We start from the raw sequence: 70,774 nt of genomic DNA on the forward strand, positions 1-70,774 counted from the left end.
GAAGAAGGGTAGAGAATAGAAACCTGCTTAGGGCAGGAAGGCAATGTGGTCCTGAGGAGGGGGTCTTCTGGAGAAGGGTTAACCTAAGGCCTGGTTCAGGGTTAGCCTTGGCTGGAAGTACCCAGAGGGAACAGAGGAAACAGTCACTGTAGGTCTCTGGGATCCAAAATTACAAAGTCTTGGTTTTCTTTTCATTTATTTACTTAATTTATTTATTTGGGGTTTGTGTGTGTGTGTGTGTGTGTGTGTGTGTGTGTATGAGCTCACACACGTCAGAAGAGGACGTTGGACCCCCAGAACTGGAGTTACAGGTGGTTGTGAACTGCAGTTCAAGTGCTAGAAACTGAGCCTGAGTCCTATTCATTGACAGTCTCTTAACTGCTAAGTCACCTCTCCTGCCCCGGAAGTCTGGGTTTTCTCTGTTTCCTGCTCATGCTTCTCCCTCAGGGCATGCTCAGAATCTACAAACAAAATCTACAAACAAGGATTTGAGGCCAGGCTTGGTGGCCACGCCTTTCATCCCAGCACTTGGGAAGCAGAGGCAAGTGGATCTTTGTCAGTTTTAGTCTAGCTTGGTCTTACAGAGTGAGTCCCAGGACAGCCCGAGCTACACAGTGAGACCCTCCCTGTCTTACAAAACAAAACGAAACAAAAACCAATGGTTGATCAGCAAAGAAGATTCAGTCTTAGTCCTTCAGGTCCAGCAAGATTTGGAGATCCACAGATAACCTCCTTGTACCACTTGCCTGTGAGGATTAATCACCTGTCTCCCACAAAAAGAAAAGGCCCTGGGGAGGGCCAGTGCTCCGGGGTTTGGCCTCTGCTGCACCTGCTTCCACAGAGGCCTGAGGAGAGGGACAGACCGTGGTCCCCACACCTCCAACCTCTGACTTGCCCTAGTGGAGACTGAACGGACAATTCCTCCAGGGCCTCCATTTCTTTACTGGGATTGATCTAATGACACACCCGGATGATGATACATACCAAAATGTGGAGTCTGCCCAGAGTTTAGAGATGCTCAGAAAGCAAGCAAAGTGAGAAATAACCCATTTTTATGACATATGTACTCATACCTTCATTGTACTTACTATCAAGTGTTTATTATTATTATTTTATGATGATGATTATTATTTTTGGTTTTTTTGAGACAGTTTCTCTGTATAGCCTTGGAGACTGTCCTGGAACTCACTCTGTAAACCAAGCTGGCCTCAAACTCACAGAGATTTACTGCCTCTGCCTCCTGAGTGCTGGGATTAAAGAGGTGCACCACCACCGCCCAGCTCAGCCATGTTTATTATTTCTGAGACAAGGCTTCACTAAGTAGCCCTGACTGACCTGGAACTCTCTGTGAAGACTAGGCTGACCAATAACTCATTGAGATCTTCCTGGCTCTGCTTCTTGAGAATCACCAAATGACTGGCCTTGAGCCAGGGTTTCAGTATGTAGCTCTTGCTAGCCTGGAACTCGCTATGTAGACAAGATTGGCCTCAAATGCACAGAGATCTTCTCACCTCTCTAGTTGGGACTAATGGTGAACACAACCAAAACACCTGGCCCGAGTGTTTATTACTAGTAACAGGTTTGTGGATAGATGCATGATTGAATAGAAAGTATTTCTAGCCTCTCCAGTTGTGGTGATGACGGTGGGGGGTTAGGGAAGTGGTGTAGTAATTTTAAGTAGGCTTGGGAGTGAGGAAGAGGCCCTTGCAGTGTGGGTGTGGCTGCCTGCTGCCTCTCTCAGATGCGGAGAGAACAGACCTGGATGGGTTCTTTACTCTTTTGTAGTTGGGATTAGTTCCCAGTAATCCTAATTCAAATCTGACCCCCTTACTTCGGGCTGGTGGGTAACCGTGTGTGCCCCAGGAATAGATGAGAAACCTAAGCTCTCTGGGAAGAAACATCTGGACATGAGAGTTAACACTAGCAATGTATTTCTGACCTCAGCAGTAAGATGCACGGCCGTTTTACCTAATTACATCAATTGCTAACACACATCTGGAGTCCTGCGGACCACAAATTCTGCGACAGTGCGGGTCGTGGAGGTCAGTGCAAGCCACTCGGCTTTTCCTTAGACTTTGGCGCCTGGAGCGTGGAGAGCCCGGTGCCTGGGGCAGGGACTTCAGGCGCGCGGTGGGCGGGACCAGGGGCGGGCAGAGGGGCGTGTCCCGAGCGGGACCACACCCACTTTAGGGTCTGGCGCGGGCGGGCTGAGCGCTACTTAAAGAGCGGTGCGGAGGCGCGCTCGGCGTACTGTCGCGCGCACAGGGCGGCACACGTGTCTCTCAGTGTGGGTACTGAGTTTCACTCCACCCCCTCAGGATCGAGAGGCTGGGGGTGGCTCCAGACCCCTTTTTGGTGTGCGCTCACCCTGGCCTGCGTGAGCGTGATCCACGCAGTTCCCTGCGCTCACGGAGCCAACTTGGCCAAGCAACTGTCCCAGGAGCGGCGCGCGGTGGGTACCGGGCACTGCGCATGCGGAGCTCCAAATTCAAACAGCTGTGTCCGGGGCTTCAGGACGGGTGGACTCGGAGTCGCTGGAACTAGGGGACGCTTTCTCCGAGAGGTGGCCACTGAAGAGCCATGGTGGACCGGGGTCCCCTGCTCACCTCGGCTATCATTTTCTACCTGGCCATCGGGGCGGCGATCTTCGAAGTGCTGGAGGAGCCGCACTGGAAGGAGGCCAAGAAAAACTACTATACACAGAAACTGCATCTACTCAAGGAGTTCCCGTGCCTGAGCCAGGAGGGCCTGGACAAGATCTTACAGGTGAGCCGTCGGTCGCCTGAATCCCCCACATGCATCTGAAACATTTGGGCTACAGCGGTGTTTTAGGGGAGACCCCCTCCTACAACTTCAGATGACACCCCTCCAGCCCCAACAAGAGGTCCTTAGGTGGTGGGAAGAAAATTACCCGTCAGGTGTCAGGTTGAAAAGATCTGTGTTTTTCGTTCAGAGACAAGGGGATTCCCCACGCGTGCAGACTTGGTCAGAACCTAGAACGTTCCGAGAAAATTTGGGGTTGACTCCAGGGTGAACTGGGCCCCGCGGTAGCTTAGTGTGGGTGTGCGGGTGCCTCCCTCTTTGGAGGGAGGCTGTGGGGCGGATAAAGGCGTTTATCTTTCCTTGGAGACGCTCCCGGAGTCCGGGAGCGGAGCCGGGTGCCACCCCTTGCTTCTCCACCTCCTGCTCCAGGGCTCTTGCCGCGCCCGCTCGACCTTTCTTAAGAACTTGAATACAGTGGAGAGCCCCCAGAACCATCGCGGGCAAAACTATACCCGCCGGTCCCTGCTCTCAAGAGTTGGGCAGGGGGCTCGGGCGTGTCCTGAGTGCCTGGGAGGAAGGTCTGTGGCTGGAATGCTGGGGACGCTCTCAGGCTTCCGGGAAGTCTTACCAGGCTGAGACATCCCTCTAGGACCGGGAGTTAAACTTTGTCAAAGTAGCAGGTTGCACAAATGAACACCCAAACCCAGGTAGTCCCTTTTCAGAGAGGGAGGAGAGTGTGGGTGAGGGGAAGTTGCCTCGATGTTGGCCTCGATGTTGTCCCTTATCTGAGAATGCACACACCCAGTGGACGGCATTGACCTCACCATGGTAAACTTGACTGGCCATCTCTAATGAAACCTTGAGCCAACTTGGGGTCAGAGGTCCCTCAGTATCTGTTTCTTAAAGGCTCAGCCCCAACCACCCATCCCTGTGTGGATGGCCTCTTATCAATAATGGTAGGATTAGATTGGAGCAGGGATAGATTGTCCAAGCTATTATAGATAGATCTGATCAGGTACATGTAATCGACATCACCTCCCCAATTCTTTCCACCTGTCCTGTCCCTCACTTTCCAGGCTCAGTTTCCTGATGTCAAATGGGAACAAACCCATCTTCCTCCTTGTCCTACCCTGGGTTGTTGAGAACAGAAAACCTGAGCACATCTTACTGGTACTAAAACCTATTTTGCCTCCAGGTCGAAGACAGACATTCACAGAGATAAGACACGTATTTTAGGTGCCTAAGGGATCATGGGCTGTGTAGAGAATTGTCCTTAGGAAGCCTGTGAGACAGGTTTACACTACCAGGTGGGTGGGGTGTTGCTTTTGAGTAGGGTCATTGATTCCACTACGCAGTTTCTGGGGGTGAGTTTCAAAAGATGCATGGTTGGTCTAGCTCCTCTTCTTCGAAGAGGTTCTGGAAAGATCCAAGGACCCCCCTGCTGGGTGCCTGCTGTGTCTGGCTGTGCTGGGGGAAGAAGGTGGCCAGTTTATGGTTTCCCTGGAGGAAACAATATCTCCGGAGGAGAGTTTTTGTATGGTTTGCCCTGGAGGGAGGGGGCAGGGGAGGATGATGAGGCTTGAACTGCCCTCACAGTGCCCCCCCTCCCTGCTGCTCCTCCGCCATGGCAGGGGAAGGAAGGAAAGAATTCAAGGCTAAATGTGGGAAAATAAACTTCAAAACACAAGGAGAAGGGAAGGGGGGGCAGGGGCTGCACAGCCGGGTGCATCTGGTGGTGGTGGTAGCTTTACAAGCCAGGCGGCTTCCGTAGGGTGTTTGAAAAAACAAAACGCTCTTTATTTTGAGGCCTCATCTGTCAGCAGTACCTCCACCCTCAAAGTGGACAGGTAACTTTTTAGAAAAGCATCTGAGCAACGTCAGGCCAGTGTAATTTGGAGCAGATTCTAGATGCTTGCTTGAATGAATGAGGACAGCCCAGTCACCGTCCCCCTGCCTCCCCCCACCCCCTCAAAAAGAGCCTTGTCAACTCCAACTGGGCAGTTCCCTCCTTTCAAAGGAAAAACCCAAGAAATGAAAAAGGACCAGTGAAAGCATTTGCCAGCCTCAGCTTAATCTGCAAAAATCTGCCTCTCTCGGCTTTCTGATCTGTGACGTGGGGCACTGCCTCAGGCCTCAGGAAATTGGTTTAAGGGGAAAAAAACCCGAAAACTTGAAAATCTTCCTTCCCATCTGGCTGCCTGTGGCATCCTGGGTATTTTCCACCTGAGGTACTGGGTTTTAGCTGGTCTGAGTTGCCCTGGTCATCACAAAGCCCCTTAGCTGAAAATTCCTGGGGTGGGAGCGGGAGGTAGCCTTGCTTGGGTGGGGGTGGGGTTTACTGCTGCAAATTGGGCTGTGTAGTCAAAGGCGGGGGAAAGGGAGAGGTCTAGGAAGACGTGATCAGGCCTCCCTATCCATGCCATCGTTGAGCTGTGCACACGCAGGCTGCCTTCCAAGTGCCCTGCACCTACCTACCAGCCTGGGACCCCATGGCTGCTCTCCTTGCCTTCCTGCTTTGAGGCAGGGTCTCAAGTAGCTCAGGCTGGCCTAGAACTCATTGTGTAGCTGAGGACGACCTTGAATTCCCGATCTTCCTGCCTTTCATCTTGTACTATACCACTTGCCGTGAATGCAGGTGCTTGGGGAAGAGCCCAGGGCATTTTTGTACCCTAGGCAAGCATCTCTACCCTAGAGATATATCTGTAGCTCTGATTTTAGTTTTTAGTTTTATAATAAATCTTATTGGTTCATTGATTAAGACAGGTCTTACTCTGTAGCTCTGGCTGTCCTGTTCATTATGTAGGCCAGTCTGGTCTCGAACTCACAGAAATCCTCCTGCCTTTGCCTCCTGAGTGCTGGCATTAAAGGCATACACCACCATGGTCCAGTCCAACTAGTTTTGAGATAGGGTCCTGGTGTGTAGTCCAGGTTGCCCTTGAACTCATAATCATCCTGCCTGATCCCCCTGGATGCTGAGATTATAAGCAAATGCCTCCATGTTTGGCATCACCAGATCTTTGGTGGCTGGCTTTCCTAGCTGTTAAAGTGTACGCCCCCCCCCCTTTTTTTTTTTTTACCCAGCAAGGGAAATTAGCATTGATAGTGCATCTACTGTACTGGGTACTGTGGTTAAAATTATCCTCACTCTGTGGGAAGGCATAAGCTGATATTGCCTCCTGGCTGGGCCATTTCCTCATCAAACTGGTTAACTTACCTTAGCCTCAATTCCCTCCTCGGCAAAATGAGCAGTTTGGTGAGGCTCCGGGGAAGAAGGTATGAATAGAAGCAAGCAGGCTCCTGCCGCTTGCCAGCATTTATTGAGTTTTATGGAGCGCTCCCTGAGGACGGCATCCTGCCAAGTGCTTTACCTGGTTGCTTCAGGTGCTTTATAGTGACCTCATGAGTTAAGATAAGGCAGCTGACACCCAGGGAATGTAAAGTGGCCACATGGACAGGAGCTTCAGCCTTGAGATCACCCCTAAGCAGTGTCCACCTTGGCCACCCCACCGCAGGAGTGTTGCTCTCTGAGGGAGCTGAGTTAATTGGTTCAGCTTGACTTTGGACAGCTGGGAAATTCTATTTTTTGTTTCCTCTGGAACAGGCATCGGCACGCAGGCTCCTCCGGTGTGGCTGCCTGGCTGACCCGGCCCTGTCTCCGGCACTGGAACTGTGCCTTGCTTCACCTTCTCTCCTTTTGGAAGCCCCTCTCCCCTCCCCCGAAGTAGAGGACTGAGTTGAATTGACAGGCTGACAACCCTCCCCACCCCCCAGCCACATCCCGCCAAGGTTCTTAAAATATTCTAGGGGTTCCCATGTGTACCTCCTTTTATTTATTTATTTATTTATTTATTTATTTATTTGGTTTTTCGAGACAGGGTTTCTCTGTGTAGCTTTGCGCCTTTCCTGGAGCTCACTTGGTAGCCCAGGCTGGCCTCCAACTCACAGAGATCCGCCTGGCTCTGCCTCCCGAGTGCTGGGATTAAAGGCGTGCGCCACCACCGCCCGGCCTCCTCCTTTTATTTATAAATCCTTAAATCCTCCACACACACTCAACAGGCGTAACACACATCCCAGTCCTGGAATTCTGACACCATTACTAACACCTGTCCTCCCCCAAGTTATAAAAGACAAAACTGGACTCTGTCCTAATGACTTCTGACCAAAACGTTTAAAATGAGGCGTATTGGAAGGCTTGGAGAAAAAGTCCTCTGAGCTTGGTTTAGGGGAACACAGGGTTAATATGAGCACCCATTTTGTTTCAAGCCACAGTGGACACCATGAGGCTCACAGATCTTCTCACCTGCCCGTGATAGAGAAACACAGTAAGTCTTTGGAGTCTTGATCGTGGAGGCCTCCATGTCTCTAGCTCAACTTGAATTCTCTAGTCTAGGGCTGCAGAGGTAGAAAGTGGGTCTTTTTTTTTTTTTGGATAAGGTTTCTCTGTGTAGCCCTGGCTGTCCTGGAACTCACTCTGTAGTCCAGGCTGGTCTCGAACTCACTGAGATCTGCCTGCCTCTGCCTCCCCTGAGTGCTGGCATTAAAGGCGTGCGCCACTACCGCCTGGCAAGACAATCCTTTCTAATGACTTGTTTTCTTAAGTTACACTTAAGTTGAAGGCTGGAAAAAAACCCAAACCACTACCTCAAATCCACAAGTCCACCTTAGTTAACTGTCCCGGTTAGTTTTACCAGTTAAAAATACATTTTTATTAAGCTGTCTTGAGAGTTTTAATGGCGCCTCTAGGATGATCAGATGACCCGCAGTCGTGAAGAACCGTCCCAGGGTAGAAATTGGCACATGTTGAAAGCTTGAAAGTGGGGTGGTGGAGGCTTCCAGGAGGGGGCCTAGAGGAGGGAGGTGATGATTGCCACTTCCAAGTATTTTCCTGGGGCTTTGCCCTGTTTATAGGCTGGTGTTTAAAAGAAAAACAATCCCCTGGTTTTGGATGCTGCGCTTGGCTAACCCTGACCTGGGGCCAAAGGCTTTCATATTGAACTTGGCTGTTTGCTGTCAAATTGGGCTCAGCTTCTGAACTCTGTGTGAGGTTGTGTTTGGGAGGGGTAGATGGGAAGGAAGGGAGATGCAAAGTTTTGGGGAGCAGAGAAAGAACCCAGTGAGAAGTGAGGTAACCACCAGGAAGCATGGGAAGGGAGCTGTCTCTTTCCATTGTTCACTGAGCCCAGTCCCCTGGGCCCCTGACTTGTCTGTGTCCATCCCACCCTGCCCCTGCTCCTCCCCTGCACCTAGAATAAGGTGGAGGAGGTAGGTAGACTGTGTGTTTAATGCTGCCCTGGTCAGAGGTCTCCTGCATCACCATAAGCAGTGTGCCCGATGATTCCACGTGGCCGCTGGTACCGCCCAGAGCTCGAGCACAGGAGAGTATAGCCAGCCCATAGTACATTCTTGCTCAGAGCTGGCCTCTATCACAGATGTCACTGGCCCATCCAGGGTGCTTGGGATCAGAAGTGATTTGGATTTTCACAGATTTGGAGTATCTGTAGCTACATGACCAGCTTGAGGACCTGACCCAAGTCAAAACATGGAACTCTTTTGAGAGTGATTTTATGAACTGTAGTGCGCCTGCATTTGTATGCAGCCTATGAGATTGGGTATAGAATTTCCCACTTGTGACATCGCTTTTAGTTTTGGTGTTTGTTTGTTTGTTTGTTTGTTTTTTCCCTTTTTCCCAAGACAGGGTTTCTCTGTGTAGCCCTGGAGCCTGTCCTGGAACTCACTTTGTAGAACAGGCTGTCCTCAAGCTCATAGAGATCTGCCTGGCTCTGCCTCCCAAATGCTGGGCTTAAAGGTGTGCGCCACCACTGCCTGGCTTCAAAAAGATTTGAATTTAGATTTTTCAGAGAGAGGTTAGCCAGCCTATTCAGGACTGTCGCTACCAGATGTTCTGCCATGGAGTGTCCCATGCACAGACATCATGAACTTCTAAATGGCTTTGTAAAGAATCAAAAGGACCTGTACGCTGTTTTATGTGTTCGTATATGGGTGCACACATATATGGGTGTATGCTATGGCCACGTGACTGAGGTCAGAGGACAAGTTGATCCTGCCTACCATGTGGGTCCCAGGGATCACACTAAGGTTGTCAGGCTTGGCGGCAATGTCTTTACCCACTGAGCCCTCTCATGGGCCCAAGACTTTCTAGAGCATTTAATTCTGGGCCTAGCTAGCACACAGGGAAGGCCTCATGCATGCTCGGCACACATGCCTTGCCATTGAGCACCGTTCTTGGCCCTGAATTTACTTTTTAATTATAAAATACCAGAGATAGGGTCTGGAGAGATGCTCAGCCGTTAAGAGCAAGTACTGCTCTTGTAGAGGACCCAAGTTCAGTTCCCAGCACTGGCATGGGGCTTACAGCCACCTATAACTCCAGTTCCAGGGACTCTGACGTTTTCTTCTAGCCTCCAAGGGTGCATGCGCTCATGTGCACCCAACTCCCACCCCCCACGCTTGGGATTAAAAATACTGAAAGTTTTTTTTTGTCTTTAACTATGTTCTGTCTTCACCGGTTTTGGTGTACCATTCCGTGATGATAACTGTCTTCACACGGTTGTGATTCAGATCTGTGTTAACCCTTTCTTTTTGTGGAACGGAAACTTCCTGCTTATCAACCATCTATCTCCCCACCTTTCCCCACCAGCCACTGGTAAACCGCCATTATGCTTCCTGTTACTGTGAATTTGATGCCCTCAAGGTGAATCATGTAGTGTTTGTCTTTTGGTGTGTAACATGGTCCGGCCAGTAGAAAACCACATGGAGGTTCTTATCAGTTAAAAATAGCCCTGCCCTGTGATGTGTTCTGGCCTATGCTAAACAAATGCAGGGGCACTGAGCCGCCTCCCAACTGTCGACTGGATGTTTTATTTTTACTGTTACTTTGTGGGTGTGTACGGGTGTTTTAACTGCATGTATGTCTGTGCACCATGTGTGTGAGTGGCGAACGAGGAGGCCAGAAGAGGGCCGTGGAGCCCTTGGAGCTGGACTTGCAGACGGTTGTGAGATACTGTGGCTGCTGGGGATTGAACCCTGGTCTTTGGGGAGAGCAGCCAACGCTCTCAACTGCTGAGCCATTTCTCCAGCCCCTCAGCGGAATATTTTCAAGAACTAGATGGAAGGCGGTGGGAGAGGGACGGGGGATCTCCCCTTCCGTGGCCCCGAGAGACGGATAAATGTGCATGATGGGGCTTGGGCTGCAGCCACAGGCCAGGGAGGTGAGGGTCAGATGACAGAGCCTCGTGAGCTTAGCCAAGGAATTTGAACTCCATCAAATGTTTGCCGTTTTCAAGGAGGGGAGTGGATAACGTTACAGAAAGTTCTCTCCTTCTTCACAGCCATTTACAACTGCAAACAGTGGAATATTCTGACCGAAATTAAATTTCCGTAGGCTCAGCCATTCACCTCGTGAGTGTACTGATAAGGTCGCCTCCTCCTTCCTCTCCACTTCTGGTGAAACGGAGTGTGGCTTTTCCCAGAAAGCCCCACTCCAGCCCCTTCTTCACCCCAGACACCAGTTGAGGTGCCTCTTTCCCTGCTGTGGGCCCTGTCCCTGTGGAGGTCCAGTCTGGGACAGTCTCCCGGACACTCCACTCCAGTCTGACTTTCCCCAGCTGTCCTTTGTTCTTCCATGGAAGAGGGTGGAATATTGAGCACTGCTTCCCGGAGCCTGTAGACTCAACCCCCAGCCACCAGAAACCCTAATGGGACGGAAAGGGGGCCCTCTCTTGCTGGCCAGCATTTCTGTGCAGAGGAACCTCAAGAACTGGAGGGCCTCTGAGCCCTTGAGCTCGGTCTTGTTGGGGAGAGGAAATCGGGCTGGGGCGGTGAAGCGAGGGAGCCACAGGCAGAAGTGCTGAGTGACGGGGAGCAGATGGTGGAAGCTGGAGGGCAGGGCATGGTTGAGGGGCCTTGGAGGTGTCTGAGAGACTGTTTCCAGGAAGGCCCCACTGATCACGGAGGGCACACCGAGGTAAAGCCAGCATCAGCTCACTGTGGCCCCGCCTGATGAAAAAGGAGAAAGTGAGCTGAACCCCAGCATCCATCTCCGCTTCTGGCAAAGGGACAGAATATGAATAGCTGCCTCATGCCTCTGGGGTCGTGTACCCTCAAACTGAGCCAAAATGGACCCCTTTAAAAATGATTTCTGTTTTTACATGGGCACAGATTTTTATATGTATGCATGTTTTATCTGCATGTGTAGTATGGGCACCGTGTGAAGGTCTCCTGCCCCCAGAAGTCAGAGGGCCACTTCAGATCCCCTAGAGCTGTAGTTATGGATGACTGTGAGTCACCGTGTTGGTGCTTGGAACTGAACCTGGGTCCTCTGTGAAAGCAACAAGTGCTCTTAACCACTGAGCCATCTCTCCAGCCCTGACCCTTCCTTTTTAAAGTTGTTTTAAGTGGTCACAACGGTGAAGAAAGGTCTGTTGGTCCCAGGAATTGGGGGTAGTTTCTGTGGTAAACCTGACCACATCATCTGGAGGTCTTTGGAACTGGTAGGCATGAGGAATATAGAGGAGAAGCCCCAGAATGCTTGCAGAAAGCAGAGTTTAATGTGGGGCCTTGGTTGAGTTTGGAAGACCAGAATGCACATGCCTTCCCTGCCGTGACGCCTGGCTATGCTCTGGGCATGGGAGAGCCAGAATAAAACCTTCTTCCTTAAGATGTTGTCAGGTATTTGATTACGGCAACAAGAAGAGTAACCAGACAACCACAGAGGTTGTACTATGTCTGGGGCCTTGCCATTAGGAGAATGAGGAAGATTTGACACCCAGCCCTCATGCTTGGAACCATCCTGCCATACATTCTGTTGCGTTGATAGTGGAAGAAACGAGGAGGAAGGCTGAGAAATGGAAAAACGCCACATTGCCTGGGGTCTTAAGAATCTTGTGGTATGTGGAGCTAAGCATCCAGGGTATTGATGAGTGTGACTGTGAGCAAGTTGTCCCCTCCTCAGATGGGACAGTAGTACTCACTTGTCTTCATGTTCAGCACTGTATCAGGGTGCTTATACCACACAACAGGTGACCCAAGCATCCGCTGCTCTCCCTACCCCGTGTCTCTGGGCATCTTGTCCCTGATCCCCTCCCCGCAGGCTTCACCATGCATTGAGTTCTTAATCTAGACGTTGGTGGCAAGGAGGATGATGAAACCCATCAAGTCCTTCCTTTTTGTGCCCCCCACCTTTTTCCACTCCTTTCAAATTAACTCACGATTCATTTCATGAAGGGTATAATCAACGCTTGGAAATGTGACTTCTCCCTTCCAGTCTCAAGCCTTGCTTAAGTCTTTCCCCCCCGGAGAATCCTGGGTCCAGGTGGCCCCAGAACCATCTTTCCTAGGTGGTGGCCATGCAGGATTGGAGGCAACCCTGAGCCCTCCCTAGAGGCAAGACAGTACCAACACTCTTGGGGCTCTCTTGGTGGCCAGGGCTCTTTGATGAGCTTTGCAATCTGCATTCTTTTTCCTCTCATCCATCTAAATATTTAGGCTTCCCGCTGAAATATTTAGGAAGGACTGTGTACTTCCCTGGCTGTTGTCACTCACTCCTCCATGCCCTGCTGTAATCGGACTACAGCTGTTCAACCAGCTCCTTCCTACACTGGGGACCTGCGGGGGTGGGGGGCGACAGGGGGGATACTTGTCCAAAGCCGAGGAGAACCTCTGCAGGGTAGTTGGTGGCAAGACCAGCTTGGCTCCATCATGTAGTTTGGAGGCTGGCCTTGTAGGTCACCAGGAATCTTATCAGCCTCGTCTGGAGGACTGTACACCCCAGGGCTCCTCCACTTGTCTGAGTCAACCTATACTTGGATGGGGAAAGGAAACCTTCGTTTGAGCCATTGTGAAGACAAAAGCTGATCATAACCAGAGGTCTAATCTTACCTATATACTAGTTTGTGCCATGTGACCCTGGCCAGATTTCACCACTACATATTCACCCATTTATTGAAGGATTGGAGTGCCTTTGAATTAGACCATAAGGGCCCAACATGGGACACCTCTCTGTCCCCTTTTGTTACCATGCCCAATCTCAAGATATCCAGCATGAAGTACTTGCTTTATGTTCTGTCATGCCTAGGTGCCCAGTGGCACACACCTTCTCATGAAAGTCTGAGGGGGAGGCCAGGCCTCTTGTAAGATCAAAGCCAGGTGATTTCAGCCAGGTAAAGCTGCACTCACTGGTCTTGGTCTCTCACAAGCTTTGAAAGAAGTAATCCATATTTATGGATAGTGAGATGGCCCTGCAGGTAAGGGTGCACACTCCTGAAAGTTGTCCTCTGACCTCTACCTGTGTATCATGACTTGAACACACCCACACACAATAAAAAATTTTAAATGCAATAAAAAGTTTATTCCTGTGCTGGATAGTTTTATGTTAACTTGACACAAGCTAGAGTCATTTGGGAAGAGGGATCCTCAACTGAGAAAATGCCCCCACCAGACTGGCCTGGGGACAAGCCTTTGTTGCATTGTCTTGATTGATGGTTGATGTGGGAGGGCCCAGCTCATGGTGGGTGGTGCCACTCCTGGGCTTGTGGTCCTGGGTTCTATCAGACAGAGGCTGAGCAAGCTATGGGAGCAAGCTAATAAGCAGCACCCCTCCATGGCCTCTGCATCAGCTCCTGCCTCCAGGTCCCTGCCCTGACTTCCTTCTGTGGTGGATGGCAATGTAGAAGTGTAAGCCAAATAACCTTTCCTCCCCAAATTGCTTTTGATTGCAGTATTTTATCACAGCAATATAAACCCTAAGACAATTCCCTACCCCACCCCACCCTGCCCCTTCAAACTACATTTGGGGTACTAGGTAAGGGTAGGCAGAGTCATTTTTTTAAGTTGTATATGTGTGTGCTTACAGTATGATTATTCATTAAGTGTGTATGATGTGTGATACAAAGAAGAGTAACAATGAACAACAAAGAGTAACATTTCTTCCCACTCAGAGCCTTCGATAGTAAATTGTATGTTCTTGTCACATATGTGCCATACAACCCAGACCACTATTCTACTGTTTTTTCTGTTTTGTTTTGTTTTGTGTTGTTGTTGTTATTGACTGTGTGTATGCTGTGGGTCTCCGCATGAGTATGCAGTGCCTACAGGAGCTGGAGTTACAGGCGGTTGTGAGCTGCCCAACATGGGTGCTAGGAACCAAACGCAGGTCCTCTGCAAGAGTGGTGTGAGCTCTTAACCTTTGAGCCCTCTTCAGTTCCAAGACAAGTTTTTACTTTGTAGCCCCATCTGGCCTCGAACTTGCAGCCACTCTCCTGCCTGAGTTTCTAAAAGTGCTGGGACTATAGGCACATGCCACCAAAATCCAGCTGCTCTCTTCTTAGAGAGGAGTTTTCCAGGCTTCCATGTAAATGATAGCATGTTTGTGCTTGTTGAAGGCTGGCATTTAAGGCCTTCCTGGGATGGATGGATGGATAGATGGATGGATGGATGGATGGATGGATTTGATACTTTTGACGCAGGATTTTCAAATAACCCAGGCTACCTTTAAATTGGCTATGTATTTGAGATTGCTCTTGAACTCCTGATCATCCTTCCCTCACCTCATTACCGCCCTGGGGTTTAATCTGCCTTCCCTGTCTATGAATTAGTCAGATGGTAAGCACCTAGTTACTCTGCCCCTGGGGGCTGGGGAGAATCCTGGGAGTCTGTCACCAGTCACTCAGCTGTCACTCAGCCGCGCACCCTCCAGCTGCGGTCATCCCCCTTTGATGGGAGTGTCCCAGTGCACAGCTTCCCAGTCTGGGTCTGTTTATCTCCAGAGGAACACCCCCGCCCCCAACTCCATCCTGTCCCATCTCTGCCATCCTTTGTTTTATAAACTTTCTCCAGCCTCTTCCTGGGATGCTGGAGGCCCGGGCTGTGGTTGCCAAGCCCTGGTCTTCAGCTCTCTGCTGGGTGCTGGGGTAGGAGGGGGAAGTGTGCTTTCTACTGTGAAGGAACTTGAGAGTGCACATATCCAGCCCTCTTGCAGCAGATACCAAGCACGTGCTGAGTGCAGGCTGACTAAGCGTGAGCACACACGGGCGGCCGCAGGCGCGGGTGACTAGATCTGCAGGCTGTCCATGCTTAGCCTCGGCCCTCCCTCAGTTTAGGGAATGTCTTTAGGCTGTGTTATGGGGAAATGGGGATGGGCTGGGGTGGGCCATCTGGATGTGTGCGTGTCCCTGCCCTTGTTTAATCTTCAGAGCCTTGCAAGGAGGAGCTCTGAGAAGGCCAGGACTGTTTGCATGAGAGGAGGCGGCTCTCTAGCTGATAGTCAGTGGTGTGACATGGTAGACCACAGCCACATTGGGTTTTTCCACCCCTTGGCCTACCACACAGGGAGGGAGCTGAAGTGTTTGCAGGGTGTTTCCTATATAGCACCTAGGTGACCCCCCTCACCACACAGGGAGGGAGCTGAAGTGTTTGCAGGGTGTTTCCTATAGCACCCAGATGACCCTACCCAGTCTTCTAAAAAGCTTGCAGATGCGGGCTTGTGCCCACCCCACCCTCCACCTTGTCTTTTCCAAGGGTCTGCATTCATTTCAAGGGTCAAACCATTCATTTGACGATTTCCTTCTGCCTCCTCCACGGGCCTGACATGGGAGGGGACCGCTCCCCCGATAGCCAGCTATATGCGATCCCATTTGTTGGACTGGAAAGCAGGGCCTGGTAAGGAGGGACTAAGGTGGTGGCACAGCTGTCTTGCAGGGTGTCTAACCTGTCCACATTTCATGACATTATGATCCGCAAATGTATTGGGCCACATGCGTAGCTATCCTGGGATGCGTGTGACCTGTGGGCTGCATGTTGGACGTTTTTGGGCAGAGAGGCAAGTTCAGGTTCATCAAGCAGTACTGATTTCGGGTCTGGCTGTGGGCCTTTCTTCAGAGATAATTCTTAGCCCAGTTACACACACACACACACACACACACACACACACACACACACACACACACACACACCCCTCTATGTGTGCATGGGTCTGATACCGTTGTATGTCTGCATGTTTGTGCATGTGAGCGTGGGTATGCATGTGCCATGGCGCGGCATGGAAGGTCAGTCCTCCTGTTTGACTTGGAGACACAGTCTCTCTTCACTGGACCATGGGAATTCTGTCTCTGCCTCCCATCTTACACAGAGAGTGCTGAGACAAGGTTGGCCTTGTCAGGTGTGACTTGGTTTCTGGGCATCCCAACTGAGATCCTTACACTGCATGAGCCATCTTTGGGGCCCACTGCATCCTTACAGCATTGCCTTTAAGTTGCAAAGGTGTTGATTGTTTTGGGGGTGTAGAGCCTGCCTCACTTCCTGCCCTGCCCAGCACACTTCCCTGAGATCTGGGGGGCTGGCTTCCCTTGTCATGAGCACCCATGGGAGAAAAGGTGAATGTTGCTTGTGTGGGAAACTCCCAGTAGCACAGAAGGGAGGATGTTTTTCTGGGCCAGGCTAGAGCCTGGGGCAGCAGGGATCGGCCTCAGGCCCACTCCCAGCCCCCACCCCACTCTCCTGGGGACTTTTTCTCCAGCACTGGACTCTACATCCGAGGAGCTGTCTCCAGCCCATCGGAGAGGTTGCAGGAGGTGATTAACACCGAGGACACCTCTCCTGGCTGCAAAGGCTTAAAAATGTCAGGCTGGAAGGATCTTAGTAGTTCTTTAACCAGCCTCCTGGAGCCAAGGCCCAGCCCTGTAGGGAAAGTTACACAACTTAGTCTAAGACAACTGCTTACCAGGGGTGGGGAGGTACATTGAAGAGCCATTAGAGCTGGGGGGCAGGCAATTAAGGAAAGGCTCCTTGGGAACAGTGACCTTGGAGGGCAGGTCAGTTAGCCAAAGGTGATCACCACACCTGCCAATGGCTCTCCTGGTCACCGCCCCAGCAGCCTGGGGTTTTGGCCCCCAACCTGGAAAAGCCTTGGGCAGCTCCTCCCTCACAGTCGCCTGGGGCTGGGTGGGGTAGGGGGGTGGACTGTTGATTTTGAGATTTAAGGATTCTTTTTGTTGATCCTGGTTGGCCTTGGTGCAGACGAGGACTAGAGGTCAACCTTCCGTGGGAGGAGAGGTATTCTGCAGCCCTGCATGCCTGTGGCATGTGTGCCTCACTTTGACCAACACGGTTGAGGTTTATGTTGTTGTTACTCTTTTTTAAGACAGGGTCTCACTATGTAGCCCTGACTGGCCTGCAAAGCTGCTCTTTGTTTTAGAGACTTGCTAGGCCACAGATCACTCCTTGGTTTGTTTGTTCGTTTGAGATAGAGTCTCAGGTAGCCAGGCTGGCTTTTAACTAAGGACGACCTTGAACCTCTACCTCCAGAGTGCTGGAGTTGGCAGGCACACACACCACCATGAACTTTTCATTTGGTGCTGGTCGCGGAACCCAAAGCTTCTACAAGCTAGGCAAGCGCTCTAGCTGGGCTGCCTCCCCAGCTCTCTTCAGACCCTTGTTTGCTCCTGGCTTCAGGAACTGCCCTGAGCATTGCCTTTGGGGTTCTGATATCCCAGGTACCACTCTCCTTGTCACGCCCAAATAGACCTTATTCGACCTTATTCGTAGGTTTGTTTACCACTTTAGGCATAAAAACTTTTAAATCGGGAAACCTGGATTATTACCAGAGCCGTCAACAGTGCCTCTACCTCCAGCCTGTTCCCCACCCCTATTATCAGCACCCCTAAGAGGCCCTTGGCCTCCATATAACCCCTCAGCCTCCTATCCTTTGGCATGACTGTGGGCCAGGGGACCCTCAGAAAGGACCCCGCAAGAAAGAATTAAGGAGTTGGAGGGGAGGTTGTGATCACCTTAGTTGTGAGCTGTCACCCGTCACCTCTCTGTCAGCTGGAGCCACACTTAGGATAGGCACCTGCACTTGGCTTCCCCAGGGTTAGTGACCCCCGTCCCTCATAGGACACTGCTTAGCACTTGGGAGAGACTCTTTAGTCTTTCTTTCTTCTGGTGGTTCACATGTCACCCAGACACAGCCCTGCCGGGGACAGCGAGGTGGCTTATCGTATGCCAAGGACTGAGAGAGCTCTGGGTGTTATCTTGGCCGGGGTGGCCTTTGTGTCTCCTGTAGGGTTCTTGCTGCTCCTGGGCCCCCACCCCCCCATGCGGGATGGAGGTAGGCACCTGTCCACGGACCCCAGAGTAGAAAGAACGTCAGCCCCAATCCTCCCCATCACTGCTGTTCAAATAAAACTCATGTCCCCTGGGCTGTGGAATGCATCCTGCCAATGTTGGCTTTGGAAGGATGCCCTTCCCCTCCCAGCATCCCTGCCCCCCCCCTCCAGAGCAGCCATGGGGACAAATGCTGAGCAGGCTAAGTGGGGCAGGCTGGTGCGGGAGTGTCTTGTCAGCACCCCCAAGGTAGGTAGCAGGAAGAGGGCTGGCGTCCTGATTAGCAGCTTTCCACAACCCTCCCCCGTCTCAGACTCTGGTCCCAGGCCTTATATCCATTGGAATGACTGGCCCAATAAGTGGCAGCCTCAGAAGATTGTGTGTGACTGGGCCAGCCACTGCACCCCTGAACCAAAGGCTTGTTCACCAAGGCCAGTTAAACAGGGAATTTCGGTTGTAGGCTCAGCACTGGTTTAAAGGGCTGTCAGGATGAAGAGAAATACTAGATGCCATGTACCTTCCTTTGAAGTAGGTGGGGCTTGGCCTGTGTTGGGGTGGTACCACACAGTGCTCAGAACTAGGTATAAGCCTAGCATACTGCAGCCACCAAAGGTTCTCCCGGTAATGAATAAATGTAGGTCGGGATGCTATGGTAGTATGCCCTGATGCTGGGTCTGGGGGTTGGCTCCTTTGAGCCCCATGTCTCACTGCTCTGGGGTTTGTGCTGTCCAGTTTCTTTCTCACACTGCTCTCCACAGGGCCCTTGACTTGTGTCCTGTCGCATCCGAAACCGAGGACCCTGTAGGAGAGTAATCATTCATGAACCACTGTTTTGAGCGGCTGGAGCCACGCTAATTTGGCCTCCTGCCTCTCCTGCCAGCACCTCCAGGCCTCCCTTGGCCAATCTCAGTGTGCCCACCTCCAACCCCGAGGCTGCTCTAAGCAGGCTTTCTCCGTCCAGCAAGCCCCCCAGGGTGCTGACAGCGCTGCTGCCCCCTGGCTGCAGCACTGTGTTGGCCAGGACACTTTGTTCCACGAGGCGGCAGGTCCATAGGTTGATGGCCAGAGTACTCAGCATCTCCCTAGGAGTTTGTCTGGCAGCGCCCTCCCACCCCCTCCAGGGGAGGTGCAACTTTTGAGTTCTGGAGGGCTCTTTTGGATTCTATCCCAAAAGCTTCCTATTGCTACCTAGTACACTGAAGATTAACGGAGGTGTGTTTTGACGGTCTCGTCTTTAGACTGTCCAGGGACTGAAGCTTCATGTCCTCAGTTCCCCTGCTGGTTCTGTTGGAGCTCCTTCTGTATCTTTGGGTTTGTTTTGTGTATACAAAGCAAGCACTGTCCCCAGCCCTTCTTTGTACCCATGTCTTACAATTTCCCAGGACACTCCAGCTTCCTGAAGCTAGTTCCTATCTGTCCTGATACTGTTGCGCATTCTGCCCCGTGGCTCTGCTCCCACAGTTTTAAACCTGTGTTTATTGATCAGACTGGCATGCTTTAGCCCGTGGCATGGGTGGCCCCTACCCAGGTGGTTTGGAAACCCTGATGCCTGAGCTGCTTGGGACACGGTGGTTTCCATTGAGTGATTTTAAAAGCAGGTTTGAGGTTCAAGCCACACTTCAGACTTTAAAAAAAAACAAGCCAGGAGCTGTAAGTTCAGCACTGAGTCACAGAAACTCAATTACAAAAAACAGAAGCCAGGCAGGGCCGAGCTTTGGAGACTGGGTTATTGATGTATGTTTTGTTTTTGTTTTTTTGTTTTGTTTTTTTTCTCTTTCTGCCTTGTGCATTTCCTGTAATGCGGTTGTATTGTGTTTGTGACAAAGAACTTGATTTTTTTTTTAATGGCATGAAATGCATGGGTGTGCTGTTCACCTGTTGCACACTGGTTGTTCTTAGTGTGTGGGAACACAGAGCTGGTTTTAACAGAATGTCCTCTGGAGGCCAGTACCCCTTCAGTAGTCAGTGGACGTGTGGCCTTTCAGTTTAGTTACCAGAGTGCAACTTGCTGGGAAGCCAGTGCCCAGGATGACAAGAACTTTCTAGAACCCTGTAGCCTGCTGAGTGATAGTGCCAGGGGCTGGAGGAAGCAGGGTGGAGGTTTGAGATCAGGCTGTAGAGGCGGCTTGCTCTGTCATCTTACCTGAGTTCAGATTTTCACACCCTGTGTAAAAAGCTGGCCATAGCACTGTGTGCCTCTAATTCCAAGGCTGAGGAAGTGGACAAGAGAATTTGTGGAGCTTGTTGGCCAGCCCCGCCTAGCCAATCAGTGAGCTTTAGTTTATTGAGAGATCCTATCTGGAAAAAAATAAAGGGAAAATGATTGAGGAAGACACCCCGAATCAGCTTTGGGGTACACACACGCACACACGCACGCACGCACACACGCACACACAGAGTGTAAGACTGGTCATTTGGCCTGATGTGGGCCAAGAAAGGCACATAGCTCCGTTGTACTGCCAGCTGGCTATTCCCAGTGTTGGTTGGTGTCTTGCACGGGCCAGGGTGGGGTGGGGGAAACCCTCTTCTGGAGGTCTGTGAACAAGTGAGGTCCTGACCCCTATATGCCTCCAGCCCTACCACCTTCCTTGGAGCCCAAGAAATCTCACCGTGTGTTTGAGATTAACAAAAAATAGGAGCTCAGGCAAGATATGAAGTAGGTTATTGTGGACAGTCCAGGGAAGGCCCACACTAGGGGAGGTTCAGATCAGGTATGATTGATAGAGAGTCTACAAGTGCGGTATGCCAAGATGTGCTTTTCTTTCCTAATATGCTATTGCTCATTGAAGCCGTTTAAAAGAATAAATGGAGAAAGTTCAGATCGCATTGCTCAGTCATTGGCCAAGTTTCAAGTGCTCAGTGACCACACGAGACTGCACAGATGAGCATATCTCGTTGTGCAGAGTTCTGCTGGACTGCGCGCTGGGCTGTTTTCTGTTGCTGATAATGCAACGCCACGGACGACTTTGTAAGTTGCAAAGAAAAAGTTTATTTTGGCCCACCATCAAGGGCCTGTGTGTGACGACGGGCTTCTTGCTAGCAGCATCCTGAAGTGGTGCATCACAGCATGTATCAGAGTATGAGACTGTGGGGTGTGTGTGTGTGTGTGTGTGTGTGTGTGTGTGTGTGTGTGTGTCTGCTCTCTTATAAAGCTACTAAGATTCAGTCATGGGGCCCCACCCTGATGACCTTATCCAATCCTGATCCCCTCCCTAAGGCCCAGCTCAGAACACCAAATTGGATTAAATTTCCACACTCTTAACAACTCACTATGGGGATTAAATTTCAGCCCCATAAGCCCTTGAGGGCACTCACATCATATCTAAGCCACCAGGAATACAGCATGTAGGTGCTGGTAATAGCACATAGCTGTGTGTGCCTAGTCATCTGTGTTCCTGTTCTAAGGAGGGCTGGCAGCACATCCAAGGTCAGAAGACCCTAAATGGGGAGAGAGAAAGGGCGGTGAGATGGACATTTTTTTTTTAAGTGGATGAAATGTATGCCTAAGTGATTGCCATATGCCTAGCTTGTTCCTGTCTGGTTTGCTTTGTTTTCTGAGACAACTTCTTGCCATGTAGCCCAGGCTAGCTCTGGACTTGGGAGCCTCCTGCTTTGGCCTCTGAGTGTTAGGCTAACAGGCCTGTGCCACCAGGCCTCGTTGCCTTTGCTGTCTTTGCGCCTTTTGCTTCTTCTTGAAGGGGCGGCGTGGGCCCCAGGGACCGGCCCAGCCTCGCGGTTCGCTTGTTCTCTGTCCTCACGGTATCTTTTTGCCTAACTCTTCCGTCCACCAGCTTGGCCTCTCCTGGACAGGCAGTGGCTTGCCCTGCCGTTGTTTTGGCCCTTTCTGGGCACATGGCTGTGGCTCAGCCAAGACTTAAATGAATCCCTCGGCTCTGTTCCAAGCTGCCTGGAACAGGGAATGTCCAGCCGCGGCTCTGGTCCCACCTTCTTTGGGTTAAATGGGTTGAGTGACCGCCCTGCACATGGGTGGGGTGCTGGTCCTTGCCTGGCACCTGGCATTTGCAGCAAGCAGCCAGACACAGCTACCCCTTTGTCCCTCCATAGAGGTGAATGGCTCAGAGGCCCCTGGGGAAGTCGAAGGTGAAAAAAAGCCTCCTTGTCCTCCATTTTTCGCTTTGGTCTCACTCTCCTTTCCTTGGGATTGACCAGAAGCCTCATGTTAGAATGGGGTGGGCCAAGGGCCATGAAGACGGCAGGATGTGTACTGACGTCTGATGCTGCACTATTTTTAGTATTGGTATTTTATGTGTGTGGATGTTTTGCCTGCGTGTGCACCACCTGTGTGCTTGGTCCCCCAGAAAACAGAAGAGGGGATTGTATCCCCTGGAACTGGAGTTAACAGATGGTTGTGAGCTGCCACATGGGGGTGCTGGGAATTGAACCCAAGTCTTCTGGAAGAGCAGCAAATGCTCTTAACTGCTGAGCCGTCTCTCTGGCTTCTGGGTTAGTTTTTAAGTGACCACTGGCCCGACTCAGGGGCCTCTGCTTCAGCAGATGTGAGGATAGATGGACTCTGGCAATTCCAGGAAAGTCCTTCCTGCTGCTGCCGGAAGCTGAGCTCACAGGAGGACATACACCTACTTCTGCTTGAGCCTCGGGTGACTTGGGAATAGCGGCGGCATTTGTTCATCCTTCGGCCTCCCGTGACCACACCCAGCCCACCTTTCCTCACAATTCTTAATGTTTGTGTTCTGTCTGCAAGCTTGTGGCTGAGGGTGCTCTGCCTGGCGGGGGGGGGGGGGGGGGCACGACGACGACGACGACGACACGGACAGACGACGACACGCAGGTGTGTCAGCAGGGCAGGGGTTGCTGACTTCTGGCCCCTAGTTTTGGCAGTGGGCCGTTGTCTCTGGTAAGATTCTTGTGCCGTGCCAGCAGCAGAGTTTCCATTTCCTGTTGCCTGGCTTGTCCCTGGTCCTGGGCCCCAGGTTGGTGAGACTGGGAGGTTTCTTCAGCTCCCACCACAACCCTCACCTCCGCCCAGCCCCTCTGTCCTGGAAGAGCCCGGGCTGTGTTTTTCCATCACCTCAGTACAAAACGCTCTCTGCTTCTCAACCTGGTCACATCCCACACTGTATTTGGCCTGTGATGATAGGTGGGCGGGGGGCCATTCGGACCGAGTAGAAAAGCAGAGCCAGCTAGTCTAGGTGGCCCCTCTCCTTTTCCACATGCCTGAGTGGCGAGGGCCACTTCTCTCTCCCCAAACTGTTTGGCGTTCCTCTATATGTCAACCCTGTGATCACTAAATGGGGTGGGGTGTCCAGGACAGAACCCCTGGTGTGAGACTTAAGAGGAGAGCCTCTACTTCAGGGTCACAGTCCTCCTTGTCTCTTGTCCAGTGGCTTTGGGGTTGTGGGGTGTTGTAGTCTCAGTTGTGACTCAGTCTTCTCCCAGTGGGTCAGGTCTGGACCTCAGAAGCCACTGAGGCAGAGAAAGCGTTCCCGGACTGCCCCTCCTTCCCCTGACCTACAGAGTACCGTCCATGCCGAGATGCCTGTGCCCGGTTCCTGGCAGTTTCTTGTACAATTTATTCCAGAGAGGATGGAGGCCAGCTGTTGTCTGTCTCCAGCCAGTGACTAAAGTAGAGGAAATGGGCTTGGACCACAGCCGGGGGGTGGGTGGGGGCGGGGGGGCTAGGTTAGAGTCGGGCAGTACAGAACGGGGTTCGTGACAGGTGGTTGGCTTTCAGAAGGAGCGGGCAGGGAGCTCTGTGCAGAGGATGGAACAAGATCACGTTTGGAGCATGGTTGAATGACAGCCCCTCAGAGGCAGGTCCTGGAGGCGAGGTTTGCGTGAGAGGGCACAAGCAATCAGGTAGACTGTTTCCTGGAGTTAATACTGCCACCTAGCACCCTGGAGGCTTTTATTTTTTAATTAGTGAAGAGGTTTGCAGTTTAACCACTTGGTCGTCTTAACACATTATAATCAATAGGCTGCTTCATAACCCCTTATCGGAACCCCAGCCTTTAAGGATGGGTAGTTAGTTACTCATTATCCAGGCCGCCAGCCACGCTGGAAGAAGGGATGTACAGGTGGGGTGGGGAAGCTTGCTACTTTGTGACATCTTGAAGGACACAATGGGGCAGAGTCAACCACACTCCTCTAAGGGTGCCGGTATAACCTGGAAGTAACGTGTGACGGAGCCCAGGAGCAGGCGTCCTGCTGGGGAGGCAGGAGCTGGGAGCCCCAACATAGGCATCTGTGCTCAGTGGAGCAGAACTGACAGCCACTGGGACGGGGATGCTGCCGGGGTCTGAAAGGGCTTCCTTCCCCGCTTCCAGGAGAGCCTGAGCTAATGGCACGCACCGAAAGACCTGTGGACCTTCAACCACCTTGGACATCCCTCACTCAGCCACACCCTCCTCTCTCCATCCAGTCTCTTTCCTCTGGAATCTAGTTCCAAAGTCCACAAGGAGTTGACTCAACAGGCCAGGACCTCTGGGGAGGGGGGAAGCAGTTAACACCTCACCCACGTCAGCCCCGGGGCGCTCACATCATGCCCCAGCAGGCAGATGCTGCGGAGACCCCATCACTTCGTTGGTTAATGTGGAGTGCTCCCCAGTGGAGGTTCCGCTTTGGGGTTTAACAGTATGACTGAAGTCTGCCTTCTGAGCTCTGACCCGTTTAGGCAACGTACATGGTGAGTCAGATAAACAGATGCCTGGTAGCATGATGAAGTGTGATGAAGCACTGGGGGATGGCCCTCCTGGAGGAGGAGATGGTGGAGATGAAGCCTGGGTGAAGGAGGATCATGAGCCCTGGGCAGGGGCCTACAGGAGCATGAGTGGAAATGCGCCAAGCTCGAGCCCCTGTCCCAGTCTCTGACCTTCAGGGTGGCCAAAGGTGTGTTGTCACACGCAGCCGTCACAGGCCCTCAGAACCCAAATCTCAGAGGTGTAAAACAACCATGACCACATCCACTTTGCTTCCCAGTATCCACTGTGTCCAGAACCATGATGCCCACCCTAGCCTAAATGGAACCCATGGTCTTCCTGTTTTACAGATGTGGATAATTTAGCCCGGCACGGACATGCCCTGGGCGACCTGCTGGTAGGGTTAGAGCCTGGGTGCGTCTGCTCCAAAGCCAGAATCTTTGCTCTGGAGTGGCCCCCAGAGGAGGATCCCACACTGGACACTTGGGGCTTTGAAGTGAACTTGTTTGGCCGTCTGGACACGTATGTTCAGTGCAGACCTGGGCCCCAGGGGCCAGGAAGCAGGCAGGCATGAGGCAGGGCAGCTGAGCTGCAGGGGAACCAGCTCTCTCCCAGGTTGTCTGCCATGGATGGGGAGATGGCCAGTCAGCGGTTCCCACGGTGACCTCCTTTGTAGCCTCCTCAAGGTGCTGTTTTTAGAAACTTGGAGAGGATGGTTTCCTGTGGCTACTCCTTCCATCTCTCCTCAAGGTCGTGCTGAATTTAATAAAGTAGGGAGCCTAAGTCTGCACGCACCCTAAAAAATGTGGTCAAGGTTCGATCAGAGTGGGCAATGGCTCCTACTGTGTTGCCCTCGTCGATGTAGAATCTTTCCATCTTTACAAAAAAAGACCTTTTCTTTGACAAGTCCATACGTGTCTACAATGTTCTTGATCATATCCACCATGGCTCTCCCATGTTCTCCACAATCCCGCCCCTGCCCTTGCCAACATGTGCCCCTCCTGCTCTGATACACACCAATTAGTGCGGTCTGTGTGCACATGGGTAACCTACCAGGAACCACAGTCCCTAAGAAAACGAGTCCCCTTCCCTGGCGGGCATCAGGAGCTGGTAGCTCCTCAGCCTGGGGCGGATGGACCCTCATGAGCCCCTCCCTGATCCATGCTGGGATTATTGACTGACTTGATCTTGTATAAATAACCATGGCCGCTGGGAGCTCCTGAGTGGGGCCCGCACACACACACACACACACACACACACACACACCCGGGGGACTGCACTTCTTGGCATTCCTCTGATATGCCTTCCGCCCTCTCTTTCACGGTGTTCCCTGTCTTCTGGCTCTGCCCTGGGTGGCATTCCCTAACACAGTCGTAGGGTTGTTGACTGGATCGTCGGGTTTTTCTGTGGAAAGGGAACCTCAGCCAAGAGTTAGGGCTTCTCATGGCTCTGCCACCAGCTTGCTGTGTGTTTTCAACCATGTCAGTGAGCCCCTAGGCAGATTCCTCATGTGTAAATGGTAGGAGGGGTATCCAGGGATCTCCTGACTCTCTGTAACATAGGGGGATGTAGGGGGGTTATTAAGGCCTTGGAGTCCTGGAGCCTGCTGTGTGGTCTAGAGGGGAAGAGGGGGGCTCACATGTGAACCCCCACTCACTCTTTGACATGGGAGAGTGCAAGCACAGGGCCAAGAGGCCTGCCTGCTTGTCTGGAATGGAGACATCCAGAGCCCTGAGCCACATCCTCAGCCTGGTAGGCCTGTGAAGCCATTCCCTGCCCCCCCCCACACACACACTGGAGGTACCCTCTTGGCATTGGGGGGAAAGGGATGAAGTCACAAAGTCAAGGCCCAGCATCTCAGACTGGACACATATGCGCACAGAGCAGGGATCTGGGTCGCTTGGGGGAGGGCAGTGGTGATGAATTGGGGCTCAGATGCCGCAGGGACCTGAAAGATGTCCCTCTTGTCTTGTAAGCCATAGGTAAGTATGGAGGGGCCAGCTGGTGTGCATGTTTGGGAGGGAAGGGCCCTTTCCTGTTCCCCACGGCCAGTGCTTGGGCAAGCAGCTGTGCTCTGTGACTGCGTCCATGCACAGACAGGGATTCCCAGCCCTCCGGGTGCCTCAGTGTCCTTGCTGACATTTCATCCTGAGCTCAGATCCCCTCCAGCCCTTCCCTGTACTCCTGGCTCGGCCAATCCCTGCCAAACTCCGCTCTCTCTGCGCTCACGGGAGGAATGCTGGCTGCCGGGAACAGGGCAGGTGACCGTCCCAGCCCGAGAACAATGGGGACAGGGCCACCTGCCTTGTTTTCTTTGTCCCTTCCAAGTGAGAACAGGGTTCCCAGGCCTGTGAAAGTCGGAAACCCAGAAGTAACTGCTAACACCCCCCGCCCCCCCACTGCTCCCTTTTGGCACAAGTCTGCTCCCCGGGAGTTCGGGAGTTCGAGGGAGCGTGAGACCTTTCGGGTGGTGCCTCTGAGCTCCACCGAAGCTGCTGAGAGAGGGTCGTGAGGGCGGAAGGGGAATCCCAGAGCTGGATGGGAAGACAGTCACAAAGTGCTGACTCTGGGGGGTGGGGGTGGGCAGGCTTTAATCCCTTTAGGTCCAGGGCAGCTGTTTTTGAAAATTGGTTGAGGGGATGGGGTGGGGATGGTTCAGTCAGTAAAATGCTTGCCATGCAAGCGTGGGAATCTGAGTTCACAGGCAGTGCCCCAGTGAAAATCCAGGTGCAGAAACAAGTGTCTGTAACCCCAGCCCTGGGGAGGCACAGACCGGTGGGTTCCTGGAGCTCTCTAGCTAATCAGCCTGTGTCTGTGAGTTCAGGTTCAGTGAGAGACCTTACCTAAAAAAAGTACCGTGGAGAGGAGCTGAGGAAGGTATCAGGATGGTCTCTGCTCTCCACGTGCACAGACACTTGTGCATGTGTGTGCTCACATGAACACATACACACATGGCACACACGTTACCCCCACCCCCACATGCGTGTGCACGTGAAACCTGGAACAGCTTTTAAGCATCAGTTTTCCAATTCCAGTCCTGACTATTATTTCGGGGTGTGGGGTGCGGTAAGCCCTAGGTAATGGCTCCCCCGCCCCATGTGAAGGTATTGTCCAGGTCAAGAAGCCACCGCACGGTAATCTTCCTTTGTGGTTTCACTTTCTATAATTTCTGATTACTTATGGTCAACTGCGGTCCAAAAGTATTCAACAGAAAATTCCAGAAGTAATTCATGAACTTTAACTCACTGTTCTGAGTCACATGGTAAGATTTCATGCCCTTTGCTGCTTCCTGCCTGGGACATGAATCATCCCTCTTCTCTTCGTCCAGTGTATCCACACTGTATCCGCTACCTCCCCATTACTCACCTCGTCACTGTGCGGTGGTGGTGGTGGTGTGTCGGGGGTCCCAGTACCGGGGTCCCATTGGTCCGGGTGATGCATCACTGCCTGTTCTCTGGCATCTACTGTGTTGTCTTGGAAGACAAGTGGGACAGTCCTGTAGTGACCCCTAAAGCCGGCAGGGTGCCCTTCTCCACCCTGCATCACGGGCTGCCTGGGTTCCTGGGGCTCCAGTTGAAACCTGGGTGTGAGTTTCCCTGCAAGGCCCCCACGGCAGTGCATGTGTGGAGCCTCACCGGTGCTCGGTAGGGTGCTCTGGCTGGTTGCGTTATCAGGGACAGCAAGCCAGGTGGGCACCGGACACGTTCCTTCAAGGACGAAACATGGGTATAGACAGGAAGGGCCTCCTCTCCGGCCTGGGGGGTATGGGGAAGACGGAAGGTGAACTGTGGGCCTGGCAGCGGGGTTCCTGATGGGGGAGCAGTAATTTTCAGTGCTGAAAGCAATATATACTTTGAACATGCCAAAGAAGAGGAGGGTTAGGGTGAGGAAAGGTGTGGTCTGGGCAGTAATCTGGGGTTTTAGGAGGTCATGGTCAGATCTTCTTTTGTAGAGAAGATGTAGGCGTAGAGGCTAGAGGTCGCTGGGAAGCCTCCAGGTCTTGGTAGAGAGATGCTGTGACAATCCAGCACACTCAGAAACTGTAACAAGTGATGAAGGAGCAACATGGTGCAGCTCCCCCCCCCCCCCCCCCCCGGCTGTCCACCACCTGCCCCAAAGGAGACCTGCCCTTTCTTGGGTAAGAAGGAAAGACCGCTGTGAGCTGGGCCTCCAGCTGGCACAGGGCGGGAGGTGGTACCACTGGACTCTTCCCTATACCTTGGTCTGAACTATAGCTGCCCCCTGAGCCACACCCCAGTCACCCTGGGCTGGGGAGAAGGCAGTGAAGAAAATACCAGAAATTCCTTCTCCCTGCCCTATGCTCTCTGCTCAGGCAGAAAGACAGAAGGACCGAGTTCTCAGCTCCCACTCCCAGCACTAAAGCCAGCTGCGAAAGCTTTTTGTTTGTGTGTTTGTTTTGTTTTTTATTATTTTGCTTTGAAGGAAATGGTTTGCTTGTTGGTTTGGTGTGGTGTGTTTGTTTTGGACGGGCTGGCCTTGAACTTGTGCTTTCCTTGCCTCTCCTGGAGTGTCAGAATTGCAGGTAGGCATTACTACCAGACCTCATTTTGGGGGAACTGCCCACCCCCACCCCAGACAGGGTTTCACTGTGTAGCCCTGGAACTCACTCTGCAGACCAGGCTGGCCAGGAACTCACAGAGATCCACCTGCCTCTGCCTCCTCCAAGTGCTGGAATTAAAGCCGTGTGCCACCACTGCCTGGCAACTTTGGGGGGCAAATTTTAAAAATCTGTGAACAGGTCAGGCGGTTGGTGGCTCACGCCTTTAATCCCAGGAGAGGCAGTGGTATCTTTAGTTCTTCCAAGATATTTTTGATATGTTCCCAAGTTTCAGTGGGGATTATCAGATTGAGTAGGGGTCAACTGATCAGCTGTGTATACTGATGCTCCCCATTGGCCCCTCACTTCCCACCCTGATACCCTAAACTGCTTTGAGGGATGAGGGATGGTTTGGGGTCTTCCTCCCTTGACCTATGTCTGTCTGTAGCTTAAAAAAAAAAGACAGTTGTACTCAGTAGGCCCAAACTACAAATATTTACCTGACAGGTATCTGACTTGTGTAGAGAACCCCTCCATTTCCGATGGGTTCTTCCACCCTTGGCTTCCCATGGGGGCGGGGCAGGGGGGGTCATATTAGAGACCAAATGGACATGGACAGCGAGTGAGTGTGAGGCCAGGGGCAGGCAGACTTTTGTTGATTGTGAAACTGAGGAGAGTTAGGAGCAGAGAGAGTTAGGAATTAAGTTCAGAGAAGTTGCCATCTGTCCCTACTGGCCTCACCTCACCTGAGGAGAGCCTCTGGTGCTGGGACCCACCCACTCCCCAAAGCACCCTGCTCGGTTTGCTCAGTTGGATGGCACACTGGTGAGGATGGCTGAGAACTGGAGGCAAGAGATAAGGTTCTTCTGAAGGATGGGTAGGGTGCCTCGGTTTCTCCCTGCCCTTGACACCTAACTATGGAGACACAGTGATTTCTTCATGTGACCTGAGGATGAGATGATGACATAGGAAGAGAAAGGAACTGACAGTTGTCACCTCTTCTTGCTGGCCCTGCCATAGTCACAGGCTGAGAGCTTGTGGCCCTTCCCAGGATCTGCCCCCTCCTCCCGTCTCTCCTGTGGTCAAGTGGCCTTTACTTGGATCTGTGGTCAAGTGGCCTTTACTTGGATCTCATACGCCTACAGGGTCTGTGCTCCTAATTTAGACAGAGAAAGACAGATGCACCCTCGTGCTGACGACAGGCACACCTGGCCAGCCCTCACTGGGTCCTGGATGCTCCTCGTGTATTCAGAAAACACAGGCAAGAGCAGCCGGACACTTTCCCCGAGGCCTGCTGCTAGCCTTGGGGAGACCCTGTCCAGCGCAGTCCCAGGTAGGTCCAAATGCTTTCCTCGAGAACAGCTTGTGTCTGAGATGACTCCGTCTGTCATCGCTGCAGTGGAGTATCTATGACTAGGGGTGAGTATATTTGGAGAGGAGGAGTTGGCCAAGAGTCAGTGAAGTGCCAGGCTGGTAGTAAATACATCAGTCGGCTCTGACTTCTATATTCCTTTTCCTGTTCTTTCCATATCCACTGCCTTTGTGAGGGTTTCCGGAGATGACAGGTGCCCTTCCTGCAGGAAGGACAATCTGGTCACCCCATGGGCATTCCCCTACCCCTGGCCTGGCTCGGCCACCGCTTGCTCTGCTGTCTTGTGGCCTTTCCTTGGCTCTTTCTGTGTCTCCCCCCCGCCCTCCCGCCTTGTCCCTTCTCCAGCCGGCTCCTTCCCTTCCCTTAGGTTGGGAGAACCACTGTCCCTTGGTTGGAGGTTGTCTTCCCCACCCCAGGACTCAGCCTTATCCTGGACACCCCACCATTTCTGGGGTCAGCACCCTCCCCCCCCTTTTCTGCTGGACAAAAGCCTCTACTTTATTGCAGATAAAATTGTTCAAAACCCAATTATAGTCAGGCATGATGGTGCAAGCCTTTAATCCCAGCACTGAGATGCAGGGACAGGGGGATCTCTGTGTAAGTTTGGGGCCAGCCTGGTCTATATCGCAAGTTCTAAGCCTGCCAGGGCCATACAATGAGTTCCTACCTAAAAACAAAAAACTATTTTAGAACAGTGCTGGAAAATGTTGGGGTGTGTGGGCATCAGAAGACAAACGAGCTGAGGCTGGAGGACCCCATTCTTCATTCAAGTTCACTTAACAAGTGTTTAATTGTGCAGCTACTCCATGCTAGGCAGAGGCCTAAGCTCCAGGAGTACGAAGTCTCTCCCTTCTTGGAGCTTATACTGCAGGGGGGGACCCACCTTTTCTGGTGACATTGAACATTTCCTTTGTGATTATCTGGGGCAATGTGTTATAAGCCTGGCTTCATTGTACTATACAGCCTAATGCGTGCCCGACCCTCTCCCTTGGTACTATCGTGGTACTGTCTGGATTTACATCCCAGCTCTACCACTGACCTTGGACTGGAGTCTGCTTTCTCATCTTCCCAAATAGACTAATAGTGGTACCTGCTTTACAGGGTCTACTCATTCACTGAGTGAAGTGTGTTAAGTACTTGGATCAGCACCCGTCCCCATAGGTGCCCAAATATCAGCCTAACAGCCAGTGAGAGACACTGAACGGTCTCAATATTTGCAGTCTCAAGCACTGTGGGCAGGTGGGGTGGCTTCCCAGGCCAGTGGGACCATGTGAACACAGGGTACTGAAGAAGGGATCCAGGGGCAGCCAATGAGAGTCCAAGGATTCTGGTTCTTGGAGCACCACCGTGTGTCTGTACTGCGGGGGCAGTTACTCAGGTTGTATCTCACACAGCAGGAGAAGGTTCTGTGTTCTGGAAGCCATAGTGGCTGTAGGAGTTGCAGGTGAGGCCCGATAGCTGCATGGGGGCTGGCTGGTTAGATGGTATAGGCTCATGCCTTGGCCACAGTTTCCTCTGCCCCAGGCAAAGAGATGTCCTACCTGACTGTGTGGCGGTGTGGATGGCTGGCGTCCATAGTTCAGAGTCGGGGCATGGATATTGGCTTACTGGGGGGCTGGGTGGGAGTGGTGCCCTGGTTTTAGGGCACTGTTTTTTCAGCTGGTGGGAAGGAGTGGAAGTGTGCATAGGCCTCCTTCCTGTGGCCTCTGCCGGGGAAGGGGACAGGATCACCGTGATTAGGTGGCCCTGGGTTCTAGTCCCAGCCTTGTAGCTTTTAGTACCGTGACCTCTGGCTCCTTCCTTGCTGTCTCAGCCTCAGATTCTCATTTGCAATGTGGAAAAAATGATAGTGTCTTTTCCAGCAGAATTCTGTCCTCATTAAATGGGCTAAAAGGCACGTAAAATGCTGAGCACAACCCTTGGCATGTAGTAAGACCTCAATAAATCACACTGGCTTTATGATGAAGGTGACAAGCGGGGAACTCAATTCCGTCCCCAAACAGGAGCCTGGCCTGGATTGTGCAGGCTCGGCTCCCTCTCTCCATCACCCTCCAGGCTTAGGAGGAAAATGAAAATATTGTCTCTTGTGAATTTAGGAGCCAAGTTAAAGAACACTGCAAAGGAGCCGGGGCCACCTCCTCCCGCGAAAGCTGTTTCCCTAACCCCGAGAACAGGACGCCTTGTCTAACAGGCTTTGCCCGACTCCCCCACGTCCCTCCCCTGACCCGGGGATGACCTCCATCCTGGGTCAGCCCTTCTGTTCTGGGAGACTGGTTCAGGCCTCCTCCTCACTCTGTGGAATCCCAACCATGGCCAGCCATGCATCTCCACCAGAACCATGGCTCCACACAGTGGGAAAGTGGGTAGCTGGCCCTTCCCAAGTTAATATCTGGACTCAGCTCCGTGCCAAGTGATGTCTGGCAGAATCGGGAAGAACCAGGCAGGTGCTGGATGTGTCAAAGTCCAAGCAAGGGGGCGTCTGGCCACGGCAACACTCTGCGTCCCACGCTGTAATCATCCCTCCCCACCCCCGTCCTTGTTCAGCTTTGACAGGCAGCCATGTAGATTCCAAAGCCAGCCACGTCTGGGAGTGGTGGGCAGGGGAAGCAGCAGCAGGGGCCACTGGGAAGCCCCGGGGCTGTTGAAGCAGTGGGGGGAGGGAAGCTTGGAGGTGCACCGACCCCAAGCACGAATGTGCCAAGTCTTCACCCCACGCGTCCATCTCCCACCTCTGCGGCCCTTTTAGAGTCCCGGGCCTTCCCACCATTGCAGGGCTTGGTGGTGTTTAACGGCGCCAGGGCCTCTTGGAATCAGAAAAGGCCTATCTTCTATATCTTCCTTATCTGTCCTTGGCAGATGACTCAGGAGAACTCATGCAAGTCACGGGTAGAGCAGGTGAGCCGTGACTCCTGTTAACCCAGGGAGAGGCTGGGGCTTCGAGCTCTTATTCAGAGGACACTACCACCAGTGGGGTGAAGGCGGGAAGGCCAGGGTTGCCTTTCTCCACGCCATCCTGTGTTCTTCAGCTCTGTGTTACATGGCTGTTTAGTCCTTTCTCAATGATTTCCAAATCACGGGTGGCCTTTGAGCAATGAGGCATCATGGGTAGGGCTGTCCTGAGAATTCTTCAGCGTTTCGTGCCCTTGGCCCGCTGTCCACTACCTGGCATCAGCATCTCCGTGTCAACCCTGAGAGCAAACCTGTGAGAAGACAGATTTCTGTCTGTTGACAACTGTATCCCCCACCTGACATACAGTGCTCCCTGTGAACTGTCTGCCAGCCTTTCAGAAACGGGAACTGGCTCCATGTGTACATATGTATGTGTACCATACGGTCTCCTGATGGACGGTGCTCTCCCGGACCTAACCATGTCTCAGTACCAGGAGCTGATGACTGCAGGGGCAGAATCTTTATCTACAGAAGCTTCCCTGGTGGCTCATACATGACATGTAAAGTCTGACACAGAGTGGGACTGCGTGTGACGTGTGGCCTGACCCTGAAGCACAGTGAACTTGGTATCTCCAATCCTGGGTAGATAGATAATCTACCTCGGGGTTTACTTTTCACCCTTGTGTTTGTTGATCTATATAGTCAGCTGAGACCAAGGACGCTCCCCTTTGTCCTATACTAGCTTTTCCATTTTCTTTTTTCTTTTTTTTGCATGCGCGTGCATGCATTGGAATATGAATGTACATGTAGAAGCCAGAGGTCTACATTGAGTCTCTTCCTCTGTTTATCTCTGCCTCATTGTTTGAGACAGGGTCAGTCAATGGACCTGGAGCTTACTGTTTCAGCTAGGTTGGAACAACACCCCCCCTACTCCCCCCCCCCAACATATCCACCTAGTAGTTGTCCTGCTTCCAGCCCTGGGATTATAGGTGCATACTACCCTACTCAGCTTTTCTGTGGGTGCTGGAAATCTGAACTCAGGTCATGGCGAACACCGTACTCACTGAACGATCCATCTCTCCAGCTCCTTCCATTGGCCTTTTCTAACTCAAAAGTATGAAGACTTGAAAATGGAAAAGATCCTCATTTTGTATTAATTCTGACCATGTTTCCTCGTTGAGTATTGTGGCCATCTTCTCTTTCTGCACGGGTTCTTAATCTTGCATCTTCTGCCCAAGGGAGTGGTGAGCTATTGATAACTTGACTACGCCATTGAGTAAATGAAAGAAGCCATTGTAGAGGCCAGGCCTTGGGCACGACCGTGGAGACCTGTGTCTGGACTGGTAATGAGAGTACTGTTTAGGGATGTTAGCCGCCTTTGAATGGACCCAGATACTGGGTTTTTGTTACTGAAGGTGGCTGCGGGCCGCCTTGCTGGCTCTGGGGTTGAGTGCCTTGAACATGACATCAAGGCTCTGCACCCTTCAGTGAAGGAAGTGTACTCGACTCATTCCAGATGTTCAGGTCTCCCCATTTGGAAGGCTTTGAGAGTCATACTTGGTGGTACACACCTGTAAGCCCAGCATTCAGGAGACTGAAGCAGGATAATTGCATTTGAGACCAGCCTGGGCCTCTTAGAGAGACTTTTTCTTTCTGTAAACACACATCTTTCCTGTTTCCCAGGATTTCAATGGGAATGATCAGAGGTGGTGACCCAACGTCATTTTAGATCCAAATCAAAGCTATTCTGCCTATTGATTTGTTTATATAGCTCTAACTGGCCTGGAACTTGCTATATAGACCAGACTGGCCTCAAACTCAGAGATCCATCTCCCTCTATATCCTGAGTGCTGAGATTAAAGACATGGACCACTACACCCAGCCTATTATTTATTTATTTAAACTTATTTTTATAAGTTTTAATTACATGTATGTGTGTGCATTTGGGTATGTGCAAATGCATGAAGGTGCCCCTGGAGGCCAAAACCACTGCATCTCCCTGAATCTGGTGTTACAGGCAGTTGTGAGCAGCTCAGTGTGGGGGCTGGGAACCAAACTTGGATCCTCAAAGAGTCCACGTGCTTTTAACTCCGGGGCCATCCCTCCAGCTCCTTGCTTATTTATTTTTGAGACAGAGCCTCTACCGCAGGCTGGCTTTGAACTCCTAATCCTGCTTCCACCTTCCAAGTGTGCCGCCCAGGGCCTTGCGTGTGCGAGGTGAGCACTCTACAAGCCTCATTGTTGCATTCTCTTATCTGTTTCAGGCTGTCTGGTTTAAGATTTCTGAGATAACAGGTAGGGGCTGAAATGGTTCTGCTTTTTTTCTTCCCGTCTGTGTAATGTCAATATGTGGAGCTCTAGAATTTCCTCATTCTCTTGCTCCAGACAGATTTTTAAATACTAAATTGAACTTCTAAATTGAGTGCTGAAGTGTGTCTTGGTACCAGAGCTATCTCCTAGCAGGTGTGAGACCCTGGGTTCAATCCCCCAGAATTGAGGAAAGAACCTGTTGGATGGTTCTTCAGGTCCGTCAGCATCTAAGATGCCCTTTACATAGATTGCATAGACCTCTAGCACCCTGGGGAATGTGTGAGCTCCCATTTTCCATGTCTCCCAGGCTTGGGAATGGCAGTGGGAGGTAGAGCAGCAAGCGGCCTGTGGTCTGAAGGGGTGTCGGGCAAGCATGTCATCATGGAAAATTCTTCGCCTAGTCCACAGATCCATTTACACAAGCGTCTGCTGCTTCTGCAAACTGCATTCCTTCGGAACCATCCATGCGTTCCCTCCTTCCCTCCAAACCTCAGTCACGCTTCGGCGGCCTAGAAATGATGGCTTCTCCACCTCTCCTTTGTTTCCACCCCTCACTCTGTTCCCCCGCTGTCCTTGGCTTGGGTTTTATAGGAAACTTGGCTGAGTTCCTGGTCTTTAGTCTGATGGGTCACCCTGGGGCTGATCCTCAGTGGGAGAACTTGAAACCCCCCTCCCAGATTCAGAGCCCCTTATGGGGCTCTTGGATACAGGCTCTGGCAGCTGATACAGCTCCATTGGTAGGTTGAGTTGAGTGGTGGGCAGAGCTGAAGTTTGGAGTGAGGCAGGCAGAGGTGTGTGGAACCAGGTTTGGTACTTCTCAGGAAGTCCTGGAATACTGGAGTAGATGATGCCTGCCCTGGGGCCTCCTACCTGTTGGAAACTCGGGGGACTCGTAACACAATTTTGATCACCTTGAGGTGTGCTCACCACCTGTTTGTCTGTCCCTGCTCTGAAAGTGGCTTAGCCCAGGGCAGAGAGAAGAAAGGCTCTCCAGGCAAGGGGAGCCTGTGAGGAGGAGGGCTCAGGAGCATCCTCAGTATGGGGAAAGGATGGTTAGCTGGTTTACATATCCTCAAGGACATGTATCCTTGGCCTCAAGAGGATACTGAGCTGAACTCCATGGCCATCCCACCGGGAAAATGGTTGGAAGTTCCTTCCCAGGCCAAGGAGGACTTAGGAACAGGGGACTTCTGAACTGACTGCGTGTCATCCGCCTCTTAGAGAGGTGGAATAATCACGTAGCTTAGAGTTCAGTTCCGGGACCAGCATCACCTGGGAACTCTTTTGAAAAAGCCCTCTTCCCAGTAGCCTGTGGTACAAGCTTTCTCAGCTCTGTGGGTGATTTGGGAACCAGGTGCCTGGTTTCATGTCACTCCCAAGCTATGTGGACCTGGGTAGATCATTCAACTTCCCTGGTCCTCTATGAAATGTTTCAGCTCTTTAATACAGACACTGCTAGATATTAGGATGATTAAATGAAGATGCTCTGAGGTGTGTCATTGGTCTGGGGTAGGGGCTCAGGTAGCCCAAGCTGACTTCAAAGGATAATCCTGATCCTTCCCCTCTTTTTTGGATTTTTGAGACAGAGTTTCTCTGTGTAGCCCTGGCTATCCTGGAACTCACTATGTAGATCATCAGGCTGGCCTCGAACTCCTGTCTCTGCCTCCTGGGTACTGGGATTATGCACCACCACTGCCCAGCTCCTCTTGCTCCCTCTTCAGTGTTGGCATTTATAAGTGTGTGCCATGATGCCAGGTTTATGCCGTGCTGGGAACAGAGCTCAGAGTCTGTATGCATGCTAGGCAAGGGGGGATCTACCACTGAGCTACATCTGTGTCGCCCAGAAATTGTCTCAGCCCTGACCTTCCCTGTGGTTCTCTTTACAGGTGGTGTCTGATGCTGCAGATCAGGGTGTGGCCATTACAGGGAACCAGACTTTCAACAACTGGAACTGGCCTAATGCCATGATTTTCGCAGCCACGGTTATCACCACCATTGGTGAGTCCCCTTAGACCTTTGGTATACCCACGTCCACATCCTCACTCCTATGAAGTCACATACAGTTTTACCCTGGCCTTCTGATTAGGAGGGACTTAGTAAGTCCTGGGTGATGGGCTATACCTGTGCAACTACTTCCATAGGAACTGAGTGGGACTCTGTATCTTTATTTACATATGTGTGTTGGTGTGTGCATGTGAGTGTATTTGTGTGGGCACACGCATGTGCGTAGATGCATATGTGCGGGAGTTCAAGGTTGACATCAGTGTCTTCTTTGATTGCTCTCTACTTTATATACTGAGGCATGGTCTCTACCAAATCAAAAGTTCACCATTTTGGCTAGTGTAGTCAATTTGTTCCAGGCATCCCATGTCTTTGCCACCTGTGTGCTGGGATGCTATAGGCAGGCCACCCCCCACCCCCCAACCTTTACATGGATTCCAAAGGTTCTGAATTCTGTTTGGTCCCTTTAAGCAGAAATATTGGCATGGCCTGAAGGCCAGAGCTACACAGCTTAGATAGACTGCTCACCGAACAAAGCTCCAATGTTCTCTGGCTACATGGCTGGCCACTCTAGAAGTCAGTGGCTTAAAGCAGTCACTGTCTTCCATCTTTTGGGTTTGGCGAGTTTCAGCTGACAGTCCTTGTGTGGGGCTCTGCAGCATATGGTAATCAAATAGTGGCTAACCACTGGCCTGGCGGCCAGGCTGCCTTCTCCCACCTACTGCTTGACCATTGGTGCTGACGGCTGGCTGTGACTGAATGCACAGGGCCTCTGCGTGTGGCTCTGCAGCTGGGCTCCAAGAAGGAAGATTCTCCAAAGTGCGTGAAGGCAGGGAATCGCAGTGGGCTTTCCCAGCCTCACCTGCCTGCATCACTTCTGCCCCTCTGGCCCACCAAGTCACTGATACTCGGACTCATAGACTACACCTTGACATGAGCGTTTACATAAGGACAGGGGATTAGGAGTGGCCGTCTTTGGAGTCTGCTCTCCACACTACTTCTGGGTATCGGATCAGTGAGGGCAGGGCATCTCTGTACCAAATGAATGAACCAGTGGAGCCAGCCCCTAATGACGGTGGGCCTCGTGCCTGCCTACAGGGAGGTCCCAATATAATGGAGGGGACAAAGCCCTTTCTGTAGAAATAGTTGTATAAATGACCAGGGTCAGAGCATGATCAAGGGAAATATGCTTATATACCTATGTTACTAGAACATGGTCAGTTGGTCTTAAAGAATGTGTCCCTCTGAAGCTGGTGTGCGAGCAAGCGAGCATGCGTGCATGCATGGGTGTTTGCATACACACAAGAGGCAAGACCCCAGTTGTGGTGGTGGTTCCGTGTTCTTGGCTGTGATGTGTCCTTTGCTTCACCCTGTCTTCCCTCAGGTTATGGCAACGTGGCTCCCAAGACCCCAGCTGGGCGCCTCTTCTGTGTCTTCTACGGTCTGTTCGGGGTGCCACTGTGCCTGACGTGGATCAGCGCCCTGGGCAAGTTCTTCGGGGGACGTGCCAAGAGGCTGGGCCAGTTTCTTACCAGGAGAGGAGTGAGCCTGGTATGTCCCGAAGCCTGGGTTCAGGGTTACGGGGTGGGAGGCACGGGGACGGGAGGGCAGGTGTTGGCATGGATGCCGGCTGTCCTGTTCGATCTGCTGGAGCACCTTGGGCTCTGAATCCCGGAGTCCTTTCCCACGGCTGACTCGCTTTCCCATCACCCCACCAGCGGAAGGCTCAGATCACGTGCACGGCCATCTTCATCGTGTGGGGCGTCCTGGTCCACCTGGTGATCCCACCCTTTGTGTTCATGGTGACGGAAGAGTGGAACTACATCGAAGGTCTCTACTATTCCTTCATCACCATCTCCACCATTGGCTTTGGGGACTTTGTGGCCGGTGAGTCCCTGCCTCCTCCCCCTGACCTCTGCCACATCACCATCTCCAGTTTCAGTTTGAGGGGCTTTGTTGGGGTATCTGATAAGCATCCTCTCCTCTTGGTTGTTAGTGTTTTACCTCTCTCCTGCCCCCGCTCCAACACACACACACACACACACACACACACAAACACCAAATTCACTTGGATTCACCTTCCTACCTGTAGAAGGTGAGCCTTTTTCCAGAGCTATAGATCCAAACATACACTCTCACATGTGTGCACGTGCACCCCCCCCTCCAACCCTCCCCCCCACACAGCTGAACCAGGGTGGCTCCCAGACAAGACAAGGGAGGCCTTCTCCCCACTGCCCTGCCCCCTCAGCCCTACACACTCCTCCTCTGCTTAATCCCCACAGGCAATGAAGAGGTTCTTTGTCCCCTTTGTGTGGGGGCCTGTGCCTGCCCCAGCCACCCATGCTCCGTGCCCTGTGCCTGTGGCCTGCATAGCCTCCTGGTCCCTAACTTTCTTGAAGCCCTTTTGAACCAGTGTCGGGCTGTGGCCTCCCTCTTGACCTCCACCTCTGCGCCCCAGAGGTCACGGCACCAGCTGCTCTGCCCAGAGGGCAGGTGGAGGTCATGCCTGTGCTCCTGTTTGTGTGGAACGCTGTGAGGGTGCAGTTGAGTGGGTGGAGGGGACAGGATGCTTGCTCTAGTGGACACTCCTGACCCCAGCTTCCTGGGGCCAGCCTGCTGTCTGGACACAAAGTGAGAGGCACAGCCTGTGCATTGTTTAGGTCCAGGGCCCCAGAGCCTGCTGAGGGGAAGCCTGTGGTAACCTTTAGCCATACTTCTGAGCTCCAGTGAGACAGCAGACCCGTCCTCCCATGTTTAGCGTCTGTAACAATAGCTGCACGTTTGAATCCGCTTCATTTCCCTGGCACTGAAGGTAGAAATGGGCTGGGTGAGGCTGTGGCTTCTTTGCCACCATTATCCGACTCTGCTCGTGATCAGGAGCCCTGTGCAAGGTTGCCGTCAGAGCAGGGCACCTCCTCAGTCGGGGGCTGTAGCTCCTGCTCTGGGGAAGGCCCTCATCGGGGCTGGAGGTTGCCTCTTTTAGGCCCTTCACTTCAGTTACTTCCCATCTTGGATGAAGATCGAGGTAGCCGCAAATACAGAGTTACAAAGGCTGTCTTTGAAAATTACGTTTATTTATTTGTGTATGGGGGGGGGGGTGTTCTGCGGATCACACTCAGGTCCTCAGGCAAGCAGCTTTACCCGCTGAGCCACGTCACCTGACCATGAAGGGACTCTTAACTCATTCTAGAAGGGAGAAGGACCTCTGAAGCTGCAGGGCGAAAGACTTTCTGGAGCCTGTTGTCTCAGAGGAGTTTGCAGAATGGTGGAGCCCTCCAGGCGATCGGTCAAAGAGCTACCCTGGAGAGGGCAGAGACAGGGAGGCAGACTCCACCTTGGAGTGGGGTAAAGAGTTTAGAGTGCTTCTTGCCAGGTCGGTGCTTCCTGGGTCGTCTTGACCCGTCCACCAGCATCATTCATAGTAAATCAGTGAGTCCCTCCCCGGTGCTGAGGGTGCCAGCACCCCGGCTAAGGTTGAGTTTCATTCTGTTTTTAACTGAGCTGTGATGCACTCACAGGCTCGGAGGAGCAGAGGAATGGACAGCTCAACTCCTAATGAGCTAGCTGTTGTTCAGTCGCCCCCAGGGCCCCTTGACTCTCCTCAAGCCGGGAGGAGCCTCAGTTCTGGCTTTTTTTTTTTTTTTTTTGCAGTTGGAGAAACTGGGGCTCAGAGTTGGGCTAGGCTGGAGCCACAGTCCTTGAGGGAGAAAGACAGGCGAGGGTCGTCCAGGTCTGTGTGTGTGTGTGTGTGTGTGTGTGTGTGTGTGTGTGTGTGTGTGTGCGCGCAGAGTCAACCTCAGGGGTCATTTGCTCAGACGACATCCACCCTTGCGTTTTCTGAGACAGAATCTCATTATCCTGGAGCTCATCTCTTAGACTGGCCGATTGGCCGGTAAGCCTCAGGGCCCCGCCCATCTTCAGCTCTGGGAGTAGAGAGCTGCATTCCTTTACACCTGGCCTTTTAAGGGGAGTCTTCTGCCTTTTTTAAAAAATAATTTATTTATTTATTTGTATTTTATGAGCAGCGATTGGTGTTTTGCCTGCATGGATGTCTGTGTGAGGGTGTCAGATCCCTTGGTACTAGAAATACAGACAGCTGTGAGCTGCCATGTGGGTGCTGGGAATTGAACCTGGGTTCTTTGGAAGAGCAGCCACTGCTTTTAATGGCTGAGCCGTCTCGCCAGCCCCTTATGCAGATTCTTTTTTTTTTTTTTTTTTTTTTTTTTTTTGGTTTTTCGAGACAGGGTTTCTCTGTGTAGCTTTGCGCCTTTCCTGGAACTCACTTGGTAGCCCAGGCTGGCCTCGAACTCACAGAGATCCGCCTGCCTCTGCCTCCCGAGTGCTGGGATTAAAGGCGTGTGCCACCACCGCCCGGCGCAGATTCTTGAAAAGTAAATAAACTTTTTTTTTTTTTTTAATGTGCAAGGGGTTTTTGCCTGCATGGATGTCTGTGTGCCTGATGCCTTCAGAGGCCAGAAGAGGGTATCGGAGCCCCTGGAACTAGAGTTACAGATGGTTGTAAGCAGCCATGTTGGTGCTAGGAATCGAACGTGGGTCCTCTAAGAGAGCAACCAACGCTCTTAACTATGGAGCCAACTCTGCAGCACTTATGTGGATTCTGGTGCCGGAGCTTGGGCCCTTGTCTTACAAGCACTTCTTCCTGGGCTGTCTCCCTGGGTCTCTTCTTCGGCCCTGTGCTCTGCATGGTCTTCACTCAGATAGCACAGTGTCGGCCATTGCTTTTGGTAGGCCTCTGCTGACCCCTCTGGGCTTCCTGTCTTCACAGGTGTGAACCCCGATGCCAACTACCATGCCCTGTACCGCTACTTTGTGGAGCTTTGGATTTACCTGGGGCTGGCCTGGCTGTCCCTCTTTGTCAACTGGAAGGTGAGCATGTTTGTGGAAGTGCACAAAGCCATCAAGAAGAGGCGGCGGCGGCGGAAGGAATCCTTTGAGAGCTCCCCACACTCCCGGAAGGCTCTGCAGATGGCTGGGAGTACAGCCTCCAAAGACGTCAACATCTTCAGCTTCCTGTCCAAAAAAGAGGAGACCTACAATGACCTCATCAAACAGATCGGGAAGAAGGCAATGAAGGCTAGTGGGGGCGGGGAGAGGGTCCCAGGACCGGGACATGGGCTGGGGCCTCAAGGGGATGGACTATCCAACATCCCTGCGTCCCTGGTACCTTTGGTGGTCTATTCCAAGAATCGAGTGCCCAGCTTAGAAGAGGTATCTCAGACTCTAAGAAGCAAAGGTCATGTGTCGAGGCCAGCTGGTGCGGAGACTGAGGCACAGGCCCCCGAAGATGGCTACCCAACCGCTGAAGTGTTTATTAACCAGCTAGACCGGATCAGCGAGGAGGGCGAGCCATGGGAGGCCCTGGACTACCATCCACTCATCTTCCAAAACGCCAACATTACCTTTGAAAACGAGGAAACGGGCCTCTCGGATGAGGAGACCTCCAAGTCTTCCGAGGAGGACAACTTGGCCTCAAAGGAGCAGCCTCAGCAGGGAGCTGTGGCCGAGGCGCCCTTGAGCACGGGAGAATTCCCTTCATCGGATGAGTCCACCTTCACCAGCACCGAGTCCGAGCTCTCCGTGCCGTACGAGCAGCTGATGAATGAGTACAACAAGGCAGACAGCCCCAGAGGCACGTGAGGCGGGCCTGGCTCCCCACCTGCTCTCCACTGGCTTCCTCCCCTCACCCGGGTTATCCTGTGATGGCCAGACCCCCCCGAGGAGAGGGCCTGGAGATGAGATGGGGAGCCAGGGGCCTGCTTTTCCTTCTGTCTTCTCCAGCTGGTTGCTTCCATGGGATGTGATGTCGGCCCAGGACAGGCCTCCATTCTATGGCCCCATGGGGAGGCTGCTGTCCTGGGCCTGCCTGGCAGGAGTATCTGCTGACTCAGGCCATGGAGGCTGCAGCACTCACCCTAGAGGGCCTGTGTCTGCTGCCTTTGTCTTCCCCCGTCTTTCGGTTGACTGTCATACGGTTCTCTGAGGCCAGGAGCTTCAGCTGAGTTCACCAGTGTTAATGGGCAATGTCTATGTGCCTGGCTCTAAGCTAGGCATTTGGAAGAAGGAGCTTGTAAGACCCAGGATTGTCGTGTAGGAGTTCCCAGGTGTTCTGGGGAAGCACAGATATGATGGGGGTTTGGAGCACCTCAGTACCCCAGTAGTAACAGGACCCAGCTGCCCATCCACTCATTACTCTGCCCAGCAAGCCCTTTCCTGCAAATCTCAGGGCAGGGACTGTGGGAGAGGGAGGGTGGTGTCCTCTGTGTGTGCCAGAGCCTTGTCCCATCTCAGAGTCTCTGTATAGCAACAGCAGGCCCAAAGCTTTCTATACTCTGGGAGTGCAGGGGAAATGGGGTGGCTGTGGAAACTAGGACTTGGGGCATGGCCAGGGAGCTCAGACATGAGGTGCAGGCCCCTCAGCCCCTGCCTGATGGAGGTAGAAATCCCAGCCCCAGCCTGGGCACCCACACTCTCAACCACCATCTCTTTCCCTGGGGATTCCCTCACTGCCTCCCCTGCTCACTCTCCTCTTAGTGGGGCCTGTGGGGTGAGGCCACACTGTTCTTGGCTTCTAGAACTGTGAACTGAGCTCCCCTCTCCACCACTGTGGTGGTAGTGTGTGTAGGTGCCAATGGGCGTGTGTGTTCACGCGCGCGCGCGTTTGGGCTGGGGAGAAAAGAAAATGTGAATCTTACTGGACCAGATGTTCCTGGTGAGGTCTGGGAACTAGCTGCTGTATAAGTCCTCGATGCTCAACCTCCAACCAGCCCACTCTGGCCTAAATGTTTTTTGTTATTAATATTTTTTATGAACTTTTTTTTTTTTTTTATACCCAGAATCTGTCATGGTCTTCAGAGCCAGTACAGAACAGGGTCCCTGCAAGTGGGATGGATGTCTGTATAGGGCACTCTGTGGTCCTCTCAGCCCTGCCTGTCCTTTTGTGGTAAGGTCAGCCGAGGCCTCGTGCAGAGCTGGGGGGACACCACTGCAGGTGACTGTGTGCTGGGCAGGAGACACGAGTTGCCAGTTCAGCGGATAACCTGCCTCAGCCCCTTCCCTTGCCACGTGCGTTCTGCCGAGGGGCACATAGGGCCAGAGCCCCCCCCCCATGATGACAGTGGGAGGTGTGCGTCCACCCCCCACTCTTCTCCAAGCGGTTGTAGAGGCCACGCTAGCCTCGGGGGTGGGAGGAACAGCCTGGCTCCTGTGACAAGTGCCCTAGGCTGAATGTCCTGGAGCCACACTAACCACTGTATGCATGTACTGGTGGTGAAGGCAGATGTAATTTATTTGAACATTTTTACAATAAAACACATGAACAAGCCCACTTGCTGTGTGTTGTGTGGGGCTGGGAGCAGGGTTGGGGAGGGTGGGGTAAAGACTCAGGACAGGCTGATGTCAGTAGGTCAGAAGGATTGGGGTGGAGCAAAAGAGGTGTAGAGATCGAGGACTCAAACAAGCATCCAGGAGCAGGGCAAAGGAGCTATTCTTCTGACTGATCTGATGCCATCACAAAACATTCTGCCCCAAAGCAATCGAAGGAAAAGTTATTTGGCTTACACACTTCCAGGCTACAGTCCATCATCAAGAGAAGCCAGGGCAAGAACCTGGGGGCAGGAATCATGGAAGAACATCATTTGTTGGCTTGACTTATGACTCATTACCGCTCATGCTTAGCTAGGTTCCTTATACGGCCCAGGACCACCTAGGGAGGGCTCTTCCCCCCAGTGCATTGAGCCCGCCTTCATGAGTTATAATCCAAACAATTTCCCACAGCTGTGCTCACAGGCCAATCTGATCGAGGCAGCTCCTCAACAGAGGCTCTCCTTTCAGATAGTGTCAAGTTGACGATTAAGGCTGATCAGGACATGTAGGATGGTGGTGGCCAAGTTTGCCCCTCACTAGCTTCCAGATACCTTTCTACAGACTTTACACCCAGCAAAGCGTAAAGGAAAAGCCTTCACCTTGCAGTGGTTCTGCCCCAGAAACGAATGGAGCAAGAAGCAGACAGATGTCCGAGGCACAAAGCTGTGCAAACATTAGTTAAAAAAAAAAAAATGGGGAGGTTGGATTTGAACCCAGGCAGCACAGTTCCTGCTCTGTCCACAGCCATCATGATGGGATGAGATGGCTGGTAGCTTTGTGGTGGGTCTGACATCACTGGAAGGGCCTCCCATCACCAACTGGGTGAATCAGGACTTTCTCAACTCAAGGAGTTTGGAAACAGAGCATGGACACCCGTTTAAAAAAAAAAAAAATGTGAGCTGGAGAGATTAGTCACAGGTAGAAACATTGGCCAAGTGACCCTGACTGCAGTTTGATCCCCAGAGCACAATTAAAAAGCCGAACGAGGTGGCTGGAGTCCAGTTCCAGCCCCAGCATCCCCGAGTGAGATGCCAGTTGGAGACGGGAAAATCAGGTAGAAGCTCCCCTGCACAGCACAGAGGCAGGAATAGTGAGACCCTGCCTCAGAAACCAGGGTGGAAGGAGGGAACTACTCTGGAAAAGCCCTGACCAACCTGTACATGCGTGCTCATGTTCATAAGCATACGCACAAGTACATTTTCAAAAATTTTCCCTGGGTTGGGTGGCAGCTGCACACACCTTTAATCCCAGCACTCAGAGGCAGAGGCAGGCGGATCTCTGTGAGTTCGAGGCCAGCCTGGTCTACAGAGTGAGTTCCAGGACAGCCAGGCTTCACAGAGAAACCTTGTCTTTGGGGAAAAAACAAACAAACAAACAAAAAATGTGCCTGGTATGGTCATTCACACCTGTAATTCCAGTGCTCAGGAGCCCAAAGCAGGGGTGTCTGGGAATGAACATCCTTCATGAGGGCATGGTCCGCAGATACAGCTAACTGTAGTATTTACCCCCCTCCCCACTCCCCCACACACTCAGACATAGGTTCAAGGCTTTCTACTTTGTGGTTTGACTTTGACCTTAAGATAAAAGCATCATCACACCGACACCCTTTATTTAGCAAGAGGTTGCTTCACAAGCTCCTCTGACATTTGCCATTTAAGACATAGCACAGCCCTTCTGTCCCAACAACACCAGTTACGGTACACTGGGATTGAGACTCAGGGAGTGGCCTTCGGGGCCACAGCTGAAGCGGACACACTGCAGATTATCAGCAGACACCGAGGAGGGTCGGGCTGTGGTCTTCCTATGGTCAAACTTAATCTGGAGCTTTCTGAACATGTAGGAGAGGCTGTACAGCAGCCACAGCAGAGCCCTGGGCTCCCCAGCTTCCTGAATGGCCATGGACAGAGGTGAGAGATAGGTGGGGGGAGCCGTGAGCAGGCCTGAGGCTCAGAAGTCACTGGACACTCTGACAGGGTCAGCTCCCATTGAAGCCACTGGATCATCCATAGCCCAGGCCAGTGTCCCAGAGGAGTGAGACCAACAGACTCAGTGAAAGTCCGTGGTGTTCCTACTCCAGCAGGCTGCCCCTCCCAGCAGCCTCTAGGCCTTGCTGCTGCTGCCAGAAGCTTTCCTGCCCTGGCGTAAGAGAGCTCCCTTCTCTCCATCAGCATCACCGTGCTCACTGCTCCGTGGCCACTGTTAACTGGTCACCTGCTCTGTACTGGGTGAGGTACTCACACTTCTGGTGCTGCTAGGTGGGGCTGACAGATGACCCTGCATCCAGGGAGTGAGAGTGATGCTGGTCACTTTTCAGACTGTGGGATGGGTATTGATACTCATTTGAGTAGTTCCCAGTCTTTTTTTTTTTTTTTTATTCTCTAAGATTTATTTTCTAATTTTAAATTATATGTATGTGTCTTGTGTGGGTATGTGCATGTGAGTGCAGATGCTTGAGGAGGCCAGAAGAGGGCACCACAGCCCTTAGAGCTGAAGTTTACACGTGGCTTTGGGCTGCCTGATGTGGGTGCTGGGAACTGAACTCAGGTCCTCTACAAGAGTAGTGCATGCCCTTAACAGCAGCTGAGCCTTCTCTCTAGCTCCTGGAACTTTAAAAAAAAAAAAAAAAAAAAAAAAGAGAGAGAGAGAGCAATTCATTAATTCTTTGAGAATCCCATGTATGCCTTCAACATATTTTGACTATATCTACTCTATTATATTTATCTTATATATTACTCTATTGTATTTACTCTAAGAATATTACCCTGTTCCTCCCCCTAACTCTTCCCAGGTTCATTTCTCACCTTCTCCCAACTTCATATCCTCGTTTTTTAAAAATAACCCATTGAGTACAATTTGTGGACATGGGTGAGAGGCCACCCACTGGAGCACAGTGGACATACCAGGCCCACAGTCTTCAAGAAAACGGACTCTGCTTCCTCTTGTGGTTATCAGTTGTCAAGAGCTCCTCAGTTAGGGATGGGGCCGGTGAGCCCATCCCCCACGCAGGATGCCTTGTTGACTGGGGTGATCTCATGTGGCAGGCGGGTCTTGAGCAGGCAACCAAGTTGTTGAGTTCATGCATACAGTGATCCTGTCATGTTCAAAAGACACGATTTGCCCCAATTCTCCCTGACCTCTGGCTCTTAAAGTTTCTCTGCCCCCTCTTCCACAATGTTCCCTGAGCCTTCGGGTAGGGGTTATGCTACAGATGTCCCACGTGTGGCTAAGCACCCCACAGACGCTTGTTCTCTGCACTTGACTGGTTGTGAGTTTTTGCATTAACCACCATCCGCTGCGTTAGAATGCTCTAAGATCTCTTTTATCTACGTCTTTTAAGCCTAACGTATTATTAACTTCATTTTACAAATGAAGAAAGTAATTTTCCCCAAGTTCAAACAGCTATGAGGTGGCAGAAAACACCTGCCCAGACTTGCATTCCTGTTCCTCACATCTCCCTCTGGCAGTCCCTGATCTGATAAGGAAGACACCCTCAAAATCTGATGGAGGTGGCTGAGGCTTTGGCCTTCAAGGAGTCTGCCATCTGAGGGGCTGGCCAGAAATGGAGAAACCAACACACGTATTCTGTCTCAGCTGCCTTTCTGCCTTCCTGTGAGACCCCAGAAGAGACACCATGCCAGAGTGCAGGAGGAGAAAACAACCTCCTTGGGTGTCACCTCGTCCTGGAAAAGGCCTGGCAAGGGTGATTGCTTGGGGAGTTTCTGAAACCTAAATCTGGGAAGGAAGTGGGCATGTTGACCCAAGGAGAGGTCTCTGGCAAAGACCTCTCTTTAGGAGACCCCTGAGGTTTGGTCTCACCCCTGCCCATCTGCTTTCCATGTTTGAATAACGAATTCCTGATTTCAAACAAACAAACAAACAAACAAAGCATTTATTTGGGGAGGAGGACACCTACATAGTATTTGTGGAAGTCCGTGGACAGCTTACAGGACACGGAAATCTCCTCTCATTATGTGTGTTCTGGGGATCGGACTCAGGGCATGGGGCTCGAGAGCAAGTACCTTTACCTGCTGAGCTGCCTTGCTGGCCCCAGATTCCCGATTTTGAAACCCAAGTACAGCTGGCCCAGGCCCCAGGTGCGAGCTAGCCTGTGACTCTCCAGGATGGTCATGTTATTCATGACCCATTTCTGAGCTAGCCTGTGACTCTCCAGGATGGTCATGTTCTTCATGACCCATTTCTTCACCTGCCTTTACTTTCTTGGAGCTTTCTGCTGTCAGCTTTCCAGAGCCACTCATTAGCCCTCCCTGGGTCGGGGCTGGGTGTCTTTTCCTGTGTGGTAGTGTCCCCTCAGGAAACCACTTCTGTTCAAACTGCTGTGACCTGTTCACGTTCCCTGTCTCTGTCCCCTCTCCCCTGGCAGAAAGCCACTCACTGGGGTAGCAAGGACTGGATGCCCACCAGGGCCTGGCTGTGTGGAGGTGGGCTCTGCTTTCTGGTGTTTGGAAAAATTCAGGGTGAATGTCCCCCAAGTCCCACCCTTCTCATGGCATTTCTGTCCCTCTGTCCTGGGGCAGAGGCCAAGGGGGGGGGGGTTGTTTCTACGAGGGCGAGTCCCAACAAAGCCAGGTGGATGAACTTGAAGGACCTTGTGGCAGAGTGAGGTGGCCTGATGAGTCACCTCGTCTTATGCCAAGTCATCTGAGTGGAGAGGGCAGGGCCAGGACGCAGCATACCTGACGTTTCCCCACCTGAGAGCACGGTTGCTCCAAACCTCTCCTGTGCATCTCCATCTTTACCTCTTAGCGTTTCCAGCTGATGGGAGCAGGGTTCCTCTGTGCCCCCACCCCCCCCCCCCCAGTTCTGCTGTGTCTCTGGAATACCTCCGCCTTCACCAGCCATGCACAACTGTGTCCAGCCTCCTGGTTTACAAAGCCCTTTCACACCCATTCCTATGTGGGATTGCCCAACAAGTTGAGGCGGACAGGTGCAGTATTTTACAGGGCCTTTTGCAAACGAGGAAATCTGGTGGTGCCTTGGTTTGGGGCCCAGGAGAGCAAGGCCTCAGGCGAGATCTGGGGGATGGTCAGAAGTAACAGAAATAGAGGTGGGGTGGTAATGGAGAAAGGAGAAGACCAATAGAAATACAATTTAAAAAATTATTTTGAGCTGAGTGGCGGCGCACACCTTTAATCCTAGTACTTGGGAGGTAGAGGCAGGCGGATCTCTGAGTTCGAGGCCAGTGTGGTCTACAAAGACAGTTCCAGAACAGCAAGAGCTACACAGAAAAACCCTGTCTCAAAAACAAAACAAAACAAAACAAAAATATTTTAAAGTTTGACTTACATGCCTCTCTCTCTCTCTCTCTCTCTCTCTCTCTCTCTCTCTCTCTCTCTCTCTGTCTCTCTCTCTCTCTCTCTCTCTCTCTCTCTCTCTCGTGTGTGTGTGTGTGTGTGTGTGTGTGTGTGTGTGTGTGTGTACCATATGTGTGTGGAGGAACCAAGGAGATCAGAGGAGGATGTTGGAGCCTCTGGAGCTGGAGTTCCAGGCAATTGTGAACTGCTACACATGGTGTTAAAAACAGAACTCAGATCCTCCCCAAGGGCTCTACACTGCTGAGATGCACTTTGAACCAGTCACACTGGGTGAAGCCTGAGCTCCCTCCTACTGGGGAGCCTCTGTGAAGACCCAGCAGGCCATTCCCCTCTGGCTGATTTCTCTGGACAGGAGGACTTCCACTTTCAGGGCTTGAGAACGGCCCCAGGGGAATTGTCCCCTACCATCCTCCACAGTGAAGGATGGGACAGATTTACTCACGGATGCCTCAGACAGGCGTCTTCCTCCTGCTAACTTGTTAGCAATGAGAACTGGCTACGTCGCCCAACAAAAGGAGCCCCCTTAAATGTGGCCAACTTTTATTTGCTTGTTTGTTTTGCAGTTCTGGGAAGAGAAACTCTTTAGAACTGAACTACATTTCCAGCCCACCTGGGCTGCTTTGGGCTATAAAATAGAGAAGTGATTTCTGCCACTTTTGGACAGGATAGGAAAGCCTGACACTTTGTGCTGGGGGAGGTGATCACAGTTTAAGAAATCCAAGCACCCTGAGACCCAGGCTATGAAGAAAGCTAATGCCAACCACGTGGTGAGAGGATTGGCCAAGCTGAGATAACAACTTGAACATCCCAGCCCTAGGTGATGTCACAAGGAACCTAGCCAGCCCTCCTATAAATTGCAGAATTATGAGCAAATAAATGATGGTTGTTGTAGTAAGCCTGTGTTTTAGTTTGTTTTGTGTTGCTATAACAAAATACCTGAGATAGAGTACTTTATAAAGAAAAGAGGTTTATTCACCTCAGTGCTGGGGATCTCAGAGCATAGGAATGACATGGGCTTCTGGTGAGGCCTTCAAGGTGGATAACATCACATGGCAAGAGGAAGAGAGACAGAAACAGAGACAGAGAGACAGAGAGAACCAAGAGAAAATGAGAGTGAGTCGAGAAAGTCGATTTTTATTTTATTTTTTATTTATATTTATTTTTAGTTATTGATTTTTATTTTATTTTTTGAAACAGTCTCTAGCCAAAGCTGGCCTTGAACTCCCTATGTAGCCAAGGGTGACCTTGAGCTACTGATTCTCCTACCTCTACCTCTCTCCCATGTGCTTCCACAGTTCATAGGGTACCTGGATTGAACCCCGGGGCTTTATGCATGTTAGGCAAGGACTCTACCAACTGAGCTACATCTCCAGACCTGAATTTGATTTTAATAACCTGCCCTTGGGATAACCAATCCATGCTCATAAAACAGGCATGAATTCCTTCCAAGAATGGTGCCCCCAAAGGTCTAGTCCCCTTCTCTAGACTCCACCTCTTAAAGGTCCTATCCCCTTCATTACAGTTACACTAGGGATCAAGCCTCCAGCTCGACTTCGACTTCCGTAGACAGACTGACTGTACAGTGGTCTATAGCTTTGGGGGTGGTTTGTTACACAGTAAGAAATAACTGAAACATTTGCTGCCTATCCCAAGCAAATGGCTGTCTGCAGGGCTGTGGAGAAAGTTGTGAGGTAGACAGGTCAAGAGACACCCTGGCACCTCCCACAGTTACAGTGAAATGTAAAGTGGCGAGGCAGGAGGCTGGAGAAATGGCTCAGTGGTTAAGAGCACGGGCTCCTGCAGAGAAACCCCGGGCCCTGTTCCCAGCACCCACATGATGGCTCAGAATCACCTGTAATTCCAGTTCCAGGGCATCTGATTTCCTCTTCGGGCCTTCAAGGGCTCCTTCAAACAGGGGGTGTACATAAACTCAGGAAATACACACACACACACACACACACACACACACACACATCTAAAATATGCAAAGTGGGCCAGCTTTTGGGTATACGTGATCCAAAGAGCACCTTTTACCCTGACTTAAAAACTCTGTTCTTGGACACAGCAAATCTGAGATCAGATGTCACTCATGTCCAATTTCTCATCCTCAGGACCATCTGTTTCCATGTCTCCAGCCCTCTGTGCTATCTGTAAAATGTGTCGGGAGGTCTGGAGTCTATGACTATCCAGATAGGTGATTTGTTGTTGTTATTGTTGTTATTGTTGTTTTTTGTTTTTGTTTTTTCCAGTCAGGGTTTCTCTGTATAGCCAAGACTGTCTTGGAACTCACTCTGTAGACCAGGCTGGCCTCAAACTCACAGAGATCCACCTGCCTCTCCCTCCCAAGTGCTGGGATTAAAGGTGTGTGCCACCACCACCACCACCACCACCACCACCACCACCACCACCACCACCTAGCCAGCCAGGTGATCTGAATAGCCATTTCTACACATGTAAAGATGCCCTACTGTGTTTATGAATTATCTTAGTGTTCTATTGTTGTGAAGAGACACCATGACCACAGCAACTCTTTTTTTTTATTATTATTATTCTGAAGAGGGCACCAGATCTTGTTACAGATGGTTGTAAGCCACCATGTGGTTGCTGGGAATTGAACTCAGGACCTCTGGAAGAGCAGTCAATGCTCTTAACCGCAGAGCCATCTCTTCAGCCCCCGACCACAGCAGCTTTTACAAAGGAAAGTGTTTAATTAGGGCTTACAGTTTCAGAAGTTTAGTCCATTATCGTCATGGCAGGGAGCAGGGTGGCACTCAGGCAGACATGGTGCTGGAGAAGTCGCTGAGAGTTCTGCATCTGGATCTGCAGGAAGTAGGAAAAGAGAGAGAGGTGGGGCCTGGCAGGGGCTTCTGAAACCTCAAAGCCCACCCCCAGTGACGCACTTCCTCCAGCAAGGCCACACCTCCTAATCCTTCTAAGTAGTGCCACTCCCTGGTGACCAAGCATTCAAATCTAAGAGCCCATGGGAGCCGTTCTTATTTAAACCCCACACGGATATGAGGATATTCCAAAGAGATACTTGCCAGTGGCATCTACTGAGACAACAGTCCCCAGGAAATTGGAGTTTCATCAGGAATGTTATGCTGGAGGAAGGAACAAGGCTGGCACCAATCAGACAAAAAAGTTGTTTCAAGGGAAGAGATTTACAACTTGTCAGACCTCGGTGAAGGGAGATCTGAGAAGGGACAATGATGGTGGACAGCACACACACACACACACACACACACACACACACACACACACACACAGGACTTGGGTAGGTGAATGGGGATTCACCAGATGTTTTTCTTTTTCTTCCCAATGAATAAAATCACTCCCCCGCCCCCCACTTTTCACTATTATTTTGTTTAGTTGGTCTAAGGTGGGGGAGAGGCTGTGCCTCAGTTGTTAGGGCTGCCAAGGCCCAGGCTCTGACTCCGACGACTGGACTGTGGTAGCAACTGCATCCAGGCAGGGACTATTGTTTGCGAACACTCTTTCCTTTAATCACTCGCCACGCTGTATGAGGCTGGTCATATTAGCGTCGGTTGAGAACTGAGGCCCGAAGTCACACAGGGAGAGCAGATCTCCGGCTCTCACTCGAGGGCCCTGAACTTGTAGTTCTGCTGCTCCGCAAGCCTGCTGGGGACACAACCCACCTGCTCTAAGAGAAGGGTGCCCAGAGACAGTGTCCTGCCTGCAAATCGCAGCCACACCCCATAGAGTGTGCAAGACCAGTGAAGTGGAACCGACAGCCCAGCCCAGCTCAGCACTGACGACTCAAGATTCGCCAGAGGGCTCAGGAAGATGGCTCAGCCCACAAAGTGATGGCTGTCCAAGCAAGGACCTTACTTCATTTTTTTTTTTTTTTTTTTTTCAAGACAGGGTTTCTCTGTGTAGTTTTGGTTCTTGTCCTGAATCTTGCTCTGTAGACCAAGCTGGCCTCGAACTCACAGAGATGAGCCTGGCTCTGCCTCCTGAGTGCAGAACCTTACTTCTGATCCTCATCACTCATATAAAAATAAGCCTGACTCAGCAATGTGCAGGTGTCCCAGCACTGGACAGGTAGATACAGGTAGATCCCTCTGGCTTGATGGCCAGCTACCTAGATGAACCCATGAGCTCCAGGTTCAGTGAGAGACCCTGTCTCAAAAAATAGGGGGGTTTGGGGACTGGAGAATTGGCTCAGTTGTTAAGGGCACTTCCAGGTCTTCCAGAGGACCCGAGTTCAGTTCCTAGCACTCACATTTAGTGGTTCAGGATTGCCTGTAACTCCAGGTATAGGGGGATCTGACACTCACTTCTGGCCTCTGTGGGCACACACACACACACACACACACACACACACACACACACACACACACACGCACACACGCACGCACGCACACGCACACGCACAATCACATACATACAATCATACTAGGGGTTTTCTGGGCTCTGACTTAGAAAAGTCTTGATTCAGGAGCAATGGGAAAAAGCTCAGAAATACCCAAGTCCCGGGAACACCTGGCTGCAGAGCTCAGATGTTGGGGCTGGTGTGTTTCCCACACCCCTGCCAAGCTGTCCTGCATTTCCCTTCTGCACTGACATCTGTGTTTACATCTCCATTCTCTGGTCTCCTCACCTGTGGCTCTGGGCAGCTGAGCTGCTCTGTCGGGGCTGTTGACATCACATACCAGCAGCGCAGATGACCTGTTTGTTGGGTCTCAGGGAAGTTGCCTAGGACACCTGATGCTGGTGACTGAGGGGGAAGGACAGTGCCTGTGTCTCTAGCCACTCAGTTCTCTGCCCTCAACAGTTCACTCCGTGGAGAAAGACTCTAACCCAGGAGGCTGGGGTCCGCTTACGCTAGCTCACAGGAGCCAAGTGGCTTGCTTTTCAGAACTCTTACAAGCTGGCGATCAAGCTAGCCACTTAAAGAAAAAGGCGAGAGCAGAGCAAAAGAAGATTACACCACAGGGCTGAGAGGCAGCTCAGAGTTTGATGCCAGCACCCCCTTAAAAAGAAAGTCAGGTATGGTAGCTCATCCTTGGAATCCCAGGACGGGAAATAGAGATTCCTGAGATCTTTGGCCAGTTAGTCTGGCCTAGTGGATAAATTCCAGGCCAGTGAGAGACCCTATCTGAAAAAAATAATTAGCTAGCACATGAGGAAAGATAGCTAACTAAGATTGATTTCTGGTTTCCACATACATACACACCCTTGTGCTTACATACTTGTACACATATGTGTCTGTTCACACACGTGCACACATACACACACACATACACATCATAAAAAATACTACCAAGATTGGGCATGGGGAGTCATCTCAGCATTGGGAAGCTGAGATAGAAAGCTATATCACACACACACACACACACACACACACACACACACACACACACACGTGGGTATATGTGTGTGTATTATGTATATGATAAATAAAAGACCATCCTAGGCCATATGTATCAAGATCCTGTCTTAAAAAACATTAGGTTGAATTATGCAACTATGTAATTAAGCTCTCCCAGCTGCCTCTCTTCCATCAGGCTCCAGTAATGCGGTGCCACATGCCTGTGCTCCCTGAGGAGCCCAGGGAGGATGCTGTGCTTGCCATCCAACAGCTTAATCACAAAGGAGTTCATTCTTGAAGCCCTTGGTCCCTATGGCTGTGGTGTGACAGGTCATACCACACACTTTGATGGCCCTAGGCAGACATGGCCTCAGCCCCACCCCAGAATCCTCCAGCCTCTGTCCCATCCGAACCAGGATAGTACCTCCAGCCACAGGAGCTGGCCTTCTGCTGCAAACGCACTTGCCATGCCTATGAATCTGGAGTCTTGTACAAAGCTGTGACCTTTGCAGGTGCAGCTACTTTGATACATCTCAAGACTGAAACCTTAGAGAATTTTCTTGGTCAAAAATCATTGAGGATCCTCAAATAAACCTAGGGTGGTACAGTTCAAGCAGAAGCTGTGGTTCTTTACAAGGGAACTCAGAGAAAAGGTCTCTTTTACTTTCTTTACCAGAGCATGCAAATATGCTGGTGTGTGTGTGTGTGTGTGTGTGTGTGTCTGTCTGTCTGTCTGTCGGTCTGTCTATGTCCATAGTGGGAAGTGCAGGGGGAGAGAGAAGTTGGAATTACAGCCTGTGGTGGTTTGAAAGAAAATTGCCCTCAAAGGTAGTGGCACTGTTAGGAGGTGTGGCCTTGTAGAGTGGGTGTGGCCTTATTGGAGAAAGTGTGTCTGTCACTGTGGAGGTGGGCTTTGAGGTCTCCTAGATGCTCAAGCTACACTGAGTATCTTAGACCACTTCCTGTTGCCTTCTGGTCAAGATGTAGCCAGCACCATGTCTGCCTGCACCCTGCCTTGTTTCTATATGATGACAACGGACTAAACTTCTGAAAATGTAAGTCACCCCAATTAAATGTTTTCCTTTAGAAGAGTTGCCGTGGTCATGGGGTCTCTTCACAGTAGTAGAAACCCTAAGGCACAGATCTTTACATTTTATTTATTTATTTGTGTGTGTGGGAAACAACACACGTGTGCCCCACAGATGAGTGCAGGTCGGAGGACAATGGGCTGACCCAAGTCGTCAGGCTTGGCTGCGAGTGCCCTGACTCACTACGCCGTCCTGACAGCCCACAGAATCATGGATTTTTAATGACTGATTGGAAGTGCTACATTTTAGTTCTGGTTCTCCAAGAAGCAGACGCCATGACGGGGCTACACCGGAAAGAATCAGAAGTGACCCTGGGTATGTCGCTGTTTGATTGCATTGCATCCCAGAACTCTATGTGTCCGTGGGAGCATCCAGAGGGCTGTGCAGACAAAGGCAGGCAAATAGCTACCGTGTCCTTCTTCTGGCACAGAGTGTCCCAAGCCTGTGCTTGGCTCCCTCCCCTTGGTGCCGACAGTCACCGATGGCCTGGACACAAGCCTGGTGGTGGGTTTGAGGGACTTTGACCAGCAGCTGGAGATCTCTGGGGAGTGTTTTAATGCCCATTGAGTTACAGGGGAGCAGAGAGCATGGAAGGGGTTGGGGAGATGGCTCCGTGAAGTGTTTGCCACACACACACACACACACACACACACACACACACACACACACACACACAAGAGAACCTAGCCCACCCAAAGGTCTCGCCCCACAGGGACTACCACAGATTTCTCGTTGTAAAGAACCCTGGCGCACATTGCTGTTTGCACCCAACCCACACCAGTAAGTCTTGAGTTGTCATTGAAATTGCTCAGCTCAAGAGTAGAATGTTGATCTATTGTCGATGGTGACAAGTTGGTCTCAAAGGTCCACTCAGCCATGTGACCCTGAGTTTCCACAGTGGGCGGGGGTGTGGGAGGGGGAGGGGGTATTTTAAGATTGTTTTCGCTCCTTCTTGGCACTCAGTGCCCCAAGCCGGACACTTGGCAAGGAAAAGCCCGTGACTCTGGGGACAGCTGTCGAGTCGCACAGCAAACAAAGGGTACCAGAAAGTTCCTGCTGCCCCCTTCCCACCTGGGCACACGCACATCCCACGGAGGGAGAGTGGCAGGGCTGTGGAACAATGGGAGCCTGTGAGTCATGAGGTAAGGCCGGATGGAGTTTCTCCAGCGAGGCTCCCTCTAGCCGCCGCCGGAGGAGCTGACGCAGGCGGCTGACAACTGGAAGAGCCGCTGGTTCCCCGGCTCGCTCGGTGTGGGCCTGGACTTTCTTTTTTATCTTTATAAGTCAACTTTTATTTTTAGCAAAGTGACAGATATAAACATTTTCAGCAAGTCAATTTATACTACACAATGGGAAATAGCAGCCGCTTTCCTACCTTCCCCAAACGCCGGTCCCAGAGGCCCTTTGCTTTGAGCTTCCGAGGTTTCTTTTTTCTTCCTAGTTCCCCTTGACTTCCAAGCAGCATCTCGCTTCTGTAAAAATTTCCCACGGTCATTTTAAAAATATTTATCTATTTAATGTGCATGTGTGTGTGCCTGAGTGCAGATTTAAACACCACGCGCCTGCAGGTGCCTGTAGAGCCCAGACGGACGTCAGATCCCCTCGAACTGGAGTTTCAGGCAGTTGTGATATGGGAACCTGGGACTTCAGCAAGAGCAGCAAGTGCTCTTAATCACTGAGCCCTCTCTCCAGCCCTTCCTGCAGTGATCTTTTGTTATTTCAATTTAGTTAGTACAGATTCTGTTCTTAGTCAAGACTGGGGATGTAGCTCAGCGACAGAGCACTCACCTGGTGTTGTGAAGCCCTGGGTCCATTCCCCAACATTAAAAGCAGACAACCACTTTCTGATTAGATGCAAGGCCTGCTCCACAAGATTAAATTCATACCTAGTACCATTCCATAGCTGACAGCCTGTGGTAGACAGGTCATAGGCCCTGGGGGAGAACATACTATGGTTATTCTGCTAAATGAATATAATATTAAACCAACTCCTAATGACCCATCATTATAGCCATAGACTAAGGCATCTCTCAGTCCTCATCTGAGAAGTTTGCAGGAGATGGTGATTGACATCGTGACCCACAGCTGGCCAAGGTGCAGAGAACAAGAGACTGCAGAATGGTCAGCCTTAAATGAAACATCTGTGTGTATCTCCTCCCCTAAAGGCAGAGATTGTTGCAGAAGGGGGGGGGAGTGTGCAAGAGGCAGAGGTGGTGGGTGACTGCGAGAAAACTGTCTTCTAGACACAACAGTGCAGATGTTCATAGGAACACACAGCCGTTATGACGGCATGCTCAAAGCCCATGCAAGCCCAAGACAGACACCATCGTGGAGAGAGGAGTTGGTCACCAAATCCCACCCTTAGACAAGGAGCTATTGGCACTTCTTAGTTGGGTCAGTTCTCACCAAGAGTGTAGCCCCTGGTAAGTCGGCCATGCTCCAGGGGAAGGCCACACATATGAGGACATTTGGGTAACACAATCTGACACTGATGTGAGGAAGGAGACACAAGACTGGGTGAGAAGTCACGGGGTGGGTCTGGGAAGAAGTGGTTGAAGGGAAGTACATATGAACAAAGCTTACGAACAAAATTCTTAAAGAACAATGAAAACGTTTAAACAAAAGAAAATTCAGCGAGGGCTGGTGAGATGGCTAAGTAAAGGTTCTTGTTGACGAACCTGATGACCTGAGTTCGGTTCAATCTCCGGGACCCACATGGAGGGAGGAGAAAACTGTCTCCTACAAGCTGCCATCTGATCTACATACACGTACACACTTGTACACATGTGCGCGCATGCACACACACACACACACACACACACACACACACACACACACACACTGGTGTGAATACACACTGGCACACAAGCACACAAAAGAAATTACAGTATAACAAAAAATACAAACAAAATAAAACAGAAACAAACCCACCAAGAAGTAGTCCCATTCTATACTCAACATATACACTCATAACTTCTTCAGCCAATACAGTATGATGTTAATTTATGGTTAGATCATGTGAATATGTGTACTACCAAAAAAAAAAAAACCTAAAAAAAAACCCTGAAGTCACGCTCTCTCTCTTCCTTCTTCCAGGACATTTTCTTCTCCCTGTTTTTTCTGTTTGCTTGGATCTGTACGTTCCTCCTCCTCACTCACCCCCCAGTCCTGCTGTAGTTAGTTGTAAAGCTCTCAAAATGGTTATCTATCAGTCCTCTTCATTTTTTCCACATAAATATCTCTTCTAGCCTCTGTGAGCTTTCTGCTCTCAGCTGGATGGTTACTGTTTGGTACCTAACTGCCCCAGAACATCCCTTCACTATTAACTGGGGATTCCATTAGAGCCTGTTTTTCAGAACTCAATGCTTTTGTTTTTCTTTCTTTCTTCCTAGTTTGATGGAGCACTCCCTGAAACGATTTTCTAGACAATGATGTAGGGGGGTAAAATTAATTTTTAATCACACTGTGTGTGGGTGTGTGTCGGGGGCTGGAGTTGGAGTTACAGGTGGTGTGAGCCACCTGACATGGGTGCTGAGAACTGAAGAAGTCACATGACCTGGAAGAGCAGGAAGTGCTCTTAACTACTTCCTGCTCCATCTCTCTAACCTTAAATTTTGTTTTACTTTTTGTTGTTATTTGTTTTGTTTTTCTCAAGACAGGGTTTCTCTGTGTAGCCCTGGCTGTCCTGGAACTCACTCTGTAGACCAGGCTGGCCTCAAACTCAGAGATCCACCTGCCTCTGCCTCCCAAGTGCTGAGATTAAAGGTGTGCTCCATCACCCCAGCTGATTTATTTTATGTGTGTGTGTGTGTATACACACGTGTGCACACCTGCGTGAGCATGCATGCGTGTGCCGATGTCTGTGCATGCATGACTTGGCATCCCAGAAGGGTGTCTTATCCCCTGTTGCCAGTGATGTAGGTTCTGGAAACTGAACTTGACTTTTCTCAAAGAACAGCACAGGCCCTTAAACCTCCAAGCCACCTCTCCTATTCTCCACCCTAAATCTTTAAGATAGTTTGGCTGGGTTTCTAATTATGCTGGAAACTTTTTTTTTTCCTTTTCTTTCAGAGTTCTGAGATCTGTTCCCTTTGTTTTCCAGCCTCTGATGTGGCTGTGAAGTTCAGAGACATTGTTAGTCCTGGATTTCACATATGCTTGAATTATTTTTCCTCTTTATTTGCTGTGCTGGAATTAGCATGCTTTTCCATTCAGAAGCAAACCCCTGCCACTTCTTTCTGCATTTATTAAGCTCGTCTTTTTCAGTGGGCCACTTAGATGGTTCCTCCAGTTTTAAACTTTGTCTCTCAACCTTCCTGATTAAAATTAAAATTTTCTACCTTATTTTCATTATATTGTTTTTCTTCCTATTTAATTAAAAGAACCATAAATATGCATAAAATTTTTGAAAAAGTTAGCACACTTATTATCCCTTCCCCTTCATCTAGGTCCGTGCTATGTTGTGGCAATATATGAGCCACCTATGTAGCTTACTCTAATGCTTTGATGGAGCTGGGAATTGAATTCAGGGCTTCTGGCATTTGAGGCAAGAGGGCTACCAATCAGCTGTACCCTGGTCCTTAGTTGAAAAAAAAAATTCTAGCAGTCATATCAGAAAGATAAATGGAAATAGATGAAATTAATCTTAAAGGACTGAGGAGATACTCAACTGGTAAAATACTCTTTTTCCAGATAAGTACAAGGACCTGAGTTTGATACTCCAGAACCCACGTAAAAATAAGGACTGGGCATAACAGCGCTCACCTGTTAGTCCCACCCTAGGAAGGTGAGCCCAGGGAATTTTCGGGACTCACCTAATCGTGGAGCACCAGGCATGAGAGACCTTGTTTTGAAATACGGTGGTGATGGGGGGTGTTCCTGAGGAGCAGCACCTAAAGTTATCATCCTCTGGCCTCCACGTGCACCTGCACACACAAGCATGTGCACCTGCACACAAATGCACGAACACCCACCCACACGTGCACACACATGAAAGGAGTTCATTTTAACAATGTTATTTACTTTACAGTATAATTTCTTCTGCATTTTAAAATGAATATTGTGCATGTGTATATGCACACGGTGGGAGCACATGGTGCTCATGGAGGGCAGAGGACAACTCTGTGGCACTGACTCTCTATTTCCACCTTTTGTGGGTCCTGGGAGATCGAACTCAGGCCTTTAGTTTCGCATGGCAGGTGCCTGTATCCTCTGAGGCTTCTTGCCAGTCTTCGGGGGATTTTATACATTTATTTAGGGTATGTTTGTGCACATGCCCCCAATATAATTTCTGTGTGCATTGACTATAAAAATCGTTAGAGAATTCGTTCTAAGCTAAGCTGAAATCCAGTGTGCATTGTACACTCATGGCGTACTTAGACCAAGTGGCAGGTGGCCACTGTGGGGAGAGGTCGGGGGCCCGAGCAACTGTCAATCATGTGCCCAACAGTGCCCTCTGAGTATGCTTTGGCAGAACTATTTGGAAGATTCTCTCCCTCCATGGCCCACTCTCTTTAAGACAGGGTCTCACTGTGTAGCCATGGCTGGCCTAGAACTCACCATGTAAACCAGTCTGGTCTCAAGCTCACAGAGATTTCTGGAATCCACTTAAAGGTAGAAGGAGAGAATCAATTCCTCCAATTTGTCCTTGGACCTCCACCTCTGTGTCCTGGCATGTGCACACATGCACACACACTAATAAATATAATTATTATTTAAAAAATAAAAATAAAAACTACTTCGAGCCAGGCGTGGTGGTGCACGCCTTTAATCCTAGCACTTGGAGCCAGAGGCAGGCAGATCTCCCTGAGTTCAAGGCCAGCCTGGTTTACATCGTGTGTTCCAATACAGCCAGAGCTATGTAGAGAGAGCCATATTTGAAGAACGTCCCCTCTCAAAAAAATGAAAAACAACAACAACAACAAAAAAAACCCAAAACCTACTTCAATTTGCAGATCCCAATATTAAGGACATTCTGTTACATGATCACACCACTATTACACCACCTGTGAAAATTCATAACTAATATCTTTACCAACCTTTTTGTGTTCAGCTTCCTCTAGTTGTGTCCACATTTACTTCAGAAGCTGGTCTGTTTAAAGCAGGATCTTACCTGGTCTCATTTGCTTGGCAGGAGCCTTGGTTTTTATGAAATCTATTATAATCTTCCTATGTCCTTTTCACTGATTGTTTATCACACATAAGGATAACATTTAATACATATAGACTCCTTTATTTTTTTCTTTTATGTGTATGGCTGTTTTGCTTGCATATATGTATGTGGACCGTGTGTGCCTAGTGTCCTCAAAGGCCAGAAGGGGGCACTGGATGCCTTGGAACTGGAGTTATAGGTCATTGTGGGTGCCATGTGGGTGTTGAGAACTGAACCCCGGTCCTTTGCAAGAGCAGCAAGTGCTCTTCACTGCTGAGTCATGTCTCCAGCCCCTAATAAAATATTGTTTCAAAAATCCAGAGAAAGTGTGAGTGAGAGAGAGGGTATGCTCTTGGGTTGGGAATGTAGCTCCGTGGTAGAGGGCTTCCCTGGCTTGTACAAAGCTGTGGCTTCTCTCCCCGGCAGCTCATGAAAACAAAAAGTTAAAAACACGTTTCTCTGAGGTGTTTGTCACAGCTGGGAAACCCTACACACCCTACAATTTCACTCTTGTCTGGTGGGCACCACCTTGCTGTCTCTGAGGAGGTCTCTGTCTCAGCTGCGTCTAAACTTCTTCTTCAGTAACAACCCTGTCTCTGAAGAGGACCGGAAGCTTGGAGAGACGTTGTGGAGGCCCCCCACTCACCCTTTCTCTCCGGGGAAGTGGCACACCAGGAGACCTGGAAGAAGCTGGGGGAGCCTGGCCTGCTGACCCCTCTTTTGAGACTGATTCCTTCAAGGCTGCTGCTTGGCTGCCGAGGGGTGAGCATTCCAGAGCCTCGACTTTGACCCCAATTCTGTTGGTGACCTCTGTTCCCTAGGCTAGCCAGTGCATATTTATCCACTCTCCCAGTGGTCACACAATCTTCAGGATCTGGGTTTGTGATACTGTTCACCGCACCCCCATGCCCTGCCCCATCTGTCCCTTACTTTTTCTTTTGATAGTGTAGGACCTTTTCAATCCACACCAGTGGTTTCCAGGAAGGGTTTCCCCTCAGCCCCTAGAAGATCCTGGCTACCTTGCGGTTAGAGTAGATGCTACTGTCATTCGGTGGGTGGAGGGCCCAGAACAACAGTTCCTTACAAGATAGAATCCCCAGGCCCAAGGGTCAGTAGTGAGCAGTTTGAGAAATGCTGCTCTCCTGTAACCCCTGCTTCACCCACATCCCTCATCCTCAGAAAAAAACAGGAGTGGAGAGGAAGGGCCCAGAGAGAGAAGCTCTGCTGGCAGCAGCCTGGGGTGAGCAGCCCAGACAGTGGGCGGGCTGCAGCCTCCTCCGGGCTGCTGTTGGTTTTGGCCTTTGCAAGATCAGACTATCTGGTGGGAAAGAGTTCCTAAGCCACTTTAGCTGCTGCTGCCAGCTGTTTACCTGACTGGCCTTGGTTCGGGGAAAAGAGCACACAGCCGGCCCAGCACCCACCCTACTTGCCTCTCCTGCTGTGAGGGGGGACACAGGAGTTGCAGAAGGGGAGAACTCCAGCAGAGTGAGTGGGAAGTTGCCTCAGCCCCTGGCCAGGAAGCTTCCGGGAACCCAGCATGGAGTGTGGGAGACACGAAGCCAGTGCCAAGCCTACCTTCCACCAGTGCAACCCTACACTACCAAAGCCTCCACAGGCCCCGCCCACTTCCTGAGGTCAGCAGGGCCAGGGTGGACAGAAGCGGGAGGGAGGCTGGGTCTGATGAAGTTGGTGGAGGAAGCCAGAGCAGCCCAAGGCCAAGGGAGAGACTTTGAAAAGATCCAGTTCCAACTCAGTTCAAACCTTGGGTCACCCCATGTGGCAGAGACCACTTGTTGCTCTCCTGATAGCCAAGATTCCCCCTTTTGTTTCAATGCTGGGGGTGCAACCCCTCAAGCTCCTTTTCTTAGAAAAATTAAAAAAAAAATTAATTTTTAAGTTACGTGTCCCGGACTCTCTTGCAGCTAGGTATGACCACATGAAACCATTTTGACCAATGAGATAGAAATGATAGTGACATGTATACTATATGGATCATGTCTTTAGAAGGTAAAGGTATAAATATGATGGCAGAAGCAGGGGCAACTATCTTGGACCATACAAAACAAAAGCTTTGTGTTGTGGTATCAGTATGAGCTCACTCTTTTTTATTTAATCTAGGACCCTAGACAGTGGGATGGTCCTGCCCATGTTCGGTGGGGGTGGGTGGGTGGGTGGGTGGGGTCTTCCTTTCTCTCTGAGAATGCTTGCATTTCACTAAGATGTGAGGAGATGAAGAACCCAACTGTATATTCCTGCCATCACACAGCCTTCTGACACCGTGCCTTCCCCTCCATGCCAGACTGTATTCCTTCACACTGTGAGTCAGGATGAAAGCCCTCCTCCTTTCTTGTCAGGTATTTGGTCACAGCAAGGAGAAAAGCAATGACTGTATCCAGGAACCAAACTTTCAAGCAGAGTGGTCACAGAAGGCTTCAGATTGCCTTCATCTAGAACATTGTATCTGCAGTCTTTCTGAGCTTGGTCCCTAGCTGGGGCTCCAGAGCCTGGCTTCTTAGTTCAGCGAGACAGTCACTCTGTTCCATCAGCCTCCAAGGACACCATATGAGATCCAGGTCTCATCTGTCCCACCAAGGCCACACACCACAAACTGGAAACTGCTTCCAGTGCACCCCTCCCCTGCACCTTCTTTTTTTCTCCTGGCTAGCTCCCCACCTTGGTATTGGTGGTGGCTAGAGCATCCTTGGGTTAGAGCCATGCTTTAAGTTTGTGCTTTTCCAGGTTAATTAACCTTATTGACTTTAAAATACAAAGTCTCAGTCTGTCTATCCCCCCCTCATATCTATCTATCTATCTATCTATCTATCTATCTATCTATCTATCTATCTATCTATCTATCATGTATCATCTCTATCTCTACCAGTCTCCTATCTGTCTGTCTAATATCTATCTATCTATCTATCTATCTATCTATCTATCTATCTATCTATCTATGATAAGATTATACCAGAAAAGTGAATGTAGGCTTTAGGCTTGTATATAGCAGGGTCCCCCTGGTTGTATAGTTGCGTGTGCTGTGTGTGTGTGTGTGTTGTGTGATCATGGATCCTTGGTGTTAATGTCACTGCAATACCCGTGTGTCTCTGGAGAATCCTCTGGTGTTCCGAGTTCTTGGGTGGGCATCCAGCACTAGAAGGAGAAGGCAGCAGAAACATCAGAAACACCCCTTTCCTTTCTCCCACGTTTCCCTCATTGAATAAGCACCTGGCTGGCCCGAAAGACATGCAGAGTAGCCCTAGGGCTCGCACACCTCCTCCGGTTCCTCCAGGGCTCAGAACTGGCCTGACCTGCACAGGAAGTCTGGCCAAAACATAATCCAGGCATGGGAAAGGCCAAGGCAAGAGGCTCCACGCCAGGCCCTGGCTCCCACTTTCCGCTCCCAGCCAATGGAAAGGCCAGGCCGGGGCTGGGCTACCTATGTCACTGCTACAGTATGACTCTACCACATGACCCCGTATCCGGCTGGTGAGAACAATGCAAGCAGGTCCCCCAAGCAAAGTCGAATCTACACAGTTGTCTTCCTAGGGATATGATGTGGCTTCCTCATCCTCAGCACCTCGTCGTCGTCCTCTTCTTTACCCGGCTCACCTGCAACAGTGGAGAACAGCGACCCAGAAGTCCACACAGCAGGCTGAGCCAAACAGCCAAGCCAGGGCAGCTCTGCAGGCATGCGCTCCATGGGCCCAGGTGCTCCTGCCACTCTGCATGCCTATGGTTACACGTTAGATTCCCTGGACTGCCGGGAAGAGCTGGTACCTTGGATTTGCCCCTTCATCCATTTCTCACTCGATAGGGTGAGTTCCAGGCCACAGCCTCTGATTTTCATGGTTATGAAAGAGCTGGGTGCTCCCGAGACAGGAAGTGACTGGGTTTGTGCAAGTTCAAATGTTTTAGGGTTGGAACCACATTTGGGGGCCCCTCATGCTCATATTCTTAACCCTCCCCTGCACAGAGGTCCAGCCAAAGGCAACAAGCAAGTTTCTGCAGGATACCTAGCTTTCCCTGGCAGGGGATGACAGTGGTCCCTGCTTCTCAGCCTGTGCTCTTCGTGAGGGCTTAGACATCTAGGTGGTCAGCTTCGGTTCTCCTCTGTTACCGGCCCGCCAGCGTTTGCAGCCTCCATGCACGTTCTCTTCAAGCCCTGTTTCCTTAGCAGCCAGGCCAAGAACCAGAGCCTGTGAGTCTGGGAGGAAACTGTAAGGGTGGGGTTCTCACACCATCCCTGTTACCACAGACCAGAGCCTGAACTGGCTCCCGAGGGCTGCTGTTCCCGGGGCCTCAGAGGGTGCACTGGGGTTCAAAGCCCCTGAGTTCAAATAAGGGCTGGAGCCTCACCCTTAGCAATATGAGTTCAAGGCCTTCCCCGACTCTGAGTCACTGCCCAGTCAGGGTCTCCAGAGTTCTTGGAACTGGGAGCCTGTGCCCTTTGGCACTAATTAAGATAGGAGTGGTACTGAAGTTTCTTTCTAGCCAGGCCTGGTGACACACACTTGTGATCCCAGCACTCGGGAGGTCGGGAAAGGAGGATTTGCAGGTTCAAAATAAAAACCCTGTTTCAAAATGGAAAATGAAGGAAAGGGATCTGGGCGTTCAGCTCGGGGTGTGAGATCTGACGTTTCACCCCTAGTACAGGAAATCAAGGACAAAGAGAGACTTCTGTGTGTGGAGGTTCCGATGCTGCCATTTCTGTCAGTGCATATGCAGGAGAGGACAGGACAGACAGACAGACTAGGACAGGAAGGCAGAGGGCAGCATCAGGGACACAGCAGGGCATCCTGAGAGACCCTCAGAAATAAGGCATCTTCCTCATCCTAACTGTCTGTCCTGCCCTTCACACAGAGGTCCCCTGAGGACAAGCCATGTCTCCCCCAGACTGGAGAACCCCGAGGATCTGGCCCTCCTGGGAATGAGGCATATTTAAGCCACAGCACTCAGAGGACATGCATTCCATGGATGTGTGACCGGCCCACTTTCCCAGGTTTTCTGCAGCGCCTGCGGAAACATCCAGGGCACAGTGGTGCTTTCCTGCACTGGAGCGTAAGGTCGAGCCTAGGGCCTCCTTGTTAGCCCGTGTACTTTGGACAGACTTGATTCTGAGACTCCCCAGGGAGCAGCCCGAGCTTTCCCAGCTGACTCTCCCTCCATTCCTCATTCTCCCCTGCTTTGTGGAGGGGCAGGATGGTGTGTGTGTGTGTGTGTGTGTGTGTGTGTGTGTGTGTGTGTGCGCGCGCGCGCGCGCGTGCGCGCGTGTACATACGTCAGAAGACAATCTCATTCCTCAGGCACTGTCCACCGTGTATGGACTTTGAGCCACGACGTCAAACTAGGCTAGGCTGTCTCTTCCTTCCCAGGGCTGGGATTACACCCCCACACCCCCAAGCTGAGCTATTTTGTACCTGGGTGTTAGGAATGAAATGCAACCCCTTTACCTACTGATTTGGCTCCCCAGTCTCTGCTCTGCTCTGCTTCCAACAGCTAAAAGTTTCTTCTACTCACCTCTCACTCACTTCCTAGGCCCAAGGGGTCTGCCAGGTGCTCAGGAGACCTGGGCTCCAGGGTAACCTGCGCCCTTCCCAGAGTGTGCGGCCAGGCAAATCTCTGATGTTGTTGTCAGATTTTCATCCTCGATCCGAGGAGTGTAGTTCAAAGACTGCCCCCTACCCCCAAGCAGTGGATCCCTTTCTTCAAAGAGGTTTATTTTTCCTAAGACAATGTCTCTCTGTAGCCCAGGTTGGCCTTGAGCTCAAGATTCCCCTGCGTCATCCACCAAGTGCTATCTTCAAAGGAAACCCGAAATAGCTCAAAATAACCAGGCAGGGCGGAGCAGGCATGTAACCCCAGCCTGTGGGGAGACTGAAGCAGAAGGATCGTTAAAAGTTCAAGGGCGGCCTGGTCTACATAGGGAATTCTAGACTTCAGAACAAAGAACCTTCTCAAAGGAGGAAGAGGAGGGGAGGGAGGGAGAGAAAAAGTAGAGGGGGGCAAAAGAAAAGAGGAGCGGAAGGAAGCTGCTCACAACACAGCCTCTGAGGATGGGGTCCTCTGAGGAGCAGGCAGAAGACAGGTGCCCAGTCCGTTCCCTCGCGGGTTCCCGATGCCCCCCGGAGCCCAGTGAGCGGCCCTACAGGGTCCGTTCTCTCCTGGTTTAGATCTAAAGCTTCCAGGAAGGGACAATGGTGGATGAGAAGCTCTCCGTGAGCGCGGTGCCCGGGAATAGAGAGCATGGTCCATGCTGGATGGAGCTCCAGGGCTTTTGAGCTGGAGCTCAATGTGGTGTTGGAGGGACCCAGCGATGGAGGCGACTCCTCGAGCATCAAGCCTGGCTCAGGAAACTAAGGGAAGACGACAGTGAGCCAGTCACTGTCAAAGGCTGAGGCGCCTCTGAGTGGAAGGGCAGGATCTGGGAAGGGGCCAGGGAGGTTGGGACATGTAGGAATATCCCCCTGAAGCCGAGTCTCCAGGCTCACCTCCATAGACCTCAAGCCAGGCAGCGGCATACCATCACGGGGCGCCACTGCCCCCTTGTGGTCACATCCACAGCGAAGCACCGTTTTCTGTCTCTCCCTGGGTTGGTGCTCTTTGGTTGGAGCCAGAACAGGAGAACTAGGGATATTTCTGTCCCTAACTTGATTATCCTCCTCAAGGCAGTTTCTTTCAAGACCTAGACCCAAATTCCTCATGGATGCAGTCATAGTTCTCCAGCATCCTGAAGAGTTGTGTGTGTGTGTGTGTGTGTGTGTGTGTGTGTGTGTGTGTTTCTGTGTTCAGGCAGGCACTATAAGTGAGGCATGGAACATTCAGGAACTCTTACTCTTATGGTAAGAGCTTTGGATCTCCCTGGTGCCTAGTGAAATATTGGTTTCTCTTTGGAACCTAGACGTCAGCAAACAGGCTCATTTGAAAGAGTCTTTCATTTGCAACATCACCACCTTGTGGCATTACTCATCAATTACAGGCTAAACAGGAAGGGTTCCCTACAGAGCTTGTGCCCCATGCTTTCCTGCCAGGTTCTTCTCTTTAACCTAACCCAGTGGTTCTCAGCCTTCCTAATGCTGGGACCCTTTAATACAGTTCTTCATGCTGTGGTGACCCTCCCCCACCATAAGCTGTTTCCATTGCTACTTCATGACTGTAATTTTGCTACTGCTATGAATCATAATATAAATATACGATAAACAGGAGATCTGCTATACAACCCTGGTGGGGTCACGACCCAGAGGCTGAGAACCACTGCTCTAAGGTCTTAGGAGGTAACCACAGGTCACTTCCAAGCATCTTCTTGTAGTGCACAGAGGTCTCCCACCCATTTCAAGTCCAAAATGGGCAATGTTAGGTGTTAACGCTTACGCTTCTAGAACTCTTCCTTCCAAACGGCTTTTGTTTCCAACTTCAGAGTCAAAAGTGTTTTCAACATGGGATCCAAGGAAGGTCTTGAGGGGTCTTTTGTGAAAATACATGAACGGCTGAAATGTGTACCCATCCAGTCCTTTGGTTAGATTCCAAAAGACATCTGTGACTCCAAGAAATTACAGAAATCTCTATTCTGAAGTGACATGGACCCACGCTCACCAGAGGGATGGGAAGGGGCTTATTTAGTCTAAAGAACTCTAAAGAGACATAGACACAGTGGAGATTATATAATACTCCCTCAAAAGGGTGAAGATTGGGTCCCTCTACTTTGCTTCCCTGTACTTACAATTTATTGTATTTGATTGGTAGATTGTGTGTGTGTGTGTGTGTGTGTGTGTGTGTGTGTGTGTGTGTGCACCAGAGCACATGAGA

General features: G+C 51.1%; 1 protein-coding gene and 1 pseudogene across 1 annotated transcript; one reads left to right on the top strand and one right to left on the bottom strand.

Annotated features, from left to right (window-relative positions):
* Positions 1-2,233: 2,233 nt before the first annotated feature.
* Kcnk5 (potassium two pore domain channel subfamily K member 5) lies at positions 2,234-45,032 on the top strand. Its single transcript, XM_028879689.2, has 5 exons — positions 2,234-2,766; positions 37,573-37,684; positions 39,072-39,238; positions 39,406-39,574; positions 42,474-45,032. The coding sequence occupies exons 1-5, from the start codon at positions 2,581-2,583 to the stop codon at positions 43,343-43,345; spliced, it is 1,506 nt and encodes a 501-aa protein (XP_028735522.1). The 5' UTR covers positions 2,234-2,580; the 3' UTR covers positions 43,346-45,032.
* Positions 45,033-66,497: 21,465 nt separating this feature from the next.
* Positions 66,498-70,774, bottom strand: part of LOC114686592 — a 40,096-nt pseudogene continuing 35,819 nt past the window's right edge.

This window comes from Peromyscus leucopus, chromosome 9 (assembly GCF_004664715.2).
Source record: "Peromyscus leucopus breed LL Stock chromosome 9, UCI_PerLeu_2.1, whole genome shotgun sequence".
NCBI classification, from domain to species: domain Eukaryota; kingdom Metazoa; phylum Chordata; class Mammalia; order Rodentia; family Cricetidae; genus Peromyscus; species Peromyscus leucopus.

Bases quoted from the DNA above. Each gene is read 5' to 3' on its own strand.
- Kcnk5 (XM_028879689.2), top strand. From the start codon at position 2,581: ATGGTGGACCGGGGTCCCCTGCTCACCTCGGCTATCATTTTCTACCTG. The intron at 39,239-39,405 runs GTATGTCCCGAA...TCACCCCACCAG, and splicing joins CCAGGAGAGGAGTGAGCCTG to CGGAAGGCTCAGATCACGTG. The intron at 39,575-42,473 runs GTGAGTCCCTGC...CTGTCTTCACAG, and splicing joins CTTTGGGGACTTTGTGGCCG to GTGTGAACCCCGATGCCAAC.